The sequence below is a fragment of the Gracilinanus agilis genome, chromosome 2, assembly GCF_016433145.1.
Source record: "Gracilinanus agilis isolate LMUSP501 chromosome 2, AgileGrace, whole genome shotgun sequence".
NCBI lineage: Eukaryota > Metazoa > Chordata > Mammalia > Didelphimorphia > Didelphidae > Gracilinanus > Gracilinanus agilis.
In genome coordinates this window covers 662,551,715-662,623,803 of record NC_058131.1, presented here as the reverse complement: position 1 = coordinate 662,623,803, position 72,089 = coordinate 662,551,715, and the positions used below count along the sequence as shown (strand labels likewise).

General features: G+C 35.7%; 1 protein-coding gene across 2 annotated transcripts; it reads left to right on the top strand.

Moving 5' to 3' along the window:
* The first annotated feature begins 36,825 nt into the window (after positions 1–36,825).
* On the top strand, positions 36,826–61,779 carry CSGALNACT2 (chondroitin sulfate N-acetylgalactosaminyltransferase 2). 2 transcript variants are annotated; one of them, XM_044662783.1, is made up of 7 exons: positions 36,826–37,486; positions 52,856–53,072; positions 53,363–53,464; positions 55,565–55,743; positions 59,005–59,099; positions 59,767–59,848; positions 61,428–61,779. In XM_044662783.1, the coding sequence occupies exons 1-7, from the start codon at positions 36,826–36,828 to the stop codon at positions 61,718–61,720; spliced, it is 1,629 nt and encodes a 542-aa protein (XP_044518718.1). In that variant the 3' UTR covers positions 61,721–61,779. The 2 variants fall into 2 exon arrangements, with proteins under 2 accessions (XP_044518718.1, XP_044518719.1); XM_044662784.1 differs by lacking the exons at positions 55,565–55,743; positions 59,005–59,099; positions 61,428–61,779 and having other exon boundaries at positions 59,767–59,815.
* The last annotated feature ends 10,310 nt before the right edge of the window (positions 61,780–72,089 follow it).

The window sequence follows — 72,089 nt, the reverse complement described above, 5'->3', positions numbered from 1 at the left end:
TGGGGGAAATTCTTTAAAAACATCTCATCTACATCTGACCTGAAGCATGAGAAGTCCTACTTAAAAGGAGGCAAATTACTACATCATGGTGCTCTAACTATAGCACAAGAAATGTCAAAATACAATTGCAGAGATTTCTCTAAGACTAGGCTACATATCTATATATTTTCAGATAGATTGGGCACCCAGAATTTAATAAACTAGCTGGATAGTGATGGAACAAGACTTTGTCATTTCTCAGACACAGGATACATTAAAATTGAATATGTAAATTTTTCAATAAAAATATTAAAGTTTGTTTTAGGTGTCTGGCTGTCTGGTTTTGTCTTTCTTTATCCTATATATACACACATATAAATGTGCAATATCTATATACATATATATATGCAATAACAGACAATAGCAGACTATTAAGCTGCAGTTTGATAGTATTACGCCTCATTTAAATCCCACTTGGGCTTTCCTGGTTCTATTTATTTTGCTTTGTGAGATGTTAAACAATGGAGATTTTGTTATTAAAATGGTGCTCAGATTCTTTGTAAGTTTCCAGATGCTATACATTTGGCATTTTCTGGGAAGGATCATAATCAGTATCCTCGTACAATTTTCCCCCCCTTTCACGTCATGTAAAATAGGTACCAGTCACAGATCTGAAATTAAATTTTTTTTCTAATGGACTATTACCACATTAAGTAGGGCTGGTAAATCTTGACTGTTAGGATGAGTGCTAGCTCTGAATTCTACCTATGGCTGCTTCTGCATTCAATAAAATGTATGGCCTCCCCTTACTCTCTCTATTTCAGGCTGAGCTTTCATTCCCGTTCCCTCCCATCACTTCTACTTCCTCATTTGTAGTAGTAGAGATCCCTTCTACTCCAAAGTCTTGATGTCCTAGAGAAATGTGCCTAGCTTTTTTGCATCCATAGAAAGAAGACCATTGACTGGCAGACTTCAGTAACAACTCCTAAGTGCCAAGCCAAGATTTGGCTCACTGGGGGCCGAAATCTTAAGACCTGTGAAGAACACAGAAATGCGTCGTGTTATTAATGTCTGATTACGTTACAATGCTGAAAATTTCCTTGCACGTGTAAATCTCTTTAGGACTGCCAAGCTCTGGAGTATTGAGACCATTTCGAGGGCTTGGCAGCTTTTATCAGTACTCAGAAAGGGAAAGGGCTATTGAGAACAATTGATTACAAGGAGAAGGAGAAAAATGAGTTGGGCTAATTGCAGAGATTTGGGCTTATAAAGCAATTTTCTGAGCTATATGAAGTGAAAGAAACATGATTTTTTTCAGGAGTTATCATAATAATTACCAACATTCTTTAATACCCAAGAGTCAACAAGCAGAAAATTAGAAACGAACCTTGTGCTTCTCAACTGTAAAATGAAATTCAATAAAGTATGTGAAGCATAAAAGAATCATGTTACACCAGTGTCTGTGTCCTTAATTTTCCTATGTGCAAAGTAAAACAACTTATTTTCAAACAGGAATATCAAACTTAAACTTTTTCTCAAAAGATGCGCCTTTCCCCTTCTCCAGTCCATGCTGCCATAACCAGTACATGCCACTTTCAAAAACAAATCTCTAGAGTATGGGCCATGTAAACCACGGTACTCAGGAGATAGTTTGCATTAAGCTCTATCCTCCAAGGGACAGTGGTAAGTATGGGCTAGAAGAAAGGATAATTATTTCCTGACCTGTTATTTAATAAATAGCTTGACTATAAAGAGAGCTGGGGAAGAGCACTGGGCCCCATGGGAAATGGAACACCAGAGACAGGTTCTAGTCCTGGTTCTCTTGTTCATTACCTGTGTGACCTTATGAAAGATACAACCTTGCTAAGCATTGAGGGAATGGGACCAGGTAATTTTTGAAGGCTCCACTAAGCCAGGGTTTTTAACCTTGATTTTAATGTGGACCCTTTTGGCAATCCATTGAAGGCAACAGACTCCCCAAAATAATGCTTTTAGATGCATAAAATAAAATAGGTGGGGATAACAAAAGAAAGCATAATTGCTTTCTTATGCTGCATGCTCTTTGAAGTTGCTTTACAATGGGATGATATGCATATAATCTTGCTAAAAACTTGCCATACAGACTTGTGATAGAAAGTCAGGCCTAGAGACAGGAAGTCCTGGGTTCAAATTCTATTTCAGACACTTCCTAGCTGTGTGACCCTGGGCAAGTCATTTAACCCTCATTGCCTATTCCTTCTGCCTTGGAACCAAAACATAGTATTGATTCTAAGATAGAAGGTAAGGCTTTATAAATATAACAAAATACAGGTAGTCTAGGCATCCAATTCAGTCCTAGTGGTGCTAGCTTTTGAGACAATGCAGCACTCTAATAATCTTTTACCAATGTAATTATGTTACTCATTACCTTTTCTTCTAGACTAAGTTATTGTAGTTATTGAAATGCACTTCATTTTTCTTTAAAGTTCACAGGTCCCAGGTTAAAAATTCCCATTTTAATCTTTGAAGAGGAATCTAAAAAAATTAAAATGTACTATAACAAAATTCTCCAAGATCCACATACTCAATCTGAAATATAAGGTACACTGAAAGAAGAGGGGGCTGGTTTTGTTGCATGTCAGCAAGCTAATGAATTTGCCTAACGTGTGTCTTTGAAGTCTTCAATGATCTGGCCTTAAAGTCTTCACATGTGAAATTGATAGCCTTCCTTCCTAACTTGAACAAGCCTATTTCTTAAAAAAAAAATGAAGGCTGATCGATGATCCAACTACCTTTTCTTAGTTGAGATAAGAAATCTAAAGAAGAATTCTGCCATTTATTATATTACACATAATATATAATATGATATATGTAATATATAATATATTATATACACATTTTATATGTATTGTAAATAACAATGATAAATGAAAAAAACCTTTGCCTTAAAGAGATTTTATTCCAAGAAGGGTTATGCCATTTTCATAGGCAGATGAATATAAAGCAATATAAAGTCAAAGAGTGCTAAAATCCAAGATTGAAAATAGGATTTGAGTTGGGCCTTGAGAGAAGCCAAGTAAGGATTCTAAAAGGTAGAGGTGAGGAGGGAGTGAATTTTTTTATAAAAGGATGCACATTTTCTATATATTCCCAAGTAAATAAATAATAATCCTGACATTTTTTAAAAAAGGTGATCAGTTCCCGAGTTTCCTCTAAAAAGGAGCTAATGTCATCATTGAAACAAAATTTAGACATTTATACCCTTCTTTGTGCTTTATCACATATTTTCCTCACAGCATCATAAGAAGGTACAAGATCTTTTTTGTCTCAGTTTGTATATGAGGAAACTAGCCCAAAGAAGTTTAGTGATTTCTCTGTGATAATACTTCTATCATATGATGGAACCAGTACCTGAACCTGGTTCTTTTTTCAAAATTCAAGTATTCTTGCCACTATAGTGTACTTTTCATTCTAAAAAAACTAAAGGTTTATTATTGCCATTTCACTTTCATTGCAGAGCTTGTTAAAAAAATTAATTTGGAAAGGAATAACAGACAGATATTCCAAAACTTTAAGGGGTTATTGTGTTTTATTGTTAACTAAACTATTTCAATAAAAACAAGTACCATTTCCTAGCACCTTAGGTCGGAGTTTCTTTATTCTACCATAAGAATATAACCACATAGGTCCTCCTCCAGCACTGCACATCATGGTTTGTATTTGGCATTAACTTGTGCCTCAGAGAAAGGAAGAAGTAGAAATAGATTGAAGGTAGTGGGGAAAAGATCTCAGTTCTCCTCGGATGTGGATGTGGGGAGTGAAGATAGCAGCTAGTCTCATATACAACTTCACCCTATCGGTTTACAATGGTAGTATAAAGTTCATTTTATCTTAAGTGGAGCAATCTGTCTCATAAACTCAATTTAACTTCCTTTTTCATTTGTATTATATCACTGGTTTGATTCAGGGGTAATAACACATTAACCTCCCAAACCATCAACTAGGGAATCCTCTGCATCTGAGTCATGGAATTAGAGACCACTGTTCCCTTGTGTTTGGTACTTAATAATCTGCTGGAAAAATAAATGTTTGCCTTGACTTTGTTTTCTGGGTATTAAAAAAAAAAGAATTATAGCCTACAAAAGAAATAACATTATTACCAACTGCATAAAAATAGCTTCCTCTTTATTGTACATTTTTTGCAGTTTTTCATAAAATACCTTCTGCTCCTGGTGTAGTTTATGCAACATTAAATATGCAATAGATTAAATATATTAAAATATAAATCCCAGAAAAATGGACTTATTCTTTCTCAGATATGCTATGTAATGCCAAAGCTTATTTTATCAGATATTTTAAAATTAAGTGCTGCCACTGTTTACATGTTTTTCTAAATCTGAATATAGATATATTCTGTTATAGAGGATAGGGCAAGTTATTCATGTTTTTGAGTCTGCTTTCCAGCAGCTGACAGACATACTTTCTCTTCATTTTCCCACTCTGGGGAAGGTTTGAAATATATAAAACTATGACAAATATTATAACTAGCTTTCTTTTGCTTTGTTAGCTAAGGATGAGAAGAAAAGGTCTTCATTTTAGTACCATAACAAATGAAACTCTGTCTTATTAGTTTACAAAATTGTGCAGCAATATTTGATTCACACCCAAAGCTTTAGGAAGTCATCAGAGCTTGCTGAAGAAATCAGAGGCTGACTTTTGTGTCTACCTACTTTACTCATCTTTGGTTGCTTCTAAGGATTTCTGAACTCAGCTCTGCCACCAAGTAATTGCAGCCTGGGGAAAATCATGTCAACTCTTAAGGCCCAGGTTTTTTCACTGTCAAAAAATTGACTTAGAATACCACCAAAGTCCTTTCCAGTTCTAGTATTCTATGATCATGAGCAGTCATATACCCAAGGGCAATTCTCCTAAGCAATTAAAGTCTAGTCCAAGTCTTAACAAAACTGAATGAAGGAATGGAAGATTCTGTATATACTTGGATATACTGAATGTTTCCACAATGAACTATAGGGCCTTCTAGTTTCATAGGTGTAGTTTCTCTCACCTCTGTCCTATACAGAGGTCCCATGGCCATTTCATACCCAAAGAAGAAAGATACAATATAGAAAACAATTATGAATTTGTTAAAATAGACTTTATATTTGATTTCAAAGTTTTCTGATCACTTTTTCCTATGCAAATCAGTTCTCTATTTTGCAAGGTAAAGTCACATCACTTTATGTAACCAATTATAAATAGGAATACTCAATGAACAGTTCCTACAGTTATCCTTTCCTCTTTTTATAAATGGTTTCATTTTTAACTCTCAATAACTTCAAGTTTTAAAAAATAATTTCTAAACAATCTAAAGTTATCACAAAGGTAATGTTATATGGTGGTGATATCATTTTATCACATTAACTTCTATGAAATGGGAGGGAAGAAGAGAAGAGGGGAAAGAGGAAAGAGGAAGAAATTGCACCATTCCTATTTGAAATCCAAATTAACTATATTATTCTTAATTTTTGAAGGGAGAAAAGGGAGAGCAGTTTATATTTTCTCTCAAACCATAATTTGTACTATCATGCTACCTGAAAAATGATCTTTTCTGGTAGAATTGAGAACCCAGCATTAACTCCAGGGTTTATTTCATAATTTTTTACATATACCAATTTATAGGTATAATTTGCTTTAAGCATTACATGTTCCTGAAAAAAAAATCATTGTAAATCAGATTTTTGTGAGATATACAATTTCTTAAGTAGGTTTCATAGTTGCTTTTCTTCATTCTTTACCAATCTTCATCTGGCACCACTCCTTTAAGTTTCTCTGTATATCAATTTATTAGCCAGGAACTGCAATGAAATCATTAAATGTAAGGAGAGAGCTACTATTCGAAAGCATCCTTTGACAAATTTTTACATAAAGAGTTACAAATATGATTGTGACTCATTTGTGAAAAATTCTTTCCTGTGCCATATATGTTTATAAGTATTTTTGTATTCCTTGTAACAAGTATAATTATGAACAGTAGTCTTGTAAATAGTCAAGATTCCCAGGAATATGGCTGTCAATCAACCAGATTTTTGTGCCTGCCTCTTTCTTCCCCACCCCCTTCACTGTTACATTTTGCATTCTCATCAAGAAGGACTCATTCCATCTCTGTGATGGCCTCACTTCTTCCCTTTTATCCATCCTCACTCAAATTATAATTTAAAGTCTAATTAGATCAATGAATGTAGAACAAAATCAGAAAAATTGTATGTGATTTGGCTGACACAATCTATTTAATCCCTGAAATCAAGCCCTCCCAGGGAGAATGGTTTTATGATTTTCTACCACTCCATCTAGCAGCACATTAATAGGCATGAAGGAGGTCCATGGTGGAGTAATCCAAGGGTGAGGGTTGACTAAGCAAGTGATAGGGTAGATAGAGGAGAAGGCACTTGAGAGTAGAGGATAGAATGGAGTTGAACTGATTCATCAAGGGGCCAAGATAAAGGGGAAAATAAGTGCAGGGGTGATGACTTGGGAAAGAATTTTGGACTGAAGGGACTGGAGGTCATGGTTAACATGGACAGAGTTATAGATAAGAGAAATATTAGATTATAAAAGATTATAATTGTATAAAGAATTTCAGTGTTCATGAAAATAGAAATAAAATACTTGTAGGTGAAGACAAGATTGAGAGTATGAATTTCTTTGTGTGTAGCTGAGGTAAAGTAGGAAAGTATGCCATGGGAAGTGAATAGATTGAAGAAGTAGGAAGTTATGGCATTTGAAGGACAGTATCACTTATATGTTAATAAAGACAGGAATTGGGGTGGAGATAAAGACTGTGAGCTAGATGCTGAACTCATTGAGGAAAGAGTGTTTTCAAGATCTTAATTCTTTGGTCATGTTTACTAGAATCTTGATTGTGTGACAAATTTGGATTGAACATACCTCAAAGGAGGAAAAATTATGGAATGGTTTAATTCTTTGTAATTATGCCTCAAGTGCCTTGCATAGTGCCTGGCCCATATATTTTTAAAAATACTTGATTGATTGGGGAAGAATTTGGAAGTAGCACTAGGAAGAAAGAGGAATTCTAATGCTACTTCATGGCCAGTGAATCACAAGGTCTGAGTGAAAGAGCATCCAGGACTGGGAAGTCTGGCCCAGAAAGCAATGTGATCAGAAGGGAGCCAAGGCTCAGTGAAAGCCAAAAGATGGAGAGGTTGAGAAAAGGGGAAAAAAAACGTTTTGAAATGAATACAACTTTGTTAATTATGGAGACATTCTAGAGAGCTGTGTAAGGGGCAGTTAGATTAGAAGATATGGGGAAAGACAAGGATTGAGAGTGATGGGAATTAGGAAATGGAAAGTAAGGATGGGCATAGGATTTCTACAATGACAAGGATTCATAATCACTAGGATGGGGAAAATTTGAGAGGGAGAAAGTATATTTATTATTGAGGTATTATCAATAGAGAACAGAGGTCTCTTCTGAGGAATGAAAGTAATCAGGCTAATCAAGGCCCTCCTATACATCCAAAATGAGGACTGAGTTAGTAGAAATGGGTAAGTGGGGAAAGGAGGAAGAAAGGAGTAGTTTTGAATAAGAAGAAAAATATTCTATGTTTATATTTTACTGAGTGGTTTTGAACTTGGCATCTTAAAGGGGAAAATGTCAGAGGCCAGTAATGACCACATGGTAAGATTCGGTCTAGATGCCAATCCAGGACAGTGTGTGATGAACCAAGCTTTACTAGAGGGTAAAATTAGCCTTCAAAACCAACTAGTGAGGATGCAAGATTGAATTGAAATGTAGAATGGGTACTGGGCAGGATGCCCCTTTAATTTGTGCCAGCCAAACCAATATGTGGCTACACTGTGGTTATCTTTGGATAAGATTTCCCAGCTCTTAATTCCTCTAGGTTACATGTTTTCACAAAATGATTACTTTTCTATAACCTATATAGAAATGGCCCTGAAGAAAGAAGAGTTTTGATTGTTCTGTTCCAAAGGAAAAGTAACATTTATTGATATAATTTAATAATTTAAAACATATGCTTGTTTAGGTAGTCAATTTCTTTAAGAAAAATATTTATCTTCCTATTTATGACAAGCGTTCACAGGATCGTAGTGTGTAATAGGATAAAAATCATCTAGTCTAAGACTTGCATTTTATAAATAAGTAAACTGGGGCCCAAACCACCCCCTATTTAAAAGATGAAGGATATGAGATATGGAGGGTTAATAAGTAGTTGCCACATAAATATTATGTTAACCTAGTAACTGCATTTGATTTGCATATTTTCTTCTTTGCCAGATACAAATTTTTAACAAATAGCTTGTCTTTTATATATGTTGAGTGTATGTGTATATATTAATACAGAGATGGGTGTATTTTGATAAAGGGAGAAGCTGAAAAAAGAAAATGATTAAACAGAGTTCTGAGGTAGGGCCATTCCTAGCCAAAAAAGCAAAGAAATGTAACCTTGGTGTTCCGATTTCATGTCATGTTACTTAAGTAAAAAGGCATTTGGCATGTTACTTTCTGTGGTGAGTAAGGGAGGAGGGGAGTGAAAGGAAAAAATGGGTAATATTAAAAGCAAAGAAAATCCAGGCTACTGCAGAGTCTAATTGGTTAAAAATGAAAAACTTCAAAACAGAAGGGAAATGAAAATTATTTTCATAAGGCTGGCTTCCATATAGTATATCAGGAAGTCAGAGTTTAAAAATTCTTAAAAATTAAAGTAGTCTGACTGCTTAGATTTGGTTCAATGGAGAGATCTTATCCCATTTGACTCCTGCTAGATGAAAATTAATCCTACTGTTCTTTTTAAATTGTAATTAACCAATGACCCAAGAAGCAAAAGAGGCAGTTAACCTAACAGTTTCACTTGGATGAATGAGAGCAGTTATTAGAGCAAAGTTTGGATTTGACCTTCATTTTTGTGTACTAAATGATTACTTGCCCTCAGGGAAGATTATGTTTACTGATCCATGAATGAGTAAAAGTGTTCATTGTTGGCAAGGAGAGGCTAGAAAAATTTTTTAATAGGAATTATAGGAAGAATTAGATTTGTCAACAGCAGTTCAATGTGGCCAGTTTCATGACTTTATTTCAACTAGAGTTCAGTAGATTTGCTAATGGATGTTACCTGACTCATGTTTTTTTTTTTTTTGTTAACAGCAACTTAAATTTATATTATATGTATATTTATATCATGCTCTTTTGTTTTACCTTCCTAAAGGAAGTATCTGCTCTAAACTTTTAGTCAGTGTTTGCTGTCCCCTCACTTCTTCCCCCTTTCCATTCTTTGCCAAGAGCAAGTTTCCACATTCCAATGCATTCTGTGGATAAATTGGCTTTTTCAGACAATACTGGTGGACCTCTATGGAGTCACCATGCCCCTGAGTTTGTTCCTTAGCTTTACAGATTTAGAAGATGTTATCAGTTTAGTTGGGAGTAATTAAACTTTAGGGAATTGACTCATGTCAAGAAGTTGTGAGAGAGTGGAGGCAGCTGGGTAGCTCAGTGGATTGAAAGCCAGGCATAGAGATGGGATGTCCTGGGTTCAAATGTGACTTCAGACACTTCCTAGCTGTGTGACCCTGGACAAGTCACTTAACCCCTATTGCCCAGCCCTTACCACTCAAATGCCTTGGAACCAAAATACAGTATTGATTCAAAGGCAGGTAAGGGTTTAAATTAAAAAAAAAAAAAAAAAAAAAAAAAGCTGTGAGAGATAGACTGGTAAATCATAATGCCTATTCATTCATGCAGAACATACACACACACATGCATACACACAAACACTGGTGATCAAGATGCCTATTAGCAGCTCTCCATCTTGATTGATAAGCCCCACTAAGGAGCCAAATCTTAGATTAGAAGGTTACTTGGAGAACATAGAATTAGGGCAAAGGGAATTGATTCCTAAGGGATTTTTCTGTCAAGCTAAGGGAACCTGATGAATTACAACAAAAACCAAACATAACACTTAAGGTCCTACTATGTACAAATCATACAATTCTTATCCTTAAGGAAGAAGAAACAGTCTTTGTATTCAAGGAACATAGAGGATGGGAACATAGCTTTAATACATATTACTTAAATGCATTAGAAAGTAACAACAAAAAGTAATGCGTGAGGTCTTAAAAGAATTGTAGGTTTCAGTAAAGTCTTCCTGGAAGGGGTAACATTTGAGTGGAATTTTAAAGGATGGGTTGCATTTCACAGTAAAGATGGGGAGATGGCCATTGTATCATAGTGAACTATGAATAACAGCCGGGAATACAGTGTATGTTCCAGGGGCAGAGAACAGTCAAATTTGGCTGGAGTGTAGAGTACACGATTGTTATGGAATAATTAAGCAAATGCTTGATATGAGGAGGGATAAAGGAAGGGGATAGCTGAGGTAAGGGATGAATGGGTAATATATAGGAAGGTAAGGGAATGAATGGGAGGGCTGCTCAAACTGGCTAGTCACTGAGGCTAAAGGCAGAGGGTACTGGGAGGAAACAGGCTGGATCCTTCAGATAGGGAAAGGGTTTCTCTTGTTAATTTCTAAAATCCTTTGAGGGAGGAGTCAAGAAGGCTCCTCCCTGCCAGTGAAACTGAATGTCTGCAAAAAGTCTCACTGGGTACTTCCTGCCCAAGATGGATGCCTAGGTTTTCCTCAAGAAATAAAAGGAAAGTTATTTCTTCCTCTTTAACCTTTGCCTTAGTATTCAGTACAATGATTCACCAGAGGCTTTGGGGTAGATAACAAAGGGGATTTATTGATGCCAGGGATAGGCTGAAAGAGGGTTTTAAGGGTTTTGTAACTGCTGCTAGGGAGAAAGCTGGTGCTGGGGGAAGGGACACAGGAGAGAGGGTCAGACTGAGAGAGGCCCGCTCTCCCAGTCAGGAAGCTTTCACTGCCCTGAAGCAAAAGTATTTATCAGATCACTAATTAGGGGGTGGCTTGATTTAGGATGTCCTTCTTGCCTACAGAAGCTAAACCCACGATGTCTAACCACCAATCCACCCTTCCTCCCAGGGCCCAATGGGGAAATTCAGGGAAATAGCAGGATGTAAAATGGAGAGGTCAGGGAGAGGTCCAGAGAAATCAGGCTAGGTCCAAATGCCCCAAAGACAAAAGGCACAGGCCAAGGCAAAAGCCAAAAGCCAAAAGCCCCCAAAGCCAAGAGGCAAAAGCCCCTCAGTTGGAACCTCAGGACTATTTATAGTATCAGGCTCCAACTGTTATTTTTCTGTGATTATTCTAAAACTTCTAACTGCCAGAGCTGCTACAGTTGATTTGCAAAAGCAAAAAGGTTCTGCTGTAACCCTGCATTTCACGATGTAGTGATAAAAAGCTGAAAAGGTAAGTTAGTACACTGAATTTCAGGCAGAGGAATTTGATGGGCATTAAATATACATCCCCATTTTTCTTTTCATAGACTGTCAGAAATACAGTGTTTGGACTGGTCATTCATTGCACACTCTCTTATTCTTTTTAATTTTAATTTTGTTTACATTTATAATTGAAATAATTTTTCACTGATTACATTAGAATCTATTTCCTAGTGACATGTAAGGAAACCCCATAAACTTATTAGTAAACTTTCTCTAGATCACTGCTTGAATGATTTCTTCTTTGGTTTCCTGCATGTAGTGAATAATGTATAATTCCCATTGACTTTTCTCACAAGAATGGTGTTGCTTCTTAGCCTTATACTTTGTTTACAGGCTACATGTCCCAGCAAACTTTTATTTGGCCCTCAAAATCCTGCAACTGATATAAATTTAAAGAGTAATTAAGTGATATAAGATAAATACCATTCACTTAAAACTAAGAATCATGAAGACATGTTCAGGGTTGATAATTTACATGTCCTACTTTCTGATGGAATTTGACCATAAGATGGTAAAGAGGCTTTAGAAATCCAGTGACTTTCAGTACTATGTAGCAAGGAATCTTTTGCTTTTGGAAGGACAATTAGATTTGGAAATCTAATTGATTTAGAGTTAGATGAATCCTTGAAAGTATCAAGTGCAACATCTTCATTTTTCCGAGGCCTAAATAAGGTCCCAGGACAAAACAACTCGTGTTTACAGTGAGATTTGAACCTAGGTCTTCCTAATACTAATGTATTCCTAAAACTCCCATGCTATATATACTAAAAGCAGTCTAACTTTCAGATAGTAAAGTTAGCTCCAAAGAGGGTGTCAGTGGTTACCATTGATGAACATTAACCTCTCCTTTACCTCTGGAATCAGCCAAATTCTTTTTAGTTCAGTGCCTTTTTACTTCTGTGTCTTATGGCCCCAGTAGGGCCTTCTTCCCCTGTGATCCTGGAGATAAGGTCATGATGGCCCAAAGAATGAGGGAGGGATGGTAGCAGCATCATGGTCTACATTGTTCAGGGTGGATTTTGATTGGTTTCCCTGCTTCCCTCAGGTCTCATGGAGCAGATAGCATTAGATGATGGGGTCCAAGGCTAGGGTCTCACAATTTCTTCTAGGATAAAAACAGACTCCTTTTTTTTTTTTTTTTTGGCATTTAAAACTTTTCACAATCTAACTCTAATTTATCATTCTAGCTTATTATATATACATGTCTCTCTTTCATACTTTCTACATTTGAGGCATATTTACCTACACAATAATCCATCTTCTGCTTTTGCCTGAAATACCCTCCTTTTTCACTTCTTCTTGATTTCTTCAAGATTCAGAACAAGCCACCCTCTTTTCTTGTCCAGCTCATTTTCCAGATGAGAAGAATGAGACAAATAGGATTAAGTGACTTGCTCAGGGTCACTTAGCTAGTGTCTGAGATCCAAGTTGAACTCAGGAGAATGAGTCTTCCTGACTCTAGGTCCAGTCTAGCTCTAGCCATCTAGCTCTAGCCATCTAGCTGCCCTAATTGTCACATAACAGGTGTCGAACTGAAAAGATTGCAAGCTTCTTGAATCTGCAAAGTGGATCTTGAGCTTATCTAATCCAATTCCTTCTCATTTTGCAGATGAAGAAACTGAGGTACAGACAAGACTGGCTGCATATTTAATCATCCACAGCTGGTTAATGGCAAAGTTAAAACCAAATAACCTGAATCCCATTCCATTGTTTCCTCTCACTCCATACTGCATCCATACTATATGAAGGAGTATGGCCTGAATTCATGAAGTCAGGTAATAACTCAGGCTTTTTGAATATAATTTAGTCTCCTTTGTACTTGTTGAGATGTTCTTGTACAGACCTTGTCTTAACCCACAAGATAAATATATCTAACCAACAATCAACAAATGTAGGCCTGCTAGGTCACAGTCCTAGGCATTATGTTAGGCTCTGGAGATAAAGAGACAAAAATAAAATATTCCTTTTCTTCCAGGGAACTTACATTATTTTTGGGAAAGACCAAAAATAACTGATGCTTGAGAGATGGCTATTTGTCAACTGAAGCTGAAATCAAGGAGAAACCTGAGGTGATCATGGAGAACAAAAGGAGAGCAAGAACTTGATCTAGGTCTCCAAGTATGGGCAAGATTTAGAAAAAAAATCTTTTGGAAAAACAACTCTCCAAATCCTACATGATAAAATTACTGGAATATCTATAATTCCTGTGCAGGAGAAGCAAACTGGGTAGAAAGGAGCCTAAATGATTAGATATAGACAGAGAGATAGATATAGACAGACAGACAGACAGATAGATGATAGATATGTGGGTAGATAGATAGAAACACATAAACAAGTGAACTGAGAAAGATAAAAGAAAAACAAGTCAGGTGAATAGCTAGCTGAAGGCAGTGGGGTGCATATACCACAAGCCAGCAAAAGAAATGTCCAACTTTTCCCTTCTCATCACCTGTCTTAACCTCTTTGGTGTAGCTGAAGGTGCTGGATGGGATGCAGAGGGGTTAGGATATGAGGTGAAAGCCTTTATCCACTCGGTTCAAAATTCGTCCTCCCTCTCCTTTCTTGTCCTGCTTCCCTACCCCCTTTCTCCTCCATCTTTCTCTCCTTTCCCCTTCCTTTCTCATTCTTTTTGCCCCCCCTCTCCTTTCTCGTCTTTTTTGTGTTTCTTTTCTCACTCCTTCTTTCTCTGTCTTTTAGACTTTTTTCTCTCCCTTTTCTCGTTCAGCCTCCCTCCCTTTCTTTTCTTCCTCCCACTTTTTTCTCCCTTTCTTCCTCCTCTTCACCTTTCTCTCTCCTTTCTTCTTACTTTCTCCCTCCACTCCCTCTCCCCATCGCACCCCAGTCCCCAAACCTTCTCGCCTTGCCTTGCCCCGCCCCGCCCCGCCCTTCTCTGGGCGGTTGACTGTAGGAGGCGGGAGATAAGTGTGGGCGCGGCGGGGCGCTTCGCCTCCTTCTCGCGCCCAGCTCGGGGGCTGGTTCCCCGGCTCCCCGCGGCGCCGGCGTAGGCGTGGGGGAGGGGGCAGCGCGCGCAGGACGCAGGGCCCTGGCGGTGGCGGCGCGGGCGGGCGCGCGGCGGCCTCATTTCCTCGCGCACACAGGAAGTGGCCGTTATTCCTGGAGGTGAGGCAGCCTGAGCTGGGGGGGTGGCGCGAGGAGCCGGGGAGAGGGGGAGGAGGAGGCGGAGGAAGTGGCGCTTTTGGCTCCGCCGCGGGGGCTCTGCAGCAGCCGCGGCAGCCGGCCCCGGACGCCCCCAGCGCTCTCCCTCCCGCAGGCTCCGCCGCTCGACCTCGGGGCATTTCCTTGCCCTCTTCTCGCTCCGCTGGCATGGGTGAGTACCACGCTTCGCTCCTGCCCGATGACAGCCCCGCGCCCAGCCTGCACGCGCTCCGGTCGCCGCTCCCCACTCTACACGCACGCACGGAAAGACTTCGGGCTGCCCCAAGCTCGCGGCAGGGAAGGCTAGGGGCGTGCGTGCCCGGGCTCCGCCTCTGCTCACTCTTCCTTTCTGACCAACTTTATTTTATTTGACTTTTGTCTTCATTTTCTCTCCTTCTCTTCTCCACCCATTAAGAAAACCAGCACCCTCCCTCCTCCGAAATGATTTATGCCGCGGAGTCATTTCGAAAGAGCCTGAGCTTCTCCGAGAAGGGCTGGGCTGATGTTTGGAGTGCTGCAGTGTTGCCAGCAAAGAGGTGGTTTCTGTGTGAGGGTTAGTGCTTCTTTTCTATCCCTAGGCTGTCCTCCCCACACTCTCTCTCTACTACACTTTGCAAGTTATTGGGTGATAAACTGTTACTACTACTAAGAACATTGTGGCTCTTCGTTGAATACAATGTTGTATAGTCGCGAAATGATCCAAATCCAGAGACTATCCGAGAACAGCAAGTTAAAAATAGCTAATTGCAGTTTGCAGAGTCCCCTCCCCCTTATTTAGAGTTGACATTTGTTGAAATTAGCAGGGTGAGAGAAGAGAGAACTTTTGTGTGTGTAGACCCAGAATTAAGTCCTACTAGGAAGCTATAAGTCCCTCCTGGGGTGGAGGAGAGCCTGGGTTCTCCAAAGCGAGGCTGGTAAGTCTGAAGCCTCCTCATTGGTGTGGGTTCTTAGGAGACTGAGAGTGCCTGATTTGTCCTTCTAAAGCGAGAACATTTCACTGAGTGTACCTTCTGGTTGATGGAATGTATGGAGGATCATTCTAGCACTGTTCCTGGCTGATGAAATGTCTGTCTTTGGAAGATCATCCTTGCTATGTTGCTTAGAGGTTCATCACCAGGTTGACTCCACGAAGGCCTCAGCAAGTACTGAAGATCATTTAGTAAGTTTTTGAGATAAATGAATTCAGTGTGTTGAGCTCTAGACTAGGCCATTCAGTTAACACCTTTCCAACAGACTTTCTTCTTTCTTTGAAATGGGGTTAATGATAGATTCATTCGGTTGCCAAATCTTGTTTTTTCTGATTCTGTTCCTTATTGTGATAAACAAAGAGCTTTAAAAACCTGAAGTTGTTAATGTAGGTTATTATTATTGTTACCTGTCTGTTGTTGAATTGTTTCAGATATGTCCTGACCCCATGTGAGGTTTTCTTGGCAAAAATACTGAAGTGGTTTTCTGTTTCCTTATCCATCTCTTTTTATAGTGAGGAACTGAGACAAACAGTTAAGCGACTTGCTTAGGGTCACCCACCTAGTAAGTGTCTGAGTCTTCCTAATTCCAAGTCCAGTCCTCTATCTACTGTACCACCTGCTAGAAAAATCTGTCAAGAAATTCACAAAATCCTGGTTATGAAATAAGTTATTTAAATTTAGGTGATGATAGAGCAGGAGGATTAGGGATTTGGTAGGAATTGGATAACTGCCATTTTTTTGAGCTTACTATCTTAAGCACCTGCATATCCATATTTTTTCTTATTAAATTTTATTTTTCCCCAATTACATGTAAACACTGTTTCCAACATTTTTTTTAAACCCTTACCTTCTGTCTTAGAATTAATACTGTATATTGGTTCCAAGGCAGAAGAGTGGTAAGGGCTAAGCAGTGGGGCTTAAGTGACTTGCCCAGGGTCACACAGCTAGGAAGTATCTGAGGTCACGTTTGAACCTAAGACCTCCCATCTCTAGGCCTGGCTCTCAATCCAAAGAGCTACCCAGCTGCCCCCTGAAAAAAGTTTCCAACATTTTTCAAAGAATATTGAGGTTGGATTATTCTCCTTCATTCCCCCTCCCCACTTCCATTGAAATGGCAAGCAATGCAATCATGTAAAACATTTTCCCATATTAATCCTTTTGTGGAAGGAAATTCAAATAGAAAAAAATTAAGAAAAAAATGAAAAAAATTTGCTTTGGTCTGGATTCAGACTGTCAGTTCTTCTTCTTTGGAAGCAGATCATATTTTTTATTGTAAGTCTTCTGGGATAGTTTTGGATAATCATATTGCTGAGAATAGCTATTATTCACAATTGTTCATTGTAAAGTGTTCCCGTCACTGTATGGTGTTCTCCTGGTTCTGCTTATTTTACTCTGCTTCAGTTCATCTAGGTCTTTACAGGTTTTTCTGAGCTCCTCCTGCTTGTTATTTCTTACTTCACAATAGTATTCCATTATAATCATATACTTACTATAACTTACTCAGCCATTCCCTAATTGATAGGTATCCCCTCACTTTCCAAATATTTGCCTCCCAATTCCCCCTTCCTCAAAAAAAACCAGCTGCTTTAAATATTTTTGAACATATACATCCTTCCCTTTATTTTTTAAAATCTCTTTGGGATACAAACCTAATAAGGTTTTGCTGAGTCAAAGGGTATGTACTTGTTTTATAGCCATTTGGGCATAGGTCCAAATTGCTCTCTTGAATGATTGAATCAGTGCACAACTCCCCTAATAGTGCATTTGTGTCTCAAATTTCCTATATTCCCTTCTAGTTGTGTCATTTTTCTTTTCTGTCATAATAGCCAATCTGATAGATATGGGGTGGTACCTCAGAGTTGTTTTAATTTTCATTTCTCTAATTAACAGGAATTTAGAGCATTTTTTTTTTTGCATGACTAGAGAGAGCTTTAATTGCTTTGAGAACTGCCTCTTCATATCTTTTGACCATTTATCAATTGGGAAATGGTTTGTATTCTCTTATATTCAACTAATTTCCCTAGTATTTGAGAAATAAGACCTTTATTAGAGAGTCTGGTAAAAAATCTTTGCACCATTATGATTACTGTGTATTATTCTCTATCCTATTTGCCTTTTACTAATCAGGAATTTCTGAAAGTCCTCTATTTCATTGAATATTCATTTTTTCCCCAGAAGGATTATGCTCAGTTTTGCTGGGCAAGTGATTTCTTGGTTGAAGTCCTAGTTCCTTTGCCCTATGGAATATTATATTGTAGGCCTTTAATGTAGAAGCTGTTAAGTCATGTGTTATTCTGACTATAGATCCATGATATTTAATTTTGGCTATTTGCAATATTTTCTACTTGATCTGGGAGTTTTGGAATTTAGCTAAAATATTCCTGGGAGTTATCCTTTTGGGATCTCTTGCAGGAGGTGATTTGTGGATTCTTTCAATTTCTGTTTTGTCCTCTGGTTCTAGAATATCAGGGCAGTATTTCCTTTCCTTTCTTGAAAGATGTCTAAAGCTCTTTTTTTTGATCATGACTTTCAGAAAGTTCAATAATTCTTTGATTATCTCTCCTGGATTTCTTTTCTAGGTCAGTTTTTTTTCCAATCCGATTTTTCATATTTTTTTCTACTTTTTCATTCTTTTGACTTTTTTTCTTAATGTCTCATTGAGTCAATAGCTTCCATTTGCCCAATTGTAATTTTTAAAGCATGATTTTCTTGAATGAGCTTTTGCATCTATTTTTCCATTTGGTCAATTCTACTTCTTATAAAAGTTCCTTTCCTCAGTGAATTTTTGTACCTCTTTTTTCATAGAGCCAATTCTGCTTTTTGGGAACTTTTTCCTCTGTAGTGGATTTTTGTATATCTTTTTCCACTTGGCCATTTCTCCTTTTTACAGAGTTCTTCTCTTCATTGTATTTTTTGTGTGTGCCTCTTACCAACTGGCCTATTCTGTTTTTTAAGATAGTGATTTCTTCAGTATTTTTTCGTATCTCCTGTACCAAGCTGTTGACCCTTTTTTCATGATTTTCCCATATCACCCTTTTCTTTCTCAATTTTTCTTCTACTTCTTTTATTTGATTTTTGATCCCTTTTTAGCTCTTCCATTAATTCTTTTTGGACTTGAGAAAAAGTAAAATTTTTCTTGGAGGCTTTGGATGTAGTAGTATTGACTTTGCTGTATTCTTCAGAGTTTGTGTTTTGGTCTTCCCTGTCACCAAAATAACTATATGTTGTTTATTTTTTGGAGGGGATGGGATTGCTCATTTTCCTGCCTTTTTCTTTTCTTTTAATTTAAATAACTATTAAAATTGGGCTCTGTAACTGTGGTGAAGGGAGCACTAATGGTTCCAAGCTTTAGGTTCTTTGTGCAGTTAGTTGCCTTTCGAACTGGCTCTGGGGATCTGTCTGCTTTTATTTCTTTGAAGGTGGTATGGTATAAGGAGAAGTGTGTTTAATATTGTCTTAGCCTGTGTGTAACTCCAAACACTTTATTCCTTCTTGAAACTGTGACCAGGGTTTCCTGCTCCCCTGTGTCTGTAAGTGCTGGTGTCTGCTAGTTCTCCTCACTCTAGATCTCAGCCCACTGGACTGCAACCTGGTTCTGGTGTATAGGCAGTGAGAGTCTTGTGCCCAGAGCCAGCAAAGGGACTCTTGTAATCTCTTTCTGAGTAATTGTTGGAATCCCCTTACTGTCAATGGCTGAGAGCTCTGGAAGCCTTTGCTGCTGCTTCAGCTGTGCCCAAGGCCAGTTGCCTGGGTGAGGCCTGCCCTGGCTTGCTGAGCTCTGCCTCCACCCCAGGGCACTAGATCCCTGATGCTGGCCTTCTGAGTTATTTTATGCTGAAAAGTTATTTCACCTTTTCTTTTCGTTTATGCTGGTCTAGAGTTCATTTTGAATTGCTCTATCATAGTTTTTTGGAGGGTAATTTGGTAGAGATCAGAAGGGGTCCTGCCATCTTAGCTCCTCCCTCCATATGTCTATATTTTAAAGTTTCATCTTATATTGATTATTGCAGTCAGAAATTAAAAGAATTGTGCAATATTATTTTAATTTTCTGAGAACAGTTACAGTGACTGTCTTCCTTCCTTCTTCTCTTTCCTCCCTCTTCTCTTTCTTTCCCTGCCTCCTTACCTCTTTCTTTCCATGCCACCCAATATTAGTGGCTAAGCTGAACCAAACAAAAGATGGTAAAGATGTGGCACATGGTAATAATCTCAATGGATTGTAATATTAGGAAATGAGTGGAGGAAACTAGTATTCATCAAGTTGAAATAGGCTAAACTTCCCAAATTATTTTAGCCAGTCAGGTATGATTGGAGTTCAGCATACAAGCAATTTGCTTAATATTCTGTCAAAAATTAATTGACAAGAGGATTTTGGTTCTAGTACCTTGTTTTAAAAGTATCACTATGGTTGGATGGCAAATATTAATAGAAACTAAGCATTAACTTCCTGAGAAGATGATGTTCTGTGAGATTGTAGAGAAGCCAGGCTTCTCATTTCCTTCTCAGAAATAACAAACAAAGAAGAGGGAAACAACAACCAATATTAAAACTTACTAAAAAAGAAAATAAGGCAAGAGAGTACTTGGATATAATTTTTAAAAATCTTATGGAATATGTGAAACATAGACCAAAGCACTTAGGAAGAAAAATGGTGTAAGGTATCCTGAGATGTCTCAGAATAAATAAATGACATTAAAAAAAATTAAGGATAGTTTAACACTGACAAAACGATTCCAAGAGGAAATAAATAATGAATTTAAAATTATCAAGAAGAATTAAAAAGTCAGAAATGAAAGATATTAAGACATATTGGGAAGGAATATTAGGGAAAATGACAAATATGGAGACTGATAGATGGAAACCTGTAGATATCAAGAAATCAGTAACAGTTAGTGAGGAAGTGAAAAAAAACAAGATTAGAAAATAACTCATATAGAGAGTTTAAAAGCACTTCTTGCATGCAAATGCCAGATGTGGAGGAAAGGCCAATATAACAAATACAAAATTAGAGTTCTTACAGAATATTTAGAATATTCTGGACGCTCTCTAAATTCACAAAAACATTAAAACTTTTTTTTTAAGTAGTCTGCTTATACATAGAAAGAAATTACACTTGTTGATTTTTATTGGGGCTTGCAAAGTATGCTATATAAATTATTTTTTTTTGGTTGTTAGACCTGTGAGAGAGCTTTCTTAGCTATTTATTATAGTCTACATTTTACAGACTTGGACTCAACATCAGAGAAGCTAAGTAAGTGACTTACTTGTAGACATGGGTGTTAAGATACATCTGAATGTAGGCCTTTCTACTATACCACACAAGCATTATAACCACAAAAACATTGTAAATGTAAGGCAAGAACTCAAACCAAGGGATTTAGCAATAGTGCAGTAAATTTAGTAAAAAAACAACTATTAGGTGAGATAAGTTTAGATAAGACAAACCTGCTGGCCCAATTGCTCCTATGGTATAATAGGGGTGACATACTTCACATTAATGTGAGCATTTCTTACAGCAATTCAGGTTACATCCTGGTGATACCTTTTCATCCTATAGGATTTTTGTTCCGGTTATTACATAAGTCTTCCGTTTATAATTTGTAGTATTTCTTCAATATCAACACAACATTCAGGGTATTCTATTATCCTTCACTCTAGCTAAAAGACAAAGTTACATCCTTTTCTGTCATACTTGTCTTTTGCCTTTTTTTCAAACCTTTATCTCTTATCTTAATATCATTTATGAGACAGAAGAACATTAAGGGCTAGGCATTTGGGGTTAAGTGACTTGCCCAGGGTCACATAGCTAGGGAATGTTCTGAGGCCACATTTGAACCCAGCTCTTCCTGACTCCAGGCCTGGCACTCTATCCACTGTGTTATCTACCTGCCTCCATCTTTTACACAATTTTTCATTCATTAAATCAGTGATGGGCAAACTTTTTAAAGAGGGGGCTAAAGGAAAGGAAATGCTCATCTGTCAGTCTGTTTCTAAGGCAACTCTTTGGAAGTTTCATTGCATTGTATCCTACTCATTGTATTCGTCAGATTAGGAATAATGTCACAAGGCTGGATAGAACATTTCAGGGGGTGCATCTGGCCCACAGGCCGTAGTTTGCCCATCACTGCATTAAATCATTGTTGGTAATCTGTTGTGTAGTTGTAGTTTCTGTTTTTCCCATTACCTTTTGGATTATCTGAAATTTCATTTCTAAGATTCTGATATTCTATGATTCTCAGTTACATAGAATTACTGGAACAAAATTGCTTTTAAAAATATGGGCTTTTGTGGAATAGGTTGGGATCTTGGAAAATACTGCATAATTTCCTACCTTACCATCCTCCTAATCTATTTTGAGCCTAACTAGTTCATCATCCATCTGCAGTAGTTGCCCAAGATATGTTTACTGATTGGATCAACTCAAAGAGCTACCCACACAACTATATATCATAACTATACAATAACTATTTTTCATCCAATATTTTTTAGTTCCCACTGACCTAATTGAGAAGTCTCTATAATTCAGACTTCAAATCACTGATAATCAGAGAAGTAAAAATCAAAACAACTGAATTTTTCCTTTACACTCAGCAAATTGGTGTAGGTGACAAATGAAAGGAATGATCAGCACTGGAAGGATTGCAAAGATAGGCACATGAACACACTGGTGAAACTATGGATTGGTCTAGTTGTTCTGGAAAGCAGTTTGGACTGATAAGAAAATGGTCAAGCCCCTTGACTCAAAGATTCCCATGTCTAAGTATATACCCAGAAGAGATAAAAGTCAGAAAGAATGATCTCATACCCAGTATCCAGAGTGGCCCTATTTTATCAGTAGCAGGAAAAAAAAAAGTAGTTGCCCTTCTTTGGGAGAGCTAATCAATTGTACACAAATATAAAAGAATGTTGCTGCATGTAAGGAATGAGGGATAGTAGAATTCATAGACGAAAAGTATGGATCAGGAAAACATCTACAATGATTGCAAAATAAATGTTGTACAACATAGGAGATACTAAATAGCAATGGAAATGAAAAGAACCAAAATAATATGAAGGTACCTAATGACTTCAATAATGTATGTGGAGAAACCCCCCCCTCCCCCAATAAATAAAAAATACCCTCCAGCCCTGTAGTTATAATAATTGAACTTGTCCCAGAAGAAGAGTTTTTAAAAAATGCACAGCTTCCTTTGTGGAGCTGGGAGACTTTGTATGGAACATTGTATATGCTGTTAGACTTGATGAGTTTTGCTGAGCTCCTTTTTTTCCCTTTTAAAATATATATGCTGTTTAGGTGAGGAGTACATGGGTTGTATTTGGAAATGAAGGTGATAAGAAAAACAATGTAAAAAAATTAAAGACAAATGTTTAAAAAGTTTTTTAAAGGAGAGAAGCAAAAGCCTTTTAATATTCAAAACCCATGGTTCACAGTACTTTTTGTCCTTAAACCTTGATAAAGGACAAAAGAGTATTGTTATTTCCCAGAGTAATTTAATATAGTACTCATGATATTCTTTTAGATTCATTCATTAAGTGCATACAATAACTACAAAGATCACTTTTGTTAAACACTGAAGTTTGTAGTATATAATTATAGTCATTAAATATAAAACAACTAATTGATGAAAATGAATAGGTAGTTGTATAAAATGTTTACTTTTCTATTGACTAATAATAACTGCTGCATTAAATGTTAAATATTCATAAAATACAATTGTATTTATTGGTTCATTTTAAATAATGTTTATAAATAAACTCTCCTTGGTAGGGAGAGAATTTTTTCTGATGTGATTATCTTTACTTCTACCACTGACATATCAGCTACACTCACATAAACTGTTAACCCGTATTGCCTAAAAATTCATTGGAAAGTCTGTTAGATAAAACAGTAGCATAAACAGAGGATAAATTTAAATTAGAAAGCAATCTTAATTTTGCAGTGAAAAGCAACATGATTTTTTTTCTTTCTTGCAGAAAATTTTTGATGGTCCATCATAGTTTCAAGATGGCTAGTTATGTACCTGCTCAGAAATTGTGAATTTCAGACAGCCTGATATTTGTTCTGAAAGAACGAAAATGTTCCTAACATCTTGATCACTTGATTACACAGTTGATGAGGTATGATTAAGGGATTAAGGGGTTACAGATGAGAATGAAGAAACTTTTCCAAAATGTAGTATACATAATGCAAATAAGGTTATTTAAATGTGTCTGACAGTCCATGGGGAATCAGTTTGCACTCAAATGTTGAACTTGGGGCAGTTTGGAAACAATTTGATAACAGACTGAGAAATTGCAGGAACATGTGTTTCATCAGAAATGGTCAGAATTTGATATGATTGCTGTATAGATGCAAAAATTGTTGTGCAGAAGATCTTTATGGTTTTGAGTCACTGCAGGAGCAAAATTATAATGCTTTAAATCTACATATTTCTGTTGTCACTGTGAAAAAGTATATTTGTTGATCTGACTTAATTGGTTCTTCATGCCAAGCTTTTACACGCTCATTTCCCCTTCCACTTTTTTTAGTGAAGTGTTATTACTTCTGTAATGTTTCACCTTTTTCTGAAATGTTTTCTGAATGACTTTCTGTTCTAGATCCATTGCCCATGGCTCTCTTTTTGGCTAAGAGAACAGATATTAGTTGGATGAGAGTTTCTGGGGTCATTGAACCTCTTCACTGTGCCAGTTTTATATAGGTTAAGTTTTCCTTAGAAATTGTGATAATCATAAGCAGTATCATTATTAGGAAGAGGATCTCCAAATAATACATATTGATCTCAGAGGCAAAATGAGTAGAGACAATTTAAGTATCATAGATGTCATAGAAGGATTTGACAAGTAAAAAACCTAAACACTATTATGGAAGAAATAATAGAAGAAAACTGTAGAGAACTTATGAACAAAAAGTGTCAATCAAAAGAATCCATGATAGTCTTTAGAAACAAACCTTATGCTACATACTTCAAGATATATAATGCCCAAATTAAATAATTCCAATAATAACAAATTGTGTAAGCAACCAGGAAAAAGACTTTCAAATATAAAGGAAAAGAAAATTCAAAGGATAAGATTATTATATTTTGCACCCATGAGAAATCATAGGCGGGAATGGAATAATGTATTCTAGTGAACAAAGGAACTTAATATGCCATCCAACTTGAAAAATTAAAGACTAACCATTAATGAAAAAAAGATGGAAATTCAATAAAAATTTTTGAAACATTTAAAATGGTTAAAAAGAAAACTAGACCTGAACAAATAATTTGCTTCTCAAGCACTCCAGATGAAAGAAATAGAAGACAAGCAGAGTATCCAAGAACATCATCTACTATAACAACAAAAATACACTTGATCTTAACCAAAAGGCTGAGAAGCAATAACATCAAAAAATAAACAATTTAGAATCTACTAAGAGACTGACTCCTGCAGACTCTCAGGAAGAAGAAAGCCTATAGGAGAGTGGGTGAGGAGGCAAAGGGAAGAAAATGAGAAAGAGAAAAAGGAGAAACACTTTTTTCCATGGTGAGAAGGGATATCAATGATGAATGCTTCTACGGGAAAAGAGAAATATTTTATATTAATGATTGTATGGACCACTCATCCTGTCTCAGGAGAAAGAGATACAGAACCCTTAGGGGCAGCTGATACTCAGAGAGTAGGAAGGCATAGACTTAGGGAGTATTTTTTGAGGCAAATATGGGAAAATGACCAAAGAGAGAGCAAAGGTCCACAATGAACTACAAATTAAGGATATAGGAAAATTCCTACTGCAGAGGGATATAATCTGTTATTTCCAATAAATGGTATGTCTTAAGAGTGAGGCAAAAAAGAAAAAGGGAGGCAAAAAATATATGAGAATCTAAAATAAGTATTTCAAAAGTTTTTATTCCATGAGGAATAGGGAAAAAAAGGAACAATAAGTGTAAGGACTAGGAATTAAAAAAAATAAAAATAGAAAGGAAGATAAATAATGAAGAGAATGAAGGAAAGAAAAAAATTTTTAAAAAGGCACAGAAATTGAAATTTATAAAACTAACGATAATTGAAGGGGAAGAGGAAAGGGAATTCTACTTGAGACAAGAGGAAGATTTAAGTAACTAGATAAAAGCAAGATGGAAAAAGGTACTAAGAAACAAATTTAAACACCAAGAGAAGTTAGTTTTGTAATCTTGTATTGAATGACAAGAAGATACTTGTAATAGCATAAATAATGTTAAGAGATCTAACAGTTAAAAGAGAAAATGGAGAACTGAAAAAATCCTAGAGGACAAAAGCAAAAGACTTGTGGTGTCTTTTAAGTGGGATGAATAAAGAATATATGTGTTTCTCAGAATAATATTGAAGGTTTACAAAAATTAATCAGCCATTAGGTTACAGAAAAATTGTAAAGAAATGAAAAAGGCAGATAGAGTAAACATATTCTTGATAGAACATAAGTTAGGGACCTCAAAAGACAGACTCAGATGGAGACTTAACAGTGAAATTTTAAATAATGAGTGCATAAAGAACAAACCAAAGAAACAATAATAATTTCAAAGAAAATTATAATGATGGAAACAAAGTAACCACAATTTCCAGGATACTAAATATAAATAGTAAACTAAATAGAAACTAAAATAGTCTTTAAGGAAAAACCATATCGCTATAAAGTTACATTAATAAGATAGAGAAGATTAATGAACTGAATAGTTATCTTAGAAAATTATAAAGCCAATAAACAAACCTGAAGTAAGCACAAAAGAAAAGATATTAAGTAGAGAAGAACTAGATAAATTGGAAATATAAACAACTGAGAGAAATAATAAAATTAAAAACTTTGAAAAGACTTCTCAAATGGTTAAGCCTTTAACCAATATGTTAGAGAGAAGATAACAGAATGAAACGAAAGAAATAGCAAATGAGAAGGTGAAGTCAAAAGAAATAAAAAGAAAACTAAAATATTGAAAAATGTATATATATAATAGTAAAATTGAGTACATAAAAGAAATGAAAGAATACTTTAAAAAATATTCACATCTGGGTTAGCAGAAGGCTAAATAGAAATCATAATCCAATGTTAGAAGAGGAAATAGAATTATAGTAGGGTCCCTGTTATCCATTGATTCTGTATCTGTATGTTTGTTACCTGTAATTAACCACAGAGAAAGAGTAAAAAAATGGAAACATTTGACAAATTCCAGAAAATAAAAAAAGCAAACAGTTTGTAAGTTTCAAACTGCCCACCAAATGAGTACAGACTCTCCTATTGTCTGTGTGTAGGCATAGGTTTGGAGATAAACGTTTATCCTTCATTTTCTTTCTTTCTTTTTGGAAAACTCTTACCTTCCATCTTAGTATATTGTTTCTGACACAGAGGAGCAGGAAGGGCTAGGCAAGGGTGGGGTGGGGGGGCAGTAAATGACTTGCCTAGGATCACACAGCAATGAAGTGTCTGAGGCTAGATTTGAACCCAGGACCTCCCATCTCTGAATATGGCTCTCAATCCACTGAGCCAACTAGCTTCCCCCTTATCCTTTATTTTCAAAGAGGACAAATGACATCATGGGGTGATGTCTTAACTTGTGCATGGTTTGGATTTAAGTGAGGTAGAGTTGCACAAAATTGTCAGCCTCACTTTCTTCCAGAGTCATCAAAGTCCAGGGACAAGACAAGAGATGGGATGATTGGTGATGGCCTGAGATGCAGGGGATGACCTTGGTGTCTTTGATGTCTGACCAAACTCTTAAGTACTTCACAGTGCCTGATGCTACTGCCTTTATATCCATTGGGACAAATTGTTCTCACGTACTGGTTCCACTGGGGAGATGTCTTCACGTACTGGGGTAGACACCCCACTATCTCCCCAATAGATTTGTGGCCCATCAGTTACCTTCAGCCTGGATTAGCACATCTGCTGAGATTGTTTTACCTTGGATATTACAGCTTTGCATGCTACAACTTCTTGGAGCCACAGGTAATATTTGAGTGCCAGGTAGACACCATATGTGAGTGAGCCAGGCAGAAAAGGGCTCAGCAAGCCCTCACACCAAAGCTGCTAGTCCTTCTTGAACACCCATACACCTTGAGAGAGAGAAGACAATACTGTAAAATAATGTGCAGTGTACTTTATTATTATTGTATTCAATGATGGTAATATCCTACTATATGTTTAATTTATCTACTAAGCTATTATTATAGCTATGTATGTAGAGAAAAATCATGTTATATATGGGGCCAGCAAGTGTTTGCTTATATCTGAGATTTCAGCTAGCTCACTTCTTAAACATACCCCATCTCAAATATGGGATCCCTCCTCTAGCTGTAAAAGAACTACCAAAAAAGAAACTGTCTTGATGGATTCATAGTCTATTAAACTTTTAAGAACAGTTAGTCCTCATGTGATACAAATTATCCCCAGAATTTGAGAAAAAAAGCCCTGTACCAGAACGATTTCATTAGACAAATACAGTCCTCATACTTAAATAAGGAAAGAATAAAACACAAGAACTACTGATCAATATTATTAATGAATATTTATCCAAAAATTTTAAACAAATCCATATCAGATGGATGACAGTGATTTGTTCAAGAAATTAATCTTTTGACCAAGTTGGGTTTATACCAGGGATGCAAGGATGGTTCAGTAATTAGGATAATAATGAACATAATTATATTAAAAAAACAAAATGCCCATCCCCACATTATTATTTCAATAGATGAGGAGGAAAGTTTTTGACAAAGTATAGCATTTATTAATGCTAAAAACTACAAAGTAGAGGCAAAAGAGGCTTTAAGTAGATTAAAAATATTAATCTAAAACCAAAAACAAGAATCATATGCAATAGAGATACACTAGAACATTTCTCAATAAATTTAAAAGTGAACTGAAGATGCCTACTTTCCCCACTGTTATTTGATCTAGTTCTGGAAATACTAATAATGGAAATAAGACAAGAGAAAGGAATTAAAATGATAAAGACAGGCAAAGAGATAAAACAATCTCTATTTTCTAATGATAAGTTTATTTCAGAAACCCTAGGGAATAAGCAGTAATATTAATTGAGACAATAGCTTTAGGAAAATTGCTACCAAAAAACCACAAACCCTCATAAATCAACAATATACAGTGCCTGGAACGTAATAGGTGCTTAATAAATTTTGATTGATAGAGAACTAAAAAAAAATCTGAGACAATACTGTAGGAAAATATGTTGTTTTTAAAAAGCCTCAAAAGACATTAATAATAAATTATTTCACAAAACAAAAAGAAAATGGGATAGGGCTGATATGTTTCCATTTACAATTTTTCTGCATCTTATTTAAGTTGAGTTGGGGTTCTTATAACCACATATGGTTTTATCTTTTTTTCTTTATTCTATTTTTCTAATTTAGTATTGATTTTGACTATTACCATTGCATGCAAAAAACTGATTTTGAATTGACCCCCATATCTGTAAGTAGACATTTCATATCTTTTATGTTAGTGATTTGGGAAATAATTTCATGTGGTTGTTAATAGTTTGTAGTTTGATTGTTTGGAATTATGCAAATGAAGTTACTAAACTGCCCATGCCTTTTGATCCAGAGATTATAAGGCTTATACTTTAAGAAAACAGCTGGTAAGAAAGTCTTATATACTCCCAAATATTGTCACTGGTTGAACTACACAAATGCATTAAAAAAATTATGTGCAAAACCACAAACTCCATATTGTTTACAATTTGTTTAAAAATATATAAATTATATATGTGTGCTATTATAAACATGAGTTCTCTTTGGATTTGTTTTACTTGAATGTTATTTTCTCTTGATTTGTGGCTTTTTTTTATTGTAATCATGGTCTGTATTTCTTTTATTCTTTTTTTATCTCTTCATATATTTACCTTATTTTCTTTATATCCCTAATATTTGTCATTTTTAATAACATAATATCCAATTATTATAATTTATTCAACCTTTTCTCCCATTCATTGCATTTGTGTTATTTCCAGTTATTTTATCATAATAAACAAAGCTTCCATGAATATTTTCATACCTATACAGCTTTTTACTCTCTCAATAATGCTCTTTTGTCCTAACCCAAATAAAGGGATCTTTAGGTCAATGAACATGAACAACTTTACAGCTCTTAATGTATATTTCCATCTTGTTTTCTAAAAAAACAATTCACAGCTGCTCTAGCAATGTAATATTAGGCCTGTTTCTCCATGTTCCTATCAGCATTTAATTTGATCACTTTAACCTATCTGGTTCTCAGTTACCTTACATTATCAGGACCAAAGTCACTGTTGTTTTCAAAATTATGTGGAGGACTTGGCATGCTCAGTGCTCTCCTTGAAAGAAATATTCATGATATATAGAATTAAAATTTTTGAGTAATCAATAAGCTTTTGAAAGCTTTGCTTTCTTAATCCTTAACCTTTTTTCCAAAATACTTTTTGTTGTTTTCTCCTTTGCTAGCTTCCTTTTGTATGACTTCTTCCCACTAAACTATCTTCCTTATTTGTATCCACAAGGCATAGCACAGTGCCTGGAACATAGTAGGCTCTTAATAAAAGTTTATTGAATTGAGTTTTACCTTCAGAGTGATACCATTAAACAGCAAGATTTTTGTTGATTTAGTTGTAGTAAATTTTTCATACAAATCTCAGCATCATCTTTTATAGAAGATGTTAATTCATGGGCACTCTCCACTTGGAATGCCTTGATTGTGCTCTTCTTTTTTGGTTCATTTCAGATGCCATGTTCTTTATGAGACTGCTACTGATCATTCCAGGCCATAGTGTTTTCTTTTCCCTCTGTAGCATATATTGTATGGACCATTTATTTAGTGCTTGCTGTTTTCATATTTATTTTTTCATATATAAAGTGCTTATTTCACAAGGATTTAGTGTTTATTGATCATAATGATGGTGATAGATGTTTGCCTAATTTGTGTTTTCTGCTCTCTGTCTTGTTAGTTAATTGCAGTAAGTTTTAAGCTACTCCCTCCAGAACTTAGAAGTGGTAATGCCAGTAACTAGCTATAAAGAAGTGGAGAAGGTTTTGAGGAAGCTTAAAGATCTTAAAACTGATAAAACTGAATTCTCTAGAATATAGTATCACAGATTCAGAACTGGAAGGGGATATAGGGGTCTACTACATCCTCTTCCTCCATTTTAGAAATGAAGAAATAGATTTGGCTTTCCCATGGCCTTACAAGGCAGTGTATGATAGAGCCAGAATTTGAATCCAGGTCCTCTGACTCTAAACTTGATGTGCTTTCTACATTACCAAATTGTCTTTTTTCAAATGGAGGGAGTACAGGGGGAGAAGTTTGTATGTCTAGTTGTACTCAAGTGCATTTCCATTATTGGTGCTTGAAATTTAGTTATTAGAATAGATAATTTGTATTGCACTGATAACTATCAGTAAGACCATTTACTAGGTCAAAAGTGCTTAAAATAAAAATTAAATTAGAGATTTTCTTAAAGTTGTCAGAAGATAAAATTTTTGTTAGCAAGTCATGAAAACAAATGGCTAGGCCTTCACTTTAGATTTAACCATCTTTTAACTAATCCTGGTTACTCTGTCTGATGCATGGCTAACAATTCCTGGAGAAATTTCAAAGTAGTTTATGAAAAGAATGAAGGAAAATTTCTAAATCTAGTTATTTTTAGTAAAATCATAGAATATTTTTCTTAAATTTTAAAATGTTAGCTTTTCCCATTTTAAATACATATAAGTTGAAATATTTTTTAGGAAGTACAGGATTAAGCCTGCTATAGTCAAGTTTAATCTATTTGCTTTTTAAAATATTTAGAGTTAATATGAGGTACCATTACAGGGTTATTCCAACATTTTTACCTGAAATGATTAAAGCTTTTCCAGCTATTAATTTCTCATTATTTCTTATTTTTCTCCTTTATATTCTCTTTTCAGTTTTTTCTTTTTTTAAGGATTTAAGTATATATCGTGGTAGTTTTAAGTTAAAAAAAAGAGAAAATGAAAAATTGCTCCTGTTTACATCAGCTTTTTATTGAGTAACATATTAGATGTTTAGAATTTACATTTACATAAGTGAAAAGTTAAATTGAGTTGATTATTTTTATGTATGGAATTATATCTATTTTTTAAATTAAGTACCACTTCTACTAGATTTTTTCTTTGTCAGAGTACAATCTTAGAAGAACTTGAAATTCAGTGAAGAATTTTAGGTATTCAAATTTTTTTGTGATGGAGAAGTATTGTAGTTTTTTTAACAGGATTTAAGTTCATGCATTTTTTATTGTATTACATGTATTCTGTGTGGTATACCTTATCTTATATCTTATTTAAAGATAATAGGCTAGTGAAAATTGTTTAGTTCTTTCCCTTTTATGGAGTTTCTGTTGTGTTAGTTGATGTACATAATGCATAGGATTATATATCATAGCTAAGATAAAGTTGTTAAAACAAGAGTTTACAAGTAAAGACTGAATTAAAAAAAAGAAAGAAATTATAAAAGGATTAGTTTCATTGAATTTGTTGCCATTGCTGTTCTTGCTAGGTTTTAGTATTCTCAGATAAAAGATGGGACAACAGATTTTCGTTGATATTAGTTCCTGATTTAGAAAGGATCATATAAATTTTAATTGTCTTTGATTTTGACTATCCCACTAAATTTAATTTTTATCTCTTTAAATAAAAAACCAAACCAAACCTCAGTCATCTTTATTTGAAGAAAGTCTCAAAGAGGAAGAGATTATTTGCTTGAGAATTTTAACATTCTTTTGTAGTTAGAAGTTTGTTTGGGGCTGTTGTCCCTGAACCATGCCTTTGAGTGTGCCTACATTAAATAGAATTATAAGAATTGAATCTATAGGTTAGTAAAGAAAAATGGTCTCATTGGTGCATTGGATATATTCTAGAAGTAGCTGAGAATTGTAGTAGTCAAAACAAACAGCTTCCTGAGATACAGCTAAGCTGTTCTTTCTCCCTCAGAGACTGGATAAAATAAATGCCTGAATTAAAATCTGCTTTATAGAACCTAGAGAACTACCTGATTGAAATATACAGCTCCCGAGATTATAGTAGTATGAGAACGGTTGTCCTGGCTATAAACAGCTTTTAGTGAAGACAATTTAATGGAGAAATAGTAGAGTGGAGCATGAAACAGCACAACAGGAGTTTCACATCCCATCCTTTTCTTAAACTAATCAAAGAAGCTGGTCAGTGCACCCCAGGCCATCTGCTCTATTCTGTACATTTCTGCAACATTCCTGAAGTGGCAGTGCTTTTGCTTGAAGCTTTTTTAGGTGTAGAAACCCACTGTCTGCCAAGGTAGACATTTAATTTTTTATTTGGTGCAAGTGAATAGGGTGCTGGACCTGGAGTCATTAAGACTCCATTGTTGTGAGTTCACATTTGGCCTCAGACACTTATTAGCTATGTGACCCTGGGCAAATAGGATGTTTTTCTTTTGTATTAAGCCTGCATTTACCTCTGTAAGTTTTACTTGTTTTTTTTTTTTTTCTAATTCTGTCTTCTGGGTTCAAGCAGAACAAATCTAGTCACTTTTCAACAGACCATTTCAAATATTTGATTAAAAAATTTTTTTTTTATTTTTTAGAAAAATTTTCCATGGTTACATGATTCATGTTTTTCCTTTCTCCTTCACCCCCTCAACCCCACTGGTTTTAACATGTGTCATCTATCAAGACCTATTTCCATATTATTGATAGTTGCATTGGTGTGGTCATTTCGAGTCTACATCCCCAATCATGTCCACCTCAACCCATGTGTTCAAGCAGTTGTTTTTCTTGTGTGTTTCCTCTCCTGTAGTTCTTCCTCTGAATGTGGGTAGCGTTCTTTTCCATAAGTCCCTCAGAATTGTCCTGGGTCATTGCATTGCTCCTAGTACAGAAGTCCATTACATTCTATTTTACCACAGTATAGCTGTCTCTGTGTATAATGTTCTCCTGTGCTCAAAGGAATAATAAACTGGAGGAATTCTATGTGAACTGAAAAGACTTCCAGGAATTGATGCATTTCAAATATTTGAAAATTGTCATCATTTTCCCTGCTGAATACCTTCTTTTACTTCAGCTAAACTAATCCATTATTTCTTTAACTGATCTCTATATGGCATAATCTTGAAACTCCTCACCATTATAATCATATTTCCCTGGTCCTTGTCCAGTTAGTCAGTGCCCTTTTAAAAATGTGGGACCTAGAACTGAATACTGCACTCCAGATATAGTAAGCAAATTTTGTCTTACAAGAACAGAATATAATGAGTCTTTCAGGTCTCAAGTTCTGATTACCATTCCTTTAAAATAGCCTGAGATACACTTTTTTCCCTACTGCTCTGTTGCACTTTTGAGTTTTCAGTCTCGCATAATGCCTAGCTCTTGTTTTTACATCCCTTGCTTAGTCATACTATCTCCATCTTATCAGGGCTTGGAGATGCAAAAATCCAAATATGTTTGCAGACAGATTGGGGAAATAGTCAGAGGGAGAGAAATTGAATCATAGTGGTATTTGTGAAAGCACGAAATTAATTTTAATTCTTGTTTCCTTAAATTTTGTGTTTCTTGAAAATGAAAAATGGGTTAGACCAATTTTTTTCAGTCATAAATTTACATGACTGAGAAGGATGATACCACTGACAGAAATGGGGAAGCCACAAAAAGTAAGTTTTCAGGGAAAGAAGTTAGATTTGGAGCTTAGAAAAGCTCAGCATTTAAAAGGACTTCTGAGGTAATCTGTACATGTACAAGACTTGCCTTTACAACAGCACTAATAAATGGGCATTAACTTTGAACAATTTGTTATGTAGGAACCTGGTGATCACCCTCTTATCATCTGATAAGATTAGTCCTTGAAGAGAAGATTTAATTTTGCACCTAGACCTTATTCAAAGCCTACAGCTTGCTTGGTAGGGTAGTACCTAGAGAGAATGATGGACCTGGAATCAGGAAGACCTGAGTTCAAATCTAGTCTCAGATATTTACTAGCTGTGTGACTCTGGGCAAGTCACTTCACCCTGTTTGCCTCAATTCCTCATTTGTAAAATGAGCTGAAGAAGGAAATGGAAACTCACTCCAAATTTTTGAAAAGAAAACCCCAAACAGGATCATGAAGAGTCAGGAACAACTGAAAACAACTAAACAACAAAAAGAACCAGCCAGAGCTTATCCCTGGCATAGCCTTAAAGAACCCAGGGTCATGTCTATACTAAAAGGAGGCCACAGAGTAGGACCTCTGTGGTGAAATTTTTAAATACTATTTAGAAGTCATGTTAGGTATAAAACAATTTGACTGAGACAGTCAGAGACTAAAACATTCCCAAATGTAAATTAGTTAGGTTGCTTCTTTAGGGTAATAAATGGTTAAGGCTAGTGAAGTCTTTTTTTTTTTCTACTTGTTCCTTAAAAATCTAGAGGTTGAATTTGTCATTAATTTCATCTTAATGAGTTTCCTCCAAAGACATTTGATATATTTATAATTTATCAATCATTTAAGTGACTTTAGAGTAGATAGGAGCCTTCATAAATGTTTAGAATTCCATGTAGAAGTTCTCTCCTAATTAGGTATCTCCTTTTGCTTCTTGCCATTAGATCTGTCTTGGAAGAAAGTGAAGCAATAGAAGATGAGTTACAAATTAGGGTAGCAGTCTCTCTTCCTTTCTATACCTCCCTATATTCCCCCCTTTATCTAATAGGCATTATTCAGTAAGGTCACAACCAGCAAGACAGTACTTTGAAGAAGTTCATTTATCCTTTTCCTAAATTCAACTTTCCTCATTCTTAGAAACAGAGGGGGACAATTTTCTGATTTAGAAAATGGCACCAATAAAAGAATTAGGGATAATATAATTTTGGGAATAGGGAAACTTTTGTCAGAAAAATAATTTTTATATATAGTTAATTGGAATTGATAGGGAAGCTTTTATGTCTTAAGTACTTGACTGAAAATTTTCAGTTTTGCTATTTAGACTTTTTTTGTCTAAAACAGTGATGGGCAAACTATGATCCGCAGGCCAAATGTGGCCCCCTGAAATGTTCTATCCGGCCATGTGTCAATTCCTAATCCTAATCTGAGTAGGATACAGTACAGTGCAACTTCGAAAGAGTTGCCTTAGAAACAGACTGACAGATGAGGATTTGCTTTCCTTTGACACCCTCTTTAAAAAGTTTGCCCATCACTGATTTAATGAATGAAAAATTGTTCCTATGTAACACAGTGGAAAGAATTATGTGATCTTACAATGAAAAAATGCAGTAGTCATTTTGAGGTCTTTGGATGTTAAAAATTACTTGATGTGATTTCAAGATGTCTATATCCTTTGTAGTTCTAATGTACAATTTACTTTTTTTTTCTCCATTTAACTTTAAGGTTTCTTCAATTTGATGGTTTGAACTGTAGAAGCTGATGGAGCTAGAATATAAAATACTTGATTTGGTTTTGCTGAAGAAAGATACCACACTATCCAGTAAGAAACTATGGTAAATATTTAGATTGCATTTTAAGTGAGATAATTAGGAAATTAACTTTTAAAAGTTTAACTCTAAAAAATTGTTACCTGTCATAATTGAGGAATCAGATATCCTGTGTAACAGAATTCTGAGTTGTTAGTCTACCGATAAAATTTACTATTTAATTAAAAATACATCTTGGGATCTTCTAGTACATTGATATCATATAGAAACAAGGACCATTAAATCATACATAAAGATTCCTGTGGGCTTGACTTAGAAAACCACATATTAACATTATCCACATTCTATTACATTTGTATTCATTTTGCTAAATATTTTCTGGTTATATTTTAATCCGGTTCTGGCTGCATTCAACACTGTTGTAGGTCAAGTATTTGACTCCCTTTTCTAGTATCTTGGAGTTATCATTGTAAATCTCAGTTATGATTATGATGTAGAGACTTGGAAGTGTTAATTATTAGAGTTTGCTAAAATGCCAAATCAGAAAGTTTACACTTTTGTAAAGTGCATTTGATTGCTTAATTTCTCTTTTAATACAGTTCCTACTGTTAATTGAGTTATGTTTAATAGTTTCAAAATGCTGTATTTTGAAACTAAACTTTTTCTCTTATTTTTGTTACAGGTAAATCATCACCCATATAATGGATTTTATCTGACTTGCTAGGTGATTTTTCATTATCTCTTGGACTTTGTGGTAACAGACAGTACAGGAAATGTTCTTTTAATCTTACTATATCTGCAAACAATCATTACTAATGCATAAAGATAATTTTTTGAGCTACTGCAGAACTAATGCTTGTGCCATTTACAAGAATTTTATTCTTTTGAAAGATTTTGATGATGATGGTTCTCTAAAGTATGAACAAGAAAAGAACATGTAGCACTGAGAAACTACCTATTGATAAGAATGCCCAGAAGAGGTTTAATGCTTCAAGCCAGGACTCGTTGGCTGTTATTGGGTCTTGCCCTGCTGTGCATTTTGATATTATTTATGTATCTTCTTGAGTGTGCTCCACAGACTGATGGTAATGTGTCTCTTCCTGGTATCATTGGAGAGAATTATGGTAAAGAGTACTACCAAGCTCTCCTACAAGAACAAGAAGAACATTATCAAACTAGGGCAACTAGCCTGAAACGTCAGATTGCTCAACTCAAGCAAGAATTACAAGAGATGAGTGAGAAAATGAGATCATTGCAAGGAAAAAAGAACGCAAGAGCAAATGGTATGGGTTATCAAGGCACCAAAGAACAAATACCCAGTGATCTTTTAGAGTTTCTTCATTCTCAGATTGACAAAGCTGAGGTAGGCATAGGAGCCAAGCTACCTAGCGAGTATGGTGTCATCCCTTTTGAAAGTTTTACCTTAATGAAAGTCTTCCAATTAGAGATGGGTCTCACTCGACACCCAGAGGAAAAGCCTGTTAGAAAAGATAAGAGAGATGAGTTGGTGGAAGTTATTGAGGCTGGCCTGGAAGTTATTAATAATCCTGATGAAGAAGATGATCAAGAAGAAGATGATGGACCAGTTGGGGAAAAACAACTATTTAACGAAAACGATTTTGTAGAAGGTATTGTAAAAATTTATTTGGTTTGGAATCAGTTTGGTTTGTTATCTGTGGTATTTAAGTGGTAATGTTGTATGTTGCTAATATAAGTCATTAATCTATTAATAACAATGATATAACAGTTCTTTTGCACCAACAATAATGAACTTAGATATTTCAAATCATAAAAATATTTTAAATAAGATATAAAATTGATTTTTTTATCAGTGGGAGGAAATCTATGCTATGAATTTGGAACCTCATTCAAAATTGAAAACATCTTTGTATGGTTTTTAAAATAAATATGGACTCTAAGATAAGGTAACAAGAGTCAAGAATGCCAGCATAATAAGCTTAGTTCTGAATTACAGCATGATCTTGGGAAAACTTACCATGCAATTTGTAAAAAGGAAATGTCTACATTTCCTTACATGGGTTATATAATAATGATTGCAAAAAGCTTTCAGATTTAATAATATAAATTACATACCTTTTTTTACCCCCCAAAAGACCAATACAGAATATGTTTAAGCATCAAGAAATCTTGACATTTTGTTTTTTTTGTTATAAAATAATTAACCCTCATGTCATTGTGTAAAATTTTAGAAATTCTTTTATAGTGCTGAAATATAATACTTAAAGATAAACGTGAGCAATCAGGTACTGACAAAAAAAGAGCACTCAACTGGAAATCAAACTGTATTTGTTTTCCTGCTGTGTCACTAATTATTGACTTTAAGCAAGTCACTTAATTTATTTTTTCATTTATAAAATGAGGCAGTTGAATTGAGTGATATCTTAAGAATTCTTTAAGCTTTGACATTCTAGGATTATAATGCTGGTCATGACTTTCTTGATGGCAAGGACTGTGTCCCTCATAATCCTTAGTACTATATATTTTTTCATGTAATATACTCAATAAACTTTTTTTTCCCCCTTAACTTCTGTGTATTGGCTCCTTGGTAGAAGAGTGGTAAGGGTGGGCAATGGGGGTCAAGTGACTTGCCCAGGGTCACACAGCTGGAAAGTGTCTGAGGCTGGATTTGAACCTAGGACCTCCCATATCCCATGAATAAACTTTAGCTCCAAATTCATCTTCACCTGAGAGGCAATATGGACTGGAATGTAGAATTGGCTTCTAGTTCTGGCTTCAGCATTAACTAGGTTGGACATGTGGAATAAATCATTTTACATCTGTGGGTCTCAGTTTCCTTCTCTGTGAAACAGGAATTTTTAACTTTTTGTGTCATAGGCACTTTGGCATTCTGGTGATATCCATCAACCTCTTCTCAGAAAAATGTTTGTTGCTTAAGTTCGTAATTGAATAAAATGCTAAATTTCTGTTAGAGGTTAATGAAAATAATTTTTTTCTCTTCCAAATTCAAGGATCCCCCTAAAATCTGTGGTCCATAGGATCAATGCTTAGGACCCTTACTGTAAAATGAAAGGGTTGGAATAATCTTTTAGTTCCTTTCCAGTTCTGAAATTCTGTGACAGCAGCAGTTTGTCTTGCCTTTTGGCTTTTGTATCGTATGCTGTGATAGAAGACTTCTCACACCCAGATTTAGGAATTGTCATTTTTAATCCTAGCTTTGCCTTGAGAAATGAACTTGCACAAGATTTCTAAGATCCCTTCCAGCTCCCAGTCTGTGATGCCAAGTCACTTAAAAAGAAGAGTAGGCTGCCTTTTGAACTTTGGCTTCCTTATCTTTAATAGTAGGGAAATGACTCCATGATCTCTAAGGCTTCCAACTTTAGAGATTAGTGAATTTGTAGAAGATTATTAAATTTCAGAGTTGGAAGGACCTTTAGAGATGCAGCTTCTTTGTTTTATAGATGAAGAAATTGAAGGTGAAGAGATTAAATGACCCCTCAGAAGTCACATGGGTAGTAAAGAGGTAGTTATCAGCTTGATATTGGAGTAAGTGAATTATCCATGTAACTGAAAGTAATTTGTAAAATCTTAAAACTGGTTCTTATAGACATCTTTCTAATATATACTTCATAAATTTAGGATTGGAAAGGGCCTTGGAGGTTATCTTGTCCAACTGAAGCTTAGAGATATAAAAATATCTTGCTTAGGCTTATGCAGATAGGAAGTAATGGGTGACATTTGAACCCCAGATTCCTTTACTAAAAATTAGCACTTTTTTTCAGCATATGACACTATTTTAGACTCCCAGTCCAGTGTTTTCTCTTAGTAAACAATATACCAAAGAACAATTTAACCTATTTGTGATTGATTATGAACATTGTTTTTTGTATGTTCCTTTATGTCCTTAGAATCTATTACATAGAGCTATTTGTCCTCTTCATTAAATGGCCCTGGACTAAACAATGTTCTGGTTAATGTTTTAGCCATCTCTTCTGATGTAGTGCAAAGACCACTGATCTTGTCATAAGCCTTGAATTTGAATCCTAGCTTGGCCACTTACTGATGACATTGAGCAAATCATTTATCCTCAATAGCCTTGTTTTTCCTTATTATCAAATAAAAAGAGGAACTAAATTAAATGGCTTCAAAGGTCTTTTCCAGCTCTAGCTCTTAGGAGCCTATTCATTGGGTTCTTTTTTACCCCTTTCTAATGTGCTGTCTGTTGCTTCGGCTATTTGCCCATGTCCTTTAGTGGTCCTGGAATCCTTACCTAAAGCAGAGAAGACTAGCTGTGCAATTCAGATCATTGAGTGTTATGCATAAAATTAAGTAAGATCTTTTCTGTTTGATAAAGGAGGGGATAGAATCCTTCTCATCTGAAATAAAGTGACAATCTGAGTTCTGGCTTTGTTAAAACACTTTTTTTAGTGAGGCATTGGGGAGAATGGGCCAGATGGTATGGAGTAATGCAGGCTGATCCTTCGATACTATCCCAGCTTCTAGGTTAACAGGTATTCTAAGTATTCTAGATTGAAACTGTCAAATTTTCAGTACCCAAATAAGTGTTTTAAGTAAACAAAATTGTACTTTTTCTAGTGTTTATTGATTCCCCTCTCCCTTCTTTAGCAGTCGTGTTTTTATGTAAGGTTACTGAAAGCAGGATCTGTATCTACCTTATTTTTCTTTGTATATTCCCTGCTACCTATCATAGTGTTTTTTAAACAGTACAAACTATGTGTAAATAATTGTGACTAGGTAGAAAGATAATCTTACTTTTTGAAAAATTTCAGAATATACCCCTAGGAAAAGTTATTAACAAATAGGTCAAAAATATTAATGGCTTTACCTGTTTTTCTCCACTTAATTGAGTTCAAATGTAGAAGCCATTCCACTGTTTTGAGAAATTTAATAAATGTCTGCTATTTAAATTCCATAGATTATTCCAAGATTTCCTATTAAAAGTAAATCTTGAAAATTATACCTAGTTCTCTAGAATAATTTCAAGGAGAAATATTGCTATTAAAAAAGGAGGGTCAGGGCAGCTGGGTAGCTCAGTGGAGTGAGAGTCAGGCCTAGAGACTCCTAGGAGGTCCTAGGTTCAAACCCGGCCTCAGCCACTTCCCAGCTGTGTGACCCTGGGCAAGTCACTTGACCCCCATTGCCCACCCTTACCACTCTTCCACCTATGAGACAATGCACCGAAGTACAAGGGTTTAAAAAAAAAAAAAGGGAGGGTTGCATTCTAAATTTTATATGAGGGATATGCTATTTATCTTGGCAACAAAGTATCCAACTTTTAAAACTTTTATTACCTAATGACTGCCTTTTGATTTTTCTTGAGTATAGATTTCTTCAGGGTGAATGGATATGGTTCTTTGAGTAAATGCTTAATTAACTAGCCTTGCAGATTGTTTCCAGAAAATCTACCAGCCCTCATTATTCTAATCAGTTTCAGCAACACTTAGCTGTGTTCCAGTGATCCTATCTCTGAGGGTGATGAGTATCCGTATAAAGTAACGGTATTTAATTTCAGACATGCTACATTTTTAATGAAAATCCTTAATGTTTAGTTGTAAAATTTCTAGCCTTCCCATTCCACCTCCTCAACCTCCCACACTTTTGTTTTTTCCTCCAAGGTAATTGTATGGTATTCATACTGTACCTTGAGCATTATTGATTCAGAAGCTCTTGGCAGTTGTTTTAACTCTCTTGGTTTGATACTTTTTGGTGTTTTGGGGCATGGAAACATTTTGTTGGGTGGGAAGGCACTCTTACTTTACTAAGTTGTGTGTATGTGTGTCCCTGGGCGCTCATGGTGTTTTTGACATATTGGAGGAATTTGCTCCCTCCCTAGATTGGGGAAATTAGAAATCTATTCCTCCCCTTCCCCTTAGAATACTATAATTATACAAAGGTAATCCATTGTTCAAAAAAAAATCTGATTATACAATTAGACCTTGTCTTTTCTCCCAACTAAAATTTAGACACCATTTCTTCCCCTCCTTGTTACACTTATGAAATTGTAAAATCTACTGCTATACTGTTATATATAGTATATAGAAGGCTTTGTAATATTTTTAAAAATCCAGATATATATCAAGAATAACAGAAAAGAGTGTACGTTTTTATTTTTCATTGCAATTAGTACAAACAAATTTGAAGAAAGTTGGTGGTTTTTAAAATTATCCTTTAAGTCATTCTTTAGTGTTGGAAACATTTGAAAAATGAATGTTTGCTTTTATTGTTTGCAATTAGTTTCTCTTTCAAGCACTAATGTGCTTAAATTGTAACTATGTTTTGTTAGATTATACGAATTAACTCTTATAATTAATTATTAGAGTAACTTTAGGTACTACAAATTTAGTGCTCCTGGTATTACTTTTAAGTAGTCTATTTTAAAAAGTCAGTAGAAATCCCCACATAGAAAGAGAAGGTGGCTAAATCTTAGAGTTAATCTGAAGCAAGAGACTATAAATTTGAATTTTGTGTCCATCATGTATTCTAGGCCTTGTAAATGTATTTAGTCTGGTATATATTTATCTTTAGTGTTGATTATTTAATTTGATTTCAGATAATTATAATGTTTCCTATGAAAGAGACTAAAGAGTCCTATTTCATATGTGTAGATTATAAATAATAGTGAGGCAAAAGCTGCTACAGAGCAAGTGTTTTGAACATTTTTTGAACTTAGTATGTAGGTACACATATGAAATTATCATAGACCATTTAAAGATGAACTAATTTGAAATAGTTGTTGGTAATAAAAATGAATTATTATAGGCTTAAGGAAGCTCAGACTTTGAATTTGATCAATAATTATATTGTGATGCTATGGACTTATACATATGAAGCATCCTTATTCAGGGATATAATTCACATTTGCCTAATCCTGACTCATATTAATAACACAATATTTCCCATCTGCTTTAGTGATGACTTGAGTTGAGGGGAGAACAGTTTGAGTATTTGGGAGAAGTTTGCTCTGGCAACCAAAAATCTCTCTTAGTTTTAGATTTAGATACTTAAATGAAACCACTATTCCCTCAGTATGTACAACTCCCAACACTGGTACAGATTGAAACACATCCCTGACTTCTTATACTGTATTATTTTCATATAGATCCTTTCATGGAAAATAATCAATGTGCTAGAGGCTTTCTTCCTGATATTTTGAAATTTCATGGATACCAGTGTAACAGTTTATCCATCTACTTACTCTCATATGAATCCATCTCTAATACCAGTAATATACATCTAAAGAACTGACTTTTGTACCATTTCTTGCACACAGCTTTGTCACGAGTAATTTGCTGCTGCCTATTTTCACCCACTGTATATCTTTGTTCTGCTATTTGGGCTGCTTATAATTCTGATTCCCCAGAGACTGTATTGTTCCATTATTCCCAACACTGAGAGTTGTCGAAATTAAAAAAGATGCATTTCAGTGACAGGGAATAGCTTGATTTTACTGAAACTAACCTCTTGCTTCTTCCTTTTCAAATGTGAATTGTCCATTTGCTGTGTCAACTATGCATGCTTATGGATTAACTCAATGACTTCCATCCAGTTGAATCTCTCCCTCTTCCTGAATTTACAAATTTGATTTTATAAATAAGTAGCTAGCATTTTATGAATGAAAATACATGAAAAAGCTACATGTATCCAGTAAAGATTATCTTATTTAATTCAGTGCATTATGCCTGCCAGATCTTCTTTTTGGTTATAATGTCATCTTGCTTATTAGCTATAACTTAACATCTACAAAAATGAAACTCATATTGCCTTCATAAACCTCCACTCTTTCATACTTATTTTGAGGACTCCACACCACTGTTTTCTGATTTATGCCCAGAATCAGTCTAAACTCTTTCTTCTCTTTCACATGGATTTGCTCTTCTTTTTCCTGCCTTCCCCAAAGGCCAATCATTCTGGCAGGTCTTGTTGATTCTACTTTCACAATAACTTTCACTTATATCTCCTTCAATCCACATATATAGAACTACCCTCCACCTCTGCCCCCAACCTTACTTCAGGTCCACATCATTTCTTGCCTGGACTACTGTGATCATCTCCTAATTAGCATTCTTGCTTTCATTTGTTTGTTTATTTAGTGATTCTTCAAACTATTCTCCTTGTAGCTATTAAAATAATCTTCCTTAGATACAGATATAACCCTATCACATCTTGGATCAAAAAACTTCCAATGCCCCTAGGATAAGATAAAAGATTTTTAGACTGGCATTTTAATAGCCTTTTCTCAGTCTTTATCCTTGACCTCTGCAATTTCTGATACTATCTATCAGCCCTCTTCTAGCTTCTTATCTTTAGCTTTTTGCTACACTGTTCTCTCCTGGCTCCCCTCCTACATTTCTGCTCCTTTATTGGATCTTTATCCAGATCATGTCTCCTAAACATCATATTCTCCAGGATTCTGTTCTAGTCCCTCTTCTCTTTTCCCTCTGTACTATTTCACTTGGTAATCTCATCAGCTCCTGCAGATTCAATTATCATCTCTAAGCTCATGTTTCATAAATCTTCTTACATAGCTCTAACTTCTTTGCTCACCCACAGTCTCTGATTTCATTCACAGGTCCTAAACCTTCCCCTCTTCCTAAATTCCTTATCTCTCTTGAGGATACCCCCATCCTCCCAGTCCCCTACCCTCTCAACCAAGATGGATTTCTGAACTCTTTATTCTCTCTTACCTCCTAAATCCAATCTGTTCCCAAATCTGTTGATTTTAATTTCATAACATCTCTCAAATATACCTCCTTCTCTCTCTGACATTCTTTTGACCCCTAGTACAAATCCTCATCTCTTTGCCTCGACTGTTATAATAGCTCTCTGGTTTGTCTGCCTGCCTTAAGCCTCTTCCCACTCCAGTCTGTTCTACACTCAGCTGTCAAATTAATCTTCCTAAAGGAAAAGTTTGACCACATCACTTCTTTATTCAGTAAATTCTAGTGACTAATTACTTAATGGATCAAATATAAAATCCTCTGGTACTCGTACAAAACCCTCTATAACTTGACCCTTCCCAGACTGCTTATACCTTACTTTCTACCTTCTCCAAAGAACTGTGTGATCCAATTAAACCAGGCCCCTTGCTCAAATGAGGCACTCCATCTCCTAAATGGGGGCTTTTTCGTGACCATCCTCCATTCTTGAAAGCTCTCCCTCATCTCCATCTTCTGCCTTCCTTTAAATTATAAATAAAAGCTCACCTTATACAGGAAGCCTTTCCCAATCCTTGTTCATGCCTTCTTCTGTCTAAGGCTATTTCCAGCTTATTTGGCAAATGGTCTTGTTTGTACATAATTGGATACATGTTCTCTCCCCCGTTTGACTGTGAGCCTCTTGAGAAGAGTGACCGACTTTTACCTCCCTTTGTATCCTCAGTACTTAGTGCAGCTTCTAGCACATAAGAAGTACTTAATAAATATTTAGTGACTGACTAGTGTCTAAGGGCTGCCATATTAGGCTCTTGCCTTACTTTCCAACCTTATTTTACATTGTTCTTTTTCATGAACTCTAGATTCTAGCCAGACTATTCTCTACCTTCATCCTTTGCCTCTTGCCTCCATACATACTTCAAAATAATCCCTGTTAATGGAGCACAGGCTCTCCTGTTTTCTGCTTCTTATCCTTGTTTTCCCTCAAGGCCAAGCTCAGGTTCCACATTGTCTACAAAATCATCTCTTTCTCCCACCCTGACCCCCACCTTCCCTCAGCCAATTAGGATTCTCTCTGACCTTCTTTTTCCTCATACTACACATGTTGCATTCTCCAGTAGAATGTTAATCCTTGAGGACAGGAACTATTTGGTTTTTGGTTTTGTATTTCCAATGCCAAGCACAAAGCCTTGCTCAGAGCAGGCCCTTAATACATTTTTTTTTAATTGACTTCTTCAAGTACTTTTGTGTTCCTTTGTGTGTTGTTAGGGCAATATTTTTTGAGAGGCCAAGGATCACCTTAAGAAGATCCCATAGTTTTCTGTGTAGGCAGTATGATGTCACCCACAAATAGGTGTGTTTGTAGAATCTGATCCTCCACACCGAATCCCTGTTCCTTCTGGACATTGTGTGGGGCATCGTCTGCTATGGGGGAACACTTTTGAGCAAGCTTCCTGTTTTATGCCTCACTTGATATTGAGAATAGGACCACGGAACAGTTACGTCTCTAATTGCAGTTCAAAGAATCTTATATGATCTTACCTTATTAATAAGAATAGTTAACATTCATGAGAAAGTTTACAGGCAATAGTAGTAGGCATTCATGTATAGCTTTAAAGTTTGCCAAAATGCTTTACATACATTATCTCATTTGCATCCCACTGCAATGCTCTGAGCTATAAATACTACAGGTATTATTATCCCCATTTTATGGATGAGGAAACTCAGGCTAAGAGAGATTAAAGGACTAGCCTATTATCACCCCGATAGTAATTGTTGGTGGGATTTGAAGCCAGGCCTTCTCTTCACAATAGCCCTGTGAGGTAAGTACTATAGGTGGGATTATGTCCATTTCATAGTTGAGGAAATTGAGGCTCAGAGATATTAAGTAAGCTGCCTGTGCTCACAGTGTGTCACAGACAGTAGTCACATCTAGGTCTGTGACTGACTCTAACCCTAACCCTCCACCCTTCCTTCCCTGCAAGCTGTACTCCTCTCCCAGCCTTGTTGAAGGCTTTAGGGCTGAATTTCACTCTGCCTTGCCAGATGCCATTTTTGTGCTCCACAAACAATCAATGCCCAGAGGAGGGCTGGCATTTGGTGCTTGCTTGTATCCCAGTCAGTTGTGTGCTGTGGAAGATATGGTTCCTCTTAGACTTCCCTGCCTGTGTTTTCCTATGTGAGACCTTTATGTGTGTCATGATTGTTAGGGAAATCTTCAGAGAGGTGGGAAAATGAGGTGTAGGAGTCAGGGGTCCTCGTAATTTCTCATTTGCCTTTTAAGAGCATTAACTTCAAATTTTGGACTTTCCCAGTTTTGGACTTCTCTTTCTTTGAAACAAACTGAAAATTTTACCTTGTAGATTGGCCTGTCTTTTGTCTCTGTTCGACCAGATCTTACCGGACTGTTCTCAAGCATCATTTCTACCACATGATGCTTTGGCCAGGAGAAATGGAGACCATTTATCCCCAGAGAGTTATTATAGGCCCCCATGTGTGAGGGTTAGATCTCATGTGCTTGCCCTCAAGGATCTTGTCTTTTTCTGGATGGAACCAGACAACTGGATATATGCAGAAAACCAACCCCCCTTCCCACACCGCCAAGAAAAAAAGAGAATTTAAAGGGGGGAGGAAGGAATCAGGGACCAGGGAATTTAGTAAAAACCTCCTGAAGAAGGTGATATTTGATGTGAGTCTTGCAAAGAGCTAAAAAGGTTGTACAAAGTGGAGGAAAAGGAAGAACATCCCAGGTGTGGGACAATTTGTGCAAAGGCACAGAGATGGGACAGAATATTGGGTACAGGGAACAGTGGGAGGGGGAATAACATGGAGTCAGCCTGGAAAGAGACTAACCAATGATGAAAAGGAATATATATTTTATACTAAAAACAATGGGAAGCCAATGAGACTTTATAAGTTGGATGTTGATAGCAAACCTGTGCTTTAGGAGTATCTATTTGATAGCCATGTAGAGGATGGGGAAGAAAGGAGAGAGCATGTCATCGTTGAAGAGGGATCCATGAAGGGGAGAGCTGATGTGGAGGGCAGAGGGTGTCGGAAATGGTGGCAGGGAAGGGAGCTTTGTCCTAGACAGCCTGGGCCCAGGATCCCACGTATTCTGAGGAAAATGGCAGACTTTAAAGTAGCCATGGGAACTTTATTTTGATTATTATTTCTAAAAAGGAGGTGGAAAATAGGAAGAACTGTGAAAGCTTGAGAAAAGAAAAATCTTGCCCTCATGGTATAGGTCTTGGTGTGCTGATGGGTTGGTTTGATCATAAAGAACATTGGTCAGTGGTTGGAGTAAGGTTTGCTTTACCTTCCAGTCAGTGGCCCAGGCAGATTTAATTTAGGTAATCCCAAAACATAAGTAGATGAAGAAGATAGGTCTGGGGAACAGTCTCTAAAAATTGATGGTTGCTAGTCCTAATAGAAAGAGGCAAGTAGTGGAGGGAAGAAGCCCTGATGTCAGAATGAAATGGTTGGATGGGATGGAGCTCATTCTGGAGCCGGGGTGGGACTGGGGAGGGTAAGAGATCCTTGGGTTTAGTGGTGTAAAAATAGGTATATTTGAGAGGGTCTACGTGGAAGAGAGTGACAGACCTGGGTGTGAATGTCTGTCAACTCCCCTCTCTATACTCTACGTTTACTAAAGACAACAGAGTAGGTTTCTCTGGAATGGTGGATGAACAGAGAATGGGAGCCAGCCCTGGATGCTAGAGGGAAGGCTTTTCTATTTGGAGAGGTGGGTGGTAACGCTGGTCAATCAAGCACAGACTCCCTACAGAAGCCTTCCTCATAGCCACTGTCAGCCCTGCAGCTGGTCTCGCTCAAATGGAGTCTGAGCAAAACAGCTGCAAAAACTCCTTTCACCTCTTTGCCTTCTGTAATGACTTCTCCTTAATCTGACTATGCATTGGTTTATTCGTAGATGAACAAGGTAGCTGGAGGAGGGAGAGGAGAGAGGAATCAAGGGGGGATCCTTAAAAACCTAAACCTTCAGTCCTTCCCCAAGAAGCTGAAATCAGCCTTGACTCAGAGGTTCACCGTCCCGTCCCCTTCTAATTAAACCTTATCATAAGTCTAAGCTATAAGCACAAGGTAGGGTCTTATGTGGAGCAGGTATGGGCAAAGTCTTCCTGGGGTCTGCTCAGAGAGTCCTAGACTCCTCAAGTCTGGAAAACTCAATCTCTGTGGATGGTAGTGGTGGCAGCCAGGAAACAGCAGGCTATTGGGAATAACAGAGTTCAGAAATCCTAGGTTATGGCTCTCCAACCTTCCTCTTTGAGCTCCTCCAATCAAAAGCCCCTCCTTCAGGAATCCCTCCCATAATCCTTTGCTTCCTCCAAAAGAAGCTTTGTATCACCCATCCAAGAAGCCAACATTCTACCAGGTTGCTTTTCAGCCCATCCCTGTCCTTACAATGGTTAAGAAGGGCTGTGTTCAAGTCCTGCTTCTAATACTAGCTTTGTCACCCTGAGCAATTCACTTGAACTTGACTCCCTAAGACTTACCCAACTGAGTCACAGATGAATTGGGATCTTTATTGCTAGAGAAAGTTTCCATCTGATAAAATCATAGATCTTTCTAGGTCCCGTAACACACGGGCTATTAAAGTACTCACATGCCTTGGAAATAGTACAAGGTTTGATTTAAGACCATCGCAATAAAGCAAATATCACAATAAAGCTAGTCACATGGATGTTTTTGCTTCCCCATTGCATATAAAAGTTACGTTTACAATACACTGTATGTAGTCTATTAAGTTTACAATAGTATTATGCCTAAAAAATGTGCATACCTCAGTTACATTTTTTTTTTTTTTTTTTTTTTTTTTTTTTTTTTTTGCTAAATACTAACCATCATCTGAACCTTCAGGGAGTTGTAATCTTTGTGGTGGAGGTTTTTGCCTCCTCGTTGATGGTGGCTTACTGTGCAGGGTAGTGATTGCTGAAGGCTGGGAAGACGGTAATTTCATAAAATAAGAAAATAAAATTATTGCATTGATTGACTTTTCATTTCATTTGTACACTTAGAGGCCATTGTAGGATTTTTATTTGACCTGGTTTCAATATTGCTGTGTCTCAGGGACACAAAGGAAAGGAGAGAGATGGAGAACAGCCAGTCAGTGCAGCATTTAGAACACAAACAGCATTTATCAGTTTAATTTGTTGTCTACCATCAAAGATAACTAATCATAGATCAGTATAAGAGATATAATAACAGTGAGAAAGTTTGAAATATTGTGAGAATTACCAAAAAATACGTGATGTGAGAACGTGCTGTTGGAAAAATGTTGATAGACTGGCTCAGTACAGAGTTGTCATAAATCCTTGATTTGTAAAAAAAAAAAATTGCAATATTTTCCAAGAGCAGTAAAACAAAACATACCTGTACTATAGTTCAAATATGGAGGTTCTACTGTCCTTGAGGATAAGGGATAGCAATAAAAAATCTTAAATAGAGGGCAGGTAGGTGGCTCTGTAAATTGAGAGCTAGACCTAGAGATGGGAGGTCGTAGGTTCAAATCTAGCTTTAGACATCTCCTAGTGGTGTGACCCTGGGCAAGTCACTCAACCCCAGTTGCCACTCTTTTGCCTTGGAACCAGTATACAGTATTGATTCTAAGATGTGTGTAAATGGAATTAGGTCACCCTTATTCATTCTTTAGACTTTAGCTACCAGGAATAATGTCACCCCACCCAACTCAGAATTAAGTGGGGAAGGGGAAGGTCTGTGACCCACACATGATAGTAAGTGACAAATCAAAAACAAGTGACTGCCCCTTGGGCAGTCCGAAACAGTGTTGAGGCAGCCATTTGTCCACTTAAAACTGGAGGTGGACACAGGAAGTGACGAAAGCTTCTATCTTTTAAATATGATGGTAACTTCCTGTGAGGGGCTTGAACTTGGCATTGGAGGAGCTCTGGTGAGACCTCAGACTGCTTCCCTTTGAATTGTCACGTGGGTAAGTTAGGCTGACTGTCTTTCCTTTTTACTTTAGCATTTCTGGAGGCTCTAGCCTTGAGGAGGCCTTGTGGCTAGAAGCCTTCTTTAATTAACCTCTATGACCCCTCTGCTGGGGCCTCTGAAGCCCTACCTGGTTCGGGCCAGAGGTCCAGGCCAGAGTTTCTCTCTCTCATTTTCCCTGCCTTCAGCCTTCCTAATTGTAAATAAACCATCATAAAAGTCATCCTGACTTGGGCCTGTTATTTAGGAATCAAGTAATTGATTCCTGGCGATCAAACTTTAAATATCCAGTCCAACCATAATCTTTCCCATTTCCCCCTTTTACAGATGGAAGATGAGAGTTAAAAAAAAAAAAAAAGTCTTACATATCCATTTCCTTTCATATCTACTTGTCATATATCCTCCCAACTTCATCTAGAGGTTTTTTTGGAGGCTTTAGCATTGATGGGTCTTGTGCAAAACTTTCTGTTCAGCTCTACTGCTTTTTGCTCTTTTGTGAGGCGTCAAAACTCCTACTCATTTTTGATCCTTCAAAGCTGTTTTTGAAGAAAGTATTTGTAATATCTATGCATAAAACTTCTGAGTGAGTAGTCAGCAAGTCTTTGGATCTTTCATTTTTCTTAATCTCTAACTATATTTTTCAGCATTTTTCACTGGTCTCCTTGGTGCTCATCTTTTCTTGGAAGCCACTGAGTATTATAATATATGTTGACTTATTTTGTAGAATCTAGCCAAGTTATTTGTAAAATTTTACTCCTTGTTCCTCTATTGCTATGTAGATTTTGGTTTTGACACTACAACTTTTTCTCTGGTGGTGCTCTTACCTATGCTTTTCATGAGCTCTTTCAAAACAACATGACCAAATATCCCATGGCATGTTTCTTGTCAGTTTGGGGTACAAAATTATACTAATTTTCTCAGTTACTTTATTAAGTTATCTGAGAATTTGTGAACTATCTTGACTTCTAATTTTATTTATAGTGAAATAATCTATATCTGTTTCCTATTTAACTATCTTTCTATCTATCTGGCTCAGTTCCTCTAGAGTATATCTACTTATGAAATCTTTATTTAGATTACTGACAGTGAAAGTAATGTTTATAGATGATATAAAACTATGATTCTTGGCAGCTACTGCCCTTCAGCTTCATCACTCTGGCTGGGAAAGTTGAGGGGAGCTTGCTTGATGGTGAGGGACATTTTGTGTTCTTTATTCCTTTCTTCTTTGGTCATGCCTAAAGAGTTAATTATCTAATACTCAATGTTTTGAGTGCTTTTAATTAAAAAATTTTTTTGATTCAACAGATATTTCCCAAGAAATAATCAAGCAAATCCTTTTAAAAAGAATGTGCAAGAAAATAGACTGTTGATGGGTAACAGAAAGGAAAGGGTGTGTCCTTAAACCTTGATAATAACTTTCAACATTATATTTGACTTGAGTTTTGCATCAACTGTCTGCTAATAATCATTTCTGTACTTGGGTAGTCTGAGCTTTGGCAGCAAAACACAGTCTATAGCCAGCACCATCCATCCATGAACCCTTTCCAGTTTGGTAGAGCCTGTGAGAGAGTCCCGGCTCTGCTGCCACATTGAGTGAGGCTTTGACAAAGGAAGAAGGGAGGAGAAAGTAGTAAAAGAAGGCAGGAAGGAATGAAAGGAGGAAGAAGGGATATGGACATCTATTAAGTGCTTACTATATGCCAAGTCCTAGGATACAAATATAAGGAAGAATACAGATCTTGCCCTCAAAGAGCTTACACTGTAATGGAAAAAGCCAGCATACAAAAGGGAATTGAAAAAAAATGAGGAGGAAAACACCCATTTAGTAAGGATTTGATTATACACTAGCTTTACCTCATATGTTATGTAATATATGCAGGAATACTTCTGGTTCAGGACTTATTGAGCTTAACATAAATGCTTCCTGGCCTGAATGAATGCCATAAGTATTAATGAGATAAACTGCTTTAAGTGTTTGGAAACAGAATCTGTCATGTCAACATTAAAGCAGGCTTGTCCCTAATTTATATTATATATAAGAAGAATTTGCATAAGTTTGATTTTTGTGTTTTGCTGGCTATAGATTTGTTTTAATATCCAGAAACACAAATATTATCTAAACACTTCATTGATAATTATTTGGAATTCATTTTATATATCAAAATGGTTTTTATTCAATGTGTTTTCTTTTACAGAAAACATATTAAGATAATTTATAATCTTATCAATTATTGACTTTAGTAAATTTTAATGGTGTATTTTCAGATTTGGAGGGGAAAAAGTCTTTAGGTTTTCTATTGCTTGAAAATTCAAGTTAAATGCTACCATTAAATCTTCAAAATTAGACATGAATACTCTTTTCTATTTTTTCTTGAGGTTATTATCGTACTGAGAGAGATAAAGGGACGCAGTATGAACTCTTTTTTAAGAAGGCAGACCTCATGGAATACAGGCATGTCACTTTGTTCCGACCCTTTGGACCTCTTATGAAAGTAAAGAGTGAAACAATTGACATTACTAAATCAGTTATTAATATCATCGTACCTCTTGCTGGAAGGACAGAGGCATTTGCACAGTTTATGCAGAACTTCAGGTAACTATGTTAGGATTTTAAAGAATTCACATAGTTGTCTTCAAAGGAAACTTTATATTTTACCTTTTTTTCCCCTACATTGGCAGTACGACTTGAATTCTTAGAATATTTATGTTACTATCTTATACCTATTTATAGTATTTGAATAATATAACACTGTAATTATTTTGCATACATTGGAATCAGATTCTTGCTTCAAAAACATAGTTTGTTTTAGTTCCCATCACTTCGAGCCCAATTCATTTTCTTAATGAGATTGGGATTTATTTTCATTCTGATTTTATTTTTAGGGATGTATGTATTCTTCAGGATAAGAGGATTCACCTTACAGTGGTATATTTTGGTGAAGAAGGACTATCCAAAGTCAAGATCATCTTAGAATCAGTTTCTCGGTAAGCAAGTCAATAAATAAAGCTATTCGTATATGAAAGTTTGCTTATTTTCTAATTCTCTTGGTTCTGTTTTTTTTCCCCTTCAGTCCAAGCAGTAGTCCATATCTAAATAATAGTTTTTCTTATGGTATTCTCATGTATCTTTCTCTTCTTACTTATCTTGTTTTTTTAACTATTTTTGTTGTATCCATACAAATATGAAAATAGGAGAAATTATCTTTTTTTAAAACCCTTACCTTCTATCTTAGAACTGACACTAAGTATTGATTCCAAGACAGAAAAGTGGTAGGGCTATACAATAGGATTTAAGTGACTTTCCCAGGATCATATAACTAGGAAGTATCTAAGGCCAAATTTGAACCCAGGGCCCTCCTGGCCTGACTATCCACTGAGTGACCTTCCTACCCCAAAGAAATTATCTTTGATAGAATAACTAGAAGTTCTTAAAAACTGTCTACCTTTCCTTGACTCCCATTATAGTGTACTCTTTGAGTTCACTTTTCTCCCTGATGGCCTTTTCTGTCCCCTCTGGTGATTCTTCCTCTCATTTCCTAAATATGATTTTCCACAAGGTGCTTCCTGTCAGCTGAATGCTTTCTCTCCCTTAGAGATCTCATCTATTTCCACATTCTCAGCTCATCTCTGTGAATGCTCCCTTTCTTCATTGCCATGCCAGACTTCTCTCTTTGCCTTTGTTGTCCTCATTCCCAAATAACCACTCAGCATTTCCACCTGCATTTCCCATTCTTCGTTCTCCAAAATTTCTATAGCAGCTTCTCTTCCTAACTTTTCTCTCTCATTTAATCCTCTCATTTCTCCGAGGATTGGGCATCAATCCTGGTTGACTTCTTTTTCAGTACCTCATTTTCCATTCCCACTGTCCCTGCTCTGATTCAGGGCCATCTTTTATCAGGCTTGGACCATTGCCCCAGCTTCCTAACCTTCCCCCCCCCCCCCCAATTTATGGTCATAAGTGTCATCCTGAAGCACCACTTGAATATTCAATTGATAAGACTGAAATTCTCAGAACTTCAGTGGTTCCAGGTTGCCTTTAGAGTTGTCTATATTCATGGCTGCCCAAGTTGACCCTTATCTATCTTTCTAAATTATATTTCCCATTATTCAGCTATAAGTAGCAGTTCTAACTTTTTGTGTGCCACTCTTTGGGTAGTCTGGTGAAGCCTAGGGACCTCCTTCTAAGAATATTGTTGGTTGTCTATATTTACAAATGAAGAAAATGATAAATTGTAGTTAGGCAGTCAGTGAAAATCAAGTTGTCATTTCTCCTTTGTTCATGAATCTCCTAAGGGGTCTCTCCATCCCCAGTCATGACTCTTCTCTCTGTAGGAACTCGTTGCTCCAACTACACTGGTCTTTGTACTTTGGAAAATGCTTTTTTTTTTTTTTTGAATGGTCTCACTTTCTGACTTAAAATCAATTTTAACCCTCTAGGTAGCACTTAAATCCCTCCTCTTTGATCTCTGAAGTCTTAATGGATCACTCTATACCCGGATTATCTCTCCTTTCTCTGAATTTATAAAAATCTATATTCTTTACCACTCATTTGACATTATTGTTTAACATTACAGTTCTTTAATGTTTTATAAGCCTTGTTTCCCCAATTTGGTTTATTTTTTAAAACCGCTATCTTCCATCTCAGAATCAATAAGGCAGAAGAGCAGTTAAGAGCTAGGTAATGGGGTTGTGTGACTTGCCCAGGGTCACATACCTAAGAAGTATTTGAGGCTAGACTTCCTTTCTTCAGTTTTAGTTCTCCACATATCTTCCCCAGTCTTATATTAGGCAGTTGCAATTTAGGAACTTCTTTGCATATCTCACAGTTCCTTTCTAGTTGGTGTTCAATAAGTGTTGATTTAAATGAAGTTGGTAATATCTCTTCAGTTTCCTGGGATATAATTTGTCATAATGCAGGTATACTCATTTAGGAGAAACTAGGTATTCTTTTCTTACTACTCACTTGCTCTTTGCCACTAAATCAACATTATTTAAAAATATCTATTTTCTCTAAAAATTGCTTTGGGAAGTTGTATTATAATTTTTTTAGAATTATATATTCTTTTGTGTCTGTTTTCCTTTAAGAGAAGCTAATTTTCACAATTACACATTGATTTCATTGAATGAAGAATTTAATCGTGGCCGAGGACTCGATGTGGGTGCAAGAGCCTGGGACAAGGGAGAGGTGTTGATGTTTTTCTGTGATGTTGATATATATTTCTCAGCAGAGTTTCTTAACAGTTGCCGATTAAATGCTGAACCAGGTATGTAAAAACTTAGTAAATTTTATTTTAAATTTCAGAGTATGCACATGTTCTGAATCAACTGAATTTTTTTGTATGGGGAAACTTATAACTGAAATGTTCAGTTTTGTATGGAGTTTATAATACTATTATAGTTGCTTAATCTGTTGAAGTGAAATGTGCAGGACAACTAGAAAAACAGAAAAATGATTGATCGATGTGTACCAAACTGAAACCTGAAGTCAAGTCATGGAGGGAGCAGGAAAAGGGCTTTGTCATAGATAATAGTTGTGCAAGAAAGAACAAAAGAAGACAGAGGGTGTATTGATCTCACTTTTCTCCTCCTTAGAAAATAGTCAGTACCTTCTATGTGTTAGGCATCCTGCCTGAAGGAGAAGTACAAAGAAAAGCAAAAAACAATCCCTGCTCTCAAGGAGCTCACAAGCTAATGAGAGACCACATGGAAACCATTCTGAATCGATGAGATACCCGCTGGCGGGAGTCTCTGAGGAAAGGCAGTAAGATAATACTAACATTGATGATGCTGGTCATAGCTAGAGTTTCTAGAGCACCTCTTTGTGCCAGGCATTATGCTAAGTGCTTTATTAATATCATTTTATTTGACGGCCAAAAGAGCCCTGGGAGGTAGGTGCTGTCATGATCCCCATTTTACCATTGAGGAAGCCGAGGAAAGTAGGTAGGAAGTGTCAGGCCAGATTGTAACTTAGATCTTCCCGACTCTGGACCCAGCCCTCCATCCCCTGCATCCCCTGCCTGCCTGGCCAGAGAGCATGTTTGTTGTGGATAAGACTTTATCCTGAGCTGATTAACGTGCATTTGGTGAGCAGATAATATGTTCCAGGCACAGCTCTTGGTGCTGCAGATAGAAAGATAAAAACCAACCTAGCGCTTGCCTCGAGGCGCTTTCCTTCTGTCGGGAGCGGTGGGCAGGGGACCCACAGAGTTCTCTGGGGAGCCAAGGAATGCCCAGCGAGAGCAGCGAGCATTGTTTCAGGCAGGAGGGACAGACCCCGTATGCGGAGCCAGAAACCAGAAGTGTTGTGTTATGGGAGAGGGAGGAATAGCAAGCCCAGAGCAGCTGACATCTCAAAGGTGTGAGGAGAAATAATGGATATACCTGGAAAGAGAGGAGGCGGGGGTAAGACACACCATTGTTCTACAGATGAGAAAACCAGCACCATGGCTGAGTGCCTCTCCCGGGCTCCTAGAGTGAGTGCGGAAGGCAGGATTGGAAGCCACATCATCCTGACGGCGGTCCGTCATTGGCTACTGTACTGCATGGGCTTCGAGTCACATCATCATTTTGGTGTTTGATCTTCCTGGTATTGGGGACCCTTCGGAGCTCTTTGAGTGGGCAGTGACATGGCCAGTCTTTGGATTTAGGAATATTTAGGAATAATTTAGGAGGGTGGGTAGTAATGGGGAGAGACTTGAGGAGGAGAGAGCAGTTAGATGGCTGTTTTAGTATTCCAGGGAAAAGAAAGTAAGGCCTGAAGGAATATGTTGGTCAGATAAATGTAGAGAATGGGATAAATGTGAAGACTTGGCAACTGATTGGATATGGGGCATTTGGGAGAGTAAAGACTTAAGGATTATTGTGAGGTTACAACACCTCAGTGCCTAAGGAGCATGGTGTCCTCAGCAGAAAATGGGAGGATAGGAAGAGGGGAAAGTTTTCATAAAGAGGGAAGTTCTGTTTCAGACATAGCCAGTTGGAGATGCCTAGGGAGCATCCAATGTGAAATATTATTTCATAGTTGTTAATGTAAGACTGGAGCTATAGTGAGAAAATGGGCTGGAAATATATGCATGGAGCTAACAAATTGTGGCAGCTACTGAGATCACTGAGAGAGAAGGTATAGCTAGAGAAGAGAAAAAGAGGGCTGAGCATAAATCCTTGTGTCATACCAGTCAGTGATTGGGACATGGATAATGACCTCCTCCTTTACCCTGTGTTCCCCCCCCCAATAAAAAAAAAAAAAAGGCGTTTTAGTCTCGGAAGTCATAAAGTTGTGGGGAGAATAATAGTAGCCAATTGATAGTGCCTTTCCTTAAAAAAGCAAAAATATATTTTTCATTAGTGTTGACTTTGGAGCAAAATATATTCAGAAGGAGGGGAATATATAGAGAGGAGTTACTTTGCCTCTTACTAGTTTTAAAATTTTCCATGAGTATTATCATCTCTGGACCTCTGTTTCTTCATCTCCCAGACAGCTAGAACAATTCGTGTTTTGTCTACCTCAGAAGTTGTGAAGTTCAAATGATCAATTATATTAGCAGGTGCTTTGATGTCTGTAATGCACTATTCAAGTGTAAAATAGTTTGCGTTTTTGCATATTAGATTTTCTTACCAAGAGATATATTTATACAGTTTAATTTCCTTTCATGGTATCATCTCAAGGCCTGCAAAAGCCACTTAATATCCAAAGAATACATGACATACTTTGGAATTCCTATTGAGATAAGCATTTCACATTCCCTTCTTTTCTATTTCATAGCTTCCATTAGGGAAATAGTAAAGTCTAATTAATTCTTTCTTTGTAATATTATTATTTCTCCTACAAACAATAGTCCAACTTGCAAAGTTTTTTTTTTTTTAAATTTACTACTTTTGCTAATACATGGTGCTTTTTAAGAATTAAGCAAAAAATTAAAAAAAAATTCTTATTTTTGTTTTTAGCTTAAAAAATTTTTCCCCTTCAGTAATATATTATTTTTCCCCACTGACATGTAGAAATAATTTTTTAGCATTCATTTGTTAACATTTTGAGTTTCACGTTTTCTCCTCTCTTTCCCCTTCCTTGAGCCAGTAAGCAATTTGCTTTTGGTTTTACCTGTGCTATCATACAAAACTCATTTCCATATTTGTCATGTTGTGGAAGAAGAAAGACACACACACACACACACACACACACACACACACAAAGTGGAGAGTAGTCTGCTTGGATCTGCATTTAGACTTCATCAGTTCTTTCTCTGGAGGCAGATGCCATATTTCATCATAAGCCCTTTGGGGTTGTCTTGGATCATTGTGTTGCTGAGAATAGCTAAGTCATTCACAATTGTTCATTGTACATTGTTGCTATGTATAATGTAATATATATATTTCTGGAGAACTCCATTGCCTTGGATGTTTTGCCAAGCTATTCTTGAAGATTGTAATGTTAGAAAATTATTTAGCATGATGCTAGAAAGGATATTCACGAAGACATTTTTCTTCAAAAACTTTTTTTGATTCTCATAATTTTGATTTATTCACAGGAAAAAAGGTTTTTTATCCAGTGGTGTTTAGTCTTTATAATCCTGCTATTGTTTATGCCAACCAAGATGTGCCACCACCAGTTGTTCAACAGTTAGTAAGTGTTGTTCATTTATGTTATGGCAAGTTTAAAAATATGTCCTTGTTTTCTAGAATTTTTTTAATAATCTTTTTTAAAAAATATGATCAGAAAAAGTTTGCATTGATTTGAAACAAGTCCTTTGTAAATATAGTTGTTCATTTTCTTAAATGCTTGAAATTTATTTTACTAGTCCTAAATATGGTTTTACCAAATCAAGTAAATTTCAAATAATCAACAAAAAGCCAAATTTTATGTAATAACTATTTAGCATTCATGGAAAGAGTCTAGTAAGAGAGATTGTAGTTATATCAGGATATTACTTAAATGTGTTAAAGGGTACATGTTTAGTTTTTAAATGCAAATTTCTTTGGATGGATTTTGGCTTTAAATGTTACTACCTTGAATGTAAGATATTGAGTTCAAATCTCAGCTTTGCTACTAATTTCCTTAAAGTGGCAAGAATCTGAAATTCATTGACAATATGCACTATTATACAAAAGTTTTGAAACATTTAGATGCTCATAATTATGGACGGATCATGTAAGTCTAGTTTTGTTTCAAGATAGAAAATAGTTATAGTTTGGAAGTAGTTGATTTGCTTTGTACTTCTTTTTGTCTAGTCAGTACTCATTTAGCTATTTTATTGATTAAAATGAAAAATGATTTAGATTTATTTTTAAAGGTTCACAAAAAAGACTCTGGATTCTGGCGAGATTTTGGTTTTGGAATGACTTGTCAATATCGAACAGATTTTCTGACAATTGGTAAGTTGCATTCAGTCTATCCATAGCATTTTCCTTAATTTTTAAGAATAGAATTTCTTATTGAAAACATTGTCTGAGCTCTTACTTGTACTTAACTTTAATTTCAAATCTTTACTTGCGTTTCACAGTATTTTCTTATTAAAATAGTAATTTCCACTTACATTTTAAAAGAGGATACTACATTTGAGAGGCAAAGTACTGGGAAGGTATATAAAAGTTATAGTATATGGAGAATTATAATTTTAGAAAATTAGTCTGCTAAGTATCTGAGAGATTAGCATTTTATCAAAGTCTCTTTGTCAAGGGCCAGGGAGAATGTATTTATCTGGGGAAGTCTAGGAGAGAGAGCAGTTTGGAATTATACACATACATCTATCAATATAACATTGTGTATATCCTTAGACCCAGCAATGTTGCTGGATCTGTTTCCCAAGGAGATCAGAGAAAAAGGAAAAGAACCTATATGTTCTAAAATAGGATGTCCATCAGTTGGGGAATGGCTAAACAAATTGTGGTGGTATATGATTGTGATGAAGTACTACTTTGCCATATGAAATGGTGAGCAGATTAATTTTGAAAAAACTTGGAAAGAACTACATGAAATAATGAAGAATGACATAAGCAGAACCAAGAGAACACTACATACAGCTACAGATTAATGTTTGAAGAATAACTTGTGAATGTTCATCTCCAGAAAACGAATTGGAAACATGAGAATTAGAAACATGAAAGACATAATTTATATATTTTGCCAAATGATGTTTTCTGTGATGTAGAAAGGGGAAGGAGGGACTGAATAAAAATAAAATAAAAAAAAAAAAAGACTTAGGTGTGTACATTGAGTCCTGCTACTTAACTCTTTGTAAGAAAAGAAACCAGATTTTAAGTTTCATCACAAACCTTCACAGTACTATGCCAATAAAAGTAATCAACACGTCAGAAAAAAAGATTATAGTATGGAATGGTAGAAAGGTAAAAAATTAAAGTGAGGAGACATTAGTTTATAAAGTTTCACAAAGATTTAATTTGCATGGAGGTTATTTTCTTTAAATCTTTAAAACTTTTTAATCTGCTAAAGTACTTCAAGCAATTTTGGAACACTATTAATGTTTTCATTAAGCCCATAATGTTTAAAGAACTCATTTATCATGCATGTAACAAAAATTTATTGGCAAAATTGTTTGAATTTTTAGGTAAAGTCTTTTCTTGCCTATTGTCTTAGAGGCATGAATGAGAAAGTTTTACATAATCAATGATAACCAGAGAAAACAAATCAGGGAAGGGGCTATAATGTACAGAACTTTGAGTTAGGAGATGTAGGCTTAGCTCAGGATCTAGTAGCTCTGTTTGGGCAATTCATATCTGTTTGGGCAAACTTATGAAGTAGCCTAGATGATTTCTAAGGTCCCTTTCAGCTTTTTGATATGCAGTGGTCCAAAATAATTCATTCAGCTATCATTATTAAAACACTTTTATAAACACTGATGCAGAAAAATAACAAAACCTTAATAGTGTTTGACCATAATATTGTACAGTAAACAGAAAAATGAGTTAATAATAAGAAATTTTGCTCTTGCAGGTGGATTTGATTTGGAAGTAAAAGGATGGGGTGGAGAAGATGTTCATCTGTATAGAAAATACCTACGTGGTAATCTTATAGTTATTCGGACCCCTGTTCCTGGTCTTTTCCACCTGTGGCATGAGAAGCACTGTGCTGATGAGCTGACTCCAGAGCAGTACCGCATGTGCATCCAATCTAAAGCCATGAATGAGGCTTCTCACTCACACCTTGGGATGCTGGTCTTCAGGGAGGAGATAGAGACTCATCTCCATAAACAGGCATATAGGACAGATAGCGAACCTGCTGGATAAATCACACCGTCATTTAATGCATTATAATCTGAAAAACAACCAGCACTATATTCACTTGCCTTAATCAGTTTACAGATACAGTGCCTCTCAAAGAAGAACTTTTATCTTTCAGATCCTCTGTGCTCTACACAATTCAATTATCTGAAATGAGAAGAAAAAGCAAGTGTTTAATTGAAATCTTTAGGTATGTGAGAATGCAGCAGCAAAGACCAACTGCCATATTTGTCCAGTGAGAATGGAATATTTTCCATCCCAGGTTTTATGCTGTCTATCTCAGTTGTGGTACTGTGCTTTTAGACATGACTTAATTATGTCTTTGCATTTGATCAGTTTAATTTCTATCCTGCTGATGGCATTAGGATCATATTTATATTTAGAAGACAGCATGTTGTTTTCAACTGGATAGGATGAGGGGCCATGCTTTTTTGTTTCTGAATGAGATTTGTGGTCAAGTACTTAATTGGTTGTCCTAAGAAAATGAAAAGCCAAAGTAGTTAGTAAGAGGCTAAATAGCTCACTCATTGTCAATCTGACATGAATGACAGTAGCAGAAATTGGAACTCATTACTTTCAAATCAATTTATTGCTTCACCCATGAATCTCTGTAAGAAAATATGTGACAATTTTTCAACTTTCTGAAAAACTTGATGTTAGGGGAGAGTTCATGGCTGAATTCGACATATGATATTAATGTGCCATTACATTCTTAATCATTACAATTTAAGGTTAGTAATCATATAGAAAAAGTACTTACACTATTTTTATGTTAAGAAGAAAAAAGTATATTAAAAATTTTGAACAATAGCATTATGGAATATTAGTTGAAAGGAACTTTAGAGATCATGTAGTTCAATACCCTTATACAACTGAGGAAACAAGTAATTTACTTGAAGACACATAACTAGATTAAGTGGAAGAAAGGACCAGGAACTAATAGTTTCTCTTCATTCTCAGTCCAGTACTTTTACCCCTACACTTGCTGCCTCCACAGAAGAATCTTTAATTCTGTTGGCAAATAGTTCTGTATGAAGCAGCAATTATATACATGAACAGTATTTGCTTATATAAGCTAAGCAAACTGCCCTGTTGTGTGAACTTCGAATGTATAAGGACTATAAATTTAAATGAATAGTTTTTTTTTTGTGTGTGTGTCTTTGTATTGCTAAACATAAGAAGGGACACAACCATTTAAGAATGCCATTTTCTGATGTTGAAATGTACTGCTTCTTTGGGAAAACTTGCTTGTATATTCTCTTTGGGTTGATAGATTAGAACTTCACAGGAAATGACAGTTTATTGCAATAAGTATTTGATTTGAAATAATAGAAAGTGAACAGTGTAACATGGTGAAATAGCTCAAATATTTTAAAAGATATATTTTATTAAAGTATAAATTATAAATGGAGATATAGATGAGTATTACCGAGACATAATATAATGATTTAAAAACCACACTTACAGTAAACCTTATAATAAATCACAAACAAGTCATTACTATAACATCAACTTAAGAATTAATTGTTTTATCTAGAAGTTGGAAATATGTCAAGGGAATACTTAATTTTTAAAACCTTCTGTTTGAAAAAGGTACTGATTTTAAATTGGATCCCCCTTATTTTCATTAAGACTGAAAATTTAAAGCAAGAAATATTTTGTACTTTTTATTAAGTAAGAATCACACTATATTTGAATTGTTAAAATTCTACATTAGTGAGGTCTGTTAGATTTTACTGTAGTTTTGATCAATGTTTTAATTCACCTCTCCTTGAATGAGGTCAGATTGAGGCATTTAAATAAGATATGAAAAATGTACTGTTAAAAAGTATTCTGGACATCCTTTGTATATAGATTGCCTGTTATTTATTGTGAAGATAAGTGTATTATGGTATTTAAGATGAAAGAATGTAATCATTTGCAAAGGTAAGCTGCAACTGTTTCTTTTTGTATGTCAAAATTAGGTACCTTTTCTGCATTTGAATAGCTTTTTATTTAAGTATAAAAAATTATGAAATGGAAACATTACTATGTTTTCATCATCGTACGGTACCAGTAAAGTATTTTTATTACCAACAATTGTCTGAAAATGTGATTATTCATTTTTTCATTTCAATATCAGCTACAGTGTTTGCTTTTCATACTAAAAATCAACAATTAAGAAATATGCAGAATTTGGAAGCTCTGTACTACTCTAGATAGTCAGTCAAGCTATTACTCAGGAGATGTTGATCACACAATTTATTTAGAAGATCATCCGTTTAGGTCTAGAAAAGCTCTTAGAAGGCATGATCTGTTTATACTCAGTTTCTAGCAGAAGTGAGTGGTTCTGATATTTTTGCACATATGTGTTGTTGGAATGCCAAATGTTAACACATTTTGTTTCATGAAAATTTCATTGTACTAATGATTTTAAATATTCTTCTGAGATTTTTATTTAAAAATTTGACCTATTGCCTTCATTCTCTGCTTTACTTTGCTTAAAGAACCTTGGATCTTTGGGTCATACTGGTGAATGACAATTGCTGTTCTTTTATAAAATATTTCCTTTGGTAGAAGTAACTTTGCTGGTAAGGATTAAATATGGAAATATGAGGTTTGACAGAAATTTACTGGACCATGTGAGATATCAAATAGAAGCCTCAATAAAAAGGTTCATCTTAAACAGGAAAGTAAAGGTAAAAGTCAGAAACCTCCTAGTTTAATTGCTTTGTCATCAGTGGCACTTCATTAAAATTTTAAAGAGGCTCGCATTTTCTTTGGGATTTCTAATTTTTCAAAAGTTTTTGAGATCGAGCTAGCCGGAAAAAAGAAAAAAGAAAAACTCTTCCATGGTTACTTAGGAGGAAGTAGTATGCCTCATATTTAGAGGAATATATAGGATTTGAACTTTACATAAATATTAGCTTATCTAATTTTCCTGCTAAAATGAATTCTTTAAAGAAAATTAGTCTCTTTTTTCAATTGGTTTGTTTTGCTAAATTTTGTAATGGATTTGCTCTTGTACCTATATGTCACCATCTGTTGAGTTGTAGAGTTTTTGAAGTCAGGAACTGTGTTTGACATCAATTAGTGAATAATTGTGTTTTGGATGGCAGTGGCTAATAAAAAGTTCTGGATTTTTTTTACTTGATCTTTCATAAATTTTTAACAAAACAATTTAAAAAGCCTCATTAATTAAGCAGTGGAGAAAACTATTATTTATTTTTAATGTTTGTAATTCTTTTTGTAATGATCAGTTCCAAGTTTGTTTTCTGTTTTGTAAGTTTTGCATGAATGAAATGGCATACCTATGTGCTGAATTTTGCAGAACTTACCTTGTAATTTATAGGTTTTAAGAAATAACAGTTCATTCATTGGTCAGACCATTATTGAATAAATGTTTTCTATGGGAAAGATGCTTTTGCTGTAGACAGAGAATCCTGCAAAAATAACATAGAACTTTTAGCTTTTTTTTTTTTTACTGTAAGTGCTTATTATTAGTTTGATTACTAATTTAAGCCTACATTTCTGGCTTCCTTTTTCTTGCCTTTCCTTGTGTATTTCATTGGGCTTGTAAAAATTAAGTGGACTGCAATTTTGATGAAATTGTCAAGGTTCCACAGAAAATATGAGGGTTTTTACTTTATGTACATAGATACTGTTTGCATGGCAATTATAAAACATCAACAGTTTTCATCAACATGAATAATGTTTTGTTTAAGGAACCTTTCTCTGAATTGAACTAAGTGTCAGGGAGTTAAAGAAAGGCTAAATTATGTTAAAAATGAATAGTCTTTTAAGGCATGATAATAATCCTTGATGTATCTTTTAAGTAATGTTTCAAGAGCCCATTTAAGTTCTAACTGAATATATTGAGTCTTACTAAGTCTTCCCATTCTATGCTGAGGTACTTTTGTAGCTAATTTTGATGATTTTGAAAGTATTTCAGTTTTGGCTATCAGACCTGGTCTGATAGACTTTGGTTTGATTTAATGTTTGAGAATTTAATAGTGAGGCTCACAGAACATGCTGCCTGATGCCACTTAGTCTAGGTTAGATCACCATCTGGAGGAATTGAGAAGTATGACAAGAAGCTGATAGGGAGGGACTTTGGAAGGAAGTTCTATTTTTCTTATCAGGAAAAAAGGAAAAAAAAACAGAGTGACAGAACCACAAATGGCTTCATATAGACTGATCAGGAAAGAGCCTTATTTGCTTTATTTATCTGCAAATTTATTTGCTTTATTTATTTGCAAATTTAACAAGAACTTTTTTTTTTGAATCTTACTTGAGGAGATTAATCTTAAAATACATAAATTAGTACAATCCAGAGCTTTATTTTCTGATCCTGAGGTGAACTGGATTGGGATCTATTTATGCTGAGCTTCTGAGTCCCCAGGAATATCGACTTGAGATGGCTTGTGGGCTTTCTAGTCTTATGGATAGTTTTGAATCCTGAATGTCTCAGATTCTATAAATTGGTGGTCTTAAACAAAGCCCATTATTTTCCTCTGTAAGATGGACTCTTCCAAATTTATACATACTGTTTCACAAGACTTGGTTTCGCAGGTGCATACAGGCTTTTGTCTTTGCCGTTCATACAATAGTGTGGCATTCTTGTCATATATTCAGTATTTCAGTTGAAGTCATGGAGGGACAATTTTTAGTTGTAAACCTAAATTTTGAAGCAATCATTTATTTTGTGCATGGTGGTAAGAACAAACACAGTTTTCTAATTTATTTTAACAGAATTTGATTATTGTAAATAAAATCACATTTCTCTTATCAGAGTTATTCAATAAGCATTTGCTATATGCTGTGTATTATCTTAAATGCTGAGGAAAAATCTTAATTAGCAAATGTTTGTCAAGGAATTACTTGTTAAATCTTCTTTTACTATTTTCCTTGTATGGTTTCTTCTATGAAATTTTTATTGTTATATTTTCACATCACCATTATTTCTTAACATAAATTCCCCTTCACCCAAAGTGAAATTCTTTAGTAAAGGATTAAAAGAAAAAAGGTCACTACACCTAGCCATCACATTAACCAAATTTAACATATATAATGTTTCATGTTTACATATCTCCCACTTCTGCAAAGAATGGTAGGAAGAATATTCTTCTATTTCTTCTCTGGGACCAAGTTTGTTCATTATAATTATGTAGTTCAGAACTTTCCTAGTTGACCACTTCTTTTCTTTTTCTAGCTAGATTTAGTATAATTGAAATTATTTTATGTTTTGTGATAACCTTTATGCTTTGGTTAAAAATTCTTCCCCATAACAGAAAAGACCCCAAAATAAAATTTGGCTGAGACTTTGATTAAAGAGATTGTGATACATAAATATCAGGGAATGCTAACATGCTGTGACAAATGATGAATATAGAGATGCATGGATTTATGTGAACTAATGAGCAGTGAATAAACAAAACCAAGAAAAGAATATACATGATTACAATAATGTAAATGGAAAGAACAATAAGAATAAAGCAATAAGAACTGAATACTGTGGAACCCTCATGATCAAGTTTGACTCCAGAGAACAGATATGAAAAGATGCGTTGCTCTTTTACAGAAACAGGAGTTCCTAGGTGTAGTATACCAAATAATCTAGACTTTCTGGATGAATTGTTTAGTTTTCAGAGGGTATTTTCCCCTCTTTATGCTTTTGTTATATTCATTGGCTCTCTGGGAGGGCAAGGAGAACTATAGTAAGAAATATAGACAATTAAAGAATAAAAACAAAAGATCAACAAAAATGAATTAAGAAATTCTCTACCTAACCTGTGAAAGATACCCGACTTGGTTCTCTCTTTCTTTAATGGTATTTGCTTTAATAATCAGGTCATGTATCTATTTTAAACTTATTGTGGTATTCAATATAAGTTACTGGTTTAAACCTAATTTCTACCAAATTGTTTGCTGGTTTCCTGAGCAATTGTGGTCAAATAGTGTTCTCAGTTGTTCTGGGTTCTTATCTAGTCTGTTCTGCTGATTTACTTTCATATTTTAAAAGCCATTTGAAATAGTTTTTAAGATGATTTCTTTAGAGTATAATTTGAGTCCTGGAAATGCTATTGCTCATTCCTACTTTTTTTCATTATTTCCTTTCAGATTTCCATCAGATGAATTTTCTGATTATTTTGTCTAGTTCCTTAAGATATCCCCTTGATAGCATTGTCTGTAATTTAATTTGACTACTATTGTCACTTTTATTATTCTGGCATTTAGCTTTGCAATGTTCATTCTATGGCCCTGGTGGTGTAATTAGTGAGAGCCAGCTATATAGAGAGACATTTCCAAACCTGACGGAGTTCCACCATCTTCTTGCAATTCTTCCTACTACATGTAAGTGTTTATTAGAGAGTGTAAGCCTTTCTCCACCTCTTCTTCTGAAAATTAAAAAACAATAAATACTACCATTGCTATTAAAAAGAAGGGGTCAGCTGTAACTTCCCAAGCTCAGATATCCCTTCCTAAAGATTTTTGGCCTCTATGTGTTATTTTCCTAATTAGAGTATGTACCCTTCTTAAGATCAGATGTTGGGGTTTTTTGTTTATTTGTCTGACGTGGGTAAATATTTAATGATTTTTCTCTCATTTGTTCATTCAGTTCTTGAGTGTGCTTTGTTAGATGGACCTCCAAATATTTAATACATGTTTAAGTTTTTCCAAATGTGTCTTCTCTTCCTGTGTATCCTGTTGCTTTATCAAAGCTATTTATTGTTTCTTTGATGATTTTCTAGGTCTTTCCAAGTAAATCATGTCATAATTAAGTAAGGAAAGTTTTGTCTCCTCTTTGCCTAATTTTATGCCTTTAATTTCTTCCTCTTAGCATTATTGCTAGCATTTAGATATGTCAAACAAGAGAAAAAGGAAACATCTTTTACTCTTGTTAATACTATCAAGTCTCCTTATTTGGTAAGAAATCAAGGCTCATTCATGAATTTAAGTGTAGCACATTATCCTGCTGAGAAGTGAAATGAATAATTGATTTGAAAAAATAGCTGTAATTAGACTTTCTTCCATTTTGGGACATGACATTATTGCCAAATAATTCTTTATTAATAGAATCTTATGATGGGGAGGTACAGTAGTTGAATTAAGTACAAGGGAAATGATATATCTTGAGGTACATGTGGGAGGATAAGAGATAATTTTTAATAAGAGTGAAAAACATTTGGATCTATTTTAAGAGAAACTTAAAAGAATTCCTCTATAATTCATATCAAACACATTTCTAGTTGACATTGAAGACCTTAATAAGAAATGACTTACAGTGTCTTAAATAATTTTTTACTGAAATATATTGTTTTTATATTATGTTTAAAAATTACCCTATTTTTGTGAGAAATCTCATAAAAATAGAATATCCTATTTTCTTATTCACTCGGGTTTCTCTTGGTGTCCCCTGCTATTCACCCCCTCTTTCCCATCCCCCATGCCATCTTAGATTATTTAGTGTTCCACCCTCACCCTGTGAATTATTCTTCTTATTACTATAATAGTGAATATTATAATAGTGAATAGAGTTCACTACAGAGAATTATACATAACATTTCTCTACATAGGAATACAGATAATTAGATCTCAGTGAGGCCCTTAAAACGGCAAATTTAAAAATTATAAGTTTTCTTTCTTTCCCCTCTGTATCTTATTTACCTTTTCATGTTTCTCTCGATTTTTGTGGTTGGATATCAAACTTTCCATTTAGCCCTGGTCTTTTCTGTGCAAATACTAGGAATTCTTCAATTTTGTTGAATGCCCATACTTTCCCCTGGAAATATATAGTCAATTTTGATGGGTAGTTGATCCGTGGTTGCAGGCCCAGCTCTCTTGCCTTTCTGAATATCGTATTCCAAGCCTTGCGATCTTTTAGCGTGGAGGCTGCCAGATCCTGTGTGATCCTGATTGGTGCTCCTTGATGTTTGAATTGTTTCTTTCTGGCTTCTTGTAAGATTTTTTCTTTTGCTTGGAAACTCTTGAATTTGGCAATTATATTTCTGGGTGTTTTCTGGATCGAATGTCGCAGGCATTCTATGAATCCTTTCAATGTCTATATTGCCCTCTTGTTGTAGGACTTCAGGGCAATTTTGCTGGATTATTTCTGTTAGTATGGAGTCCAGGTTTCTATTAATTTCTGGTTTTTCTGGAAGACCAATTATTCTCAAATTGTCTCTTCTAGACCAGTTTTCTTGGTCTGTCACTCTCTCATTGAGATATTTCATGTTTCCTTCTATTTTTTCAGTCTTTTGACTTTGTTTTATTTGTTCTTGTTGTCTTGAGAGATCATTAGCTTCTAATTGCTCAATTCTAGCCTTTAGGGATTGGTTTTCGGCTATAATCTTCTGGTTTTCGGCTATAATCTTCTGGTATTCCTTTTCAATCTGGTCATTTCTGGTGTTCAATTTGCTTATCAGTTCATTTGGTTTCTGAGACTCACTTTCCAATTGCAAGATTCTACCTTTTAAACTGTTATTTTCTTGCCAGATCTCTTCCATTTTCCTCAAAATCTCAGTTTTGAACTCTTCCATAGCTTGTGAGGAGTTTTCCTTATTTGAGGAGGGTCCGGATGCTTGTTTGTTCTCCTCCTCTGTTTGCTTGGTTGTCTGGATTTTCTCTGTGTAAAAGTTGTCGAGTGTTAAAGACTTCTTTTTCTTGTTGTTATTCTTTCTCTTCTGAACTTCCTGAGACTGAGTAGCCATCATTAGCCCAGCAGCTTCTCAGGTTTATCCTTGAGCTCAGGGTCTGTCCGTGGTCTATTGGCTCCTGAGGTCTGAGTTCTGGTTTTTTCCAAGGTCAAGCCCCCTGGTGGACCCCCTTGCTTGATCCTCTGCCGGAGGTTTCTTTACAAGTCTCAGGGCGCTGCTTCCACAGTCGTATGCCCGTCTGCACTGGTTCCCCACTCAGGGTTTCAGAGCTTTAGCTCGTGGCTGTGTCTGCCTCCACCCACGCCTCCACCCGTGCCTGTGCTCTGAGCCCACGCTCTGCGCCCTGCGTCCGTTCTTGGCGCCCTGCTCCCGCGCTCGAATTTTGTGTGCGTTCGTTAGCTTTTTGGGGTCCTGAATCTTGCTGCTCTCAGGAACAGGCCCTGGAGCTGCCAATGACTCGATGGGTGCCCCAAACTTGCTCTATTTCTTTTTAGCTGGCTTCGGTGCTATAGGTGTTGTGTGTGGAGGGGGTGGGGGTGGGGTGGTTGCTCAACCCGCGATTTAGTGAGAGCTGTTTCACCTCTTGATAGCCTGGAAATGCCTCGATTCCACATACCTTCCACGCTGTGCCCTGTTGTGGGGTTCCTCCGTTGGTCTGGACTTGTTTTTATGTCCCCTTGAGGAGTTTTGTGTGTTTCGGTCAGGAGAGGTTAAGAGCTGCTTCTTACTCTGCCGCCATCTTAACCCGGAACTGAAATCTCATAAAAATAAAACAAGTAAAAGGAATAATACAGTGATCTAATCTGAAAGTTCATAACAATATTCCATATTCATAACACCTCAAATCTCTCTTTAAAAAAAAATAAACAGAAATCTATCTTTTCTTCCTCATCCTACTGGGGCCAGGGGGAAAGAACAAATTCATTGTAACACATAATGTAAGTCAAGCAAAAAAAAAAATTCTACTAATGATAGTATATGATTATACACATGTGTGTCTCATTCTACTCCCTATACTTATATAACACATTTCATTATTGGTCCACTGGAATCGTAAATGGTCATTGCATCAATCATAGTTCTTAACAGTTTTCCAAGTTGTTTGTTTTTGTGGTGTTATTGGTAAATTGTCATTGTATAAATTTTTCTCCTGGTTCTGCTCATTTCATCTTTTATCAGTTTATAAAAGTCTTCAAAATTGTTCATCTTTATTATATTGATGCTATTCTATGAATTTTTCTTCTGATTCTGTTTACTTCATTCTGAATCAGTTCATGTAAGTTCACATCCTTTTGAAATCACGTTTCCTTCATACACCATCACTGATTCAGCTGTATCTCAATTGATGGATAGCCCCTACTTTCCAACTTTTTACTACTAGAAAAAGAAGTTGCTGTAGATATTTTTGCAAATATGTACCCTTGCCCCTTTCTTTGATATTTTTTGTATATATGAGCCTAAATAAGCCTAGAAGTGGTCAAAGAGCATGCACTGTGTAGTAACTTTTCTTGTATGATTCCAAATTGCTTTCCAAAATGCTTTTATCCATCTCAGGTCCTCTGCAGTGCATCATTACACCTGTTTTACCTTAACTCTTCCATCATTACCATTTTTCTTTTTGTTGTTGTTGTTGTTGTTGTTGTCTTACCACTTCTGATGAGTGCAAGGTGAGGTCTTAGAATTGCTTTAATTCACATTTTTTTATTAGTTATGTGGAGCATTTTTTCATATGGCTATAG

What these genes read in the sequence shown, in the direction of transcription:
- CSGALNACT2 (XM_044662783.1), top strand. Translation starts at nt 36,826, where the DNA reads ATGCCCAGAAGAGGTTTAATGCTTCAAGCCAGGACTCGTTGGCTGTTA. An exon ending in CGAAAACGATTTTGTAGAAG is followed by an intron (nt 37,487 to 52,855) that starts GTATTGTAAAAA and finishes TTTTTTCTTGAG; the next exon opens with GTTATTATCGTACTGAGAGA. An exon ending in CCGATTAAATGCTGAACCAG is followed by an intron (nt 55,744 to 59,004) that starts GTATGTAAAAAC and finishes ATTTATTCACAG; the next exon opens with GAAAAAAGGTTTTTTATCCA.